General features: G+C 42.3%; 1 protein-coding gene across 2 annotated transcripts; it reads right to left on the bottom strand.

Moving 5' to 3' along the window:
* Positions 1-13,654: 13,654 nt before the first annotated feature.
* On the bottom strand, positions 13,655-65,775 carry LRRC8D (leucine rich repeat containing 8 VRAC subunit D). 2 transcript variants are annotated; one of them, XM_050306345.1, is made up of 4 exons: positions 65,625-65,747; positions 63,617-63,762; positions 54,199-54,338; positions 13,655-19,334 (listed from the first exon to the last, which is right to left on the bottom strand). In XM_050306345.1, the coding sequence occupies exon 4, from the start codon at positions 19,330-19,332 to the stop codon at positions 16,762-16,764; it is 2,571 nt and encodes an 856-aa protein (XP_050162302.1). In that variant the 5' UTR covers positions 19,333-19,334; positions 54,199-54,338; positions 63,617-63,762; positions 65,625-65,747; the 3' UTR covers positions 13,655-16,761. The 2 variants fall into 2 exon arrangements, with proteins under 2 accessions (XP_050162302.1, XP_050162303.1); XM_050306346.1 differs by lacking the exon at positions 63,617-63,762 and having other exon boundaries at positions 65,625-65,775.
* Positions 65,776-70,570: the final 4,795 nt, after the last annotated feature.

Raw genomic sequence — 70,570 nt, 5'->3', positions numbered from 1 at the left:
AGAGCGAGGATATCAACTTCATTATGACACAGCCCTAGAGGAGGAAGGATCTTTGCAGAGCAACTTTCTAGCAATTGTCAAATTATCAGTGAAGCACTTTACTTCTCTTGCATGCAAATACTTACAATTAATTATGCTTATTACTTTTTGTATTTACAACTTACTTCTACTTTACACTCCTCAGAGGCCAGCTGTAGTTATCTAATCTTGCAGAAATGTGCCGCAGGAGGCATGTGGGACTCTTGTTGGGCTGTTTGCCCTGTAGTCTCCACACTGGGCGAGTCAGAGCCGTGTAGGTGCCCTAAACAAAGACAGACCCAGAGTTGTCATTTCTCATTGCTCTTTCCCTTTAAAATAAAAGCCACCATTAACTAGGAAACTGTTACTCTGACTGAAGACAAGAAAGCCAAACGAGAGATGTGAAAAAGCATGTCACCTTCTAGGGAAAAAATAAATAACAGGGTGATTTTTTTTTTTCATACAGCTCAAGTGGCTGAAGACTTCACAGAAGTTCCACCTTAACATTAAGAAGAACTTCTTTATTTTGAGGGTGGCAGAGCCCTGGAACAGGCTGCCCAGGAAGGTCGTGGAGTCTTCCTCTCTGGAGACATTCTAAACCCACATGGACACATTCCTATGTAACCTGTTCTAGGCAGCCAGGGGGCTGGACTAGATGATCTCCAGAGGTCCCTTCCAACCCTAATGATTCTGTGATTCTGTGCTTCTAAGACCAAAGATCTTGGTCTCTAGTCCTCCTTGTGGCTATGGTTTGTAGAGACAAGTCCTTGGGTTGCTACAGAAAGAAAAAGAGAAGTCTGAAAAGGAGCACCCCAGATGGGAAGGGACCTACTCCAGGCCATACCCCATGAGGGGGCTTCTTCAGAAACAGAAAACTCATCCCTGCCACAGGAGCAGAAGAAAACATACAGTAGGCTGCTGCATACACTCTGACATCTGTCCTTCTCTCTCTGTACAGTCAGTGGGATACGGTAATGTATTTGTTACTGCTTTTGTAGGGAAATGGGTAGAAGAGGGCACACCTCCTTTTCTTTCATGCTGCAGTAAGCTTGGATATAGGTTTCCTATAGGAGCTGTCACAGAGGTATGATGCTGCCTATGCTCCTGTGCCTTCTTCCACAAAACTTCAGTGAAGTCACATGGAGTTTGAAAATAAGTTTAAAAAGAGAGTAGAAAAAAAAAAAGGTTGAGGGTATATATATTTGCACTTGCAGGCCACTTTCTGAGCCTTTGCTCTTGAGCTTTATTCTTTTCACTGTGACTGAGCAACATTTTTTCTCATTTTTAATTTATTGTTTTTATTGTTACTTATAGCTCAGGTTTCCGTGCTCTCTAGAATCAGACTGCAGAGGTGGACAGCAAACACTGTTACAAGACTTGTGACAGCATCACCACAATGTCAATGTATGATTTGACATAACATTTCACATATTTTTGTCTGTGTTTCCAAGTAGTTCATTCCAGGAAAAATTTCCATGTGGCCCAATATATCCTGCCATGAGAATGCTCAGCATTTCATTCCTTAAGGTGTTCTATGTTGGTTAGTATTCCTGAAGAAGATAGTCTGCAGAAGAAATTTTCCCAATGTGCAGGAAGGGAGAATTTCCATGTGTTTTTGCCGGGTTTATGATACAATGTGTACCTCATGGAACACAGTCAAACTTCCATGTAACAGTTTATTTCCAGGTTACTGACATTTTATAGGGGAATCATGGCACAGTCTTATGAAAACAAGGAACATATGCAAAACCCTTTAAAATGTGGAAGAGAAGATCGATACAGTTTCTTTCTCACACTGTATGCATGCTACTTCTCATGCACTTCAAGGATAATAGAAATTCCAGTAAACTCTTTACTGTTCAAGGCTCATAAAACCTACATATGCTGCACATCTTTCTGAATCAAGTTTTTGCATGCAGTGCAATCTGAAAATTTAATGCTGAAAATAGTTACTCTCTGTGCTTTCCAATTATTGAGTTTTGACTTAATCTGCAGTGAGAAGCCTCCAAACATTCTGGCTTCTGTGAAACGTCTGATGATTACACACTCCATTAACTCAATAATTGTGCTGGTAAACTCACTTTGGAGCCTTGGTCTGGAGACCACGTAGGCTTATTAACTGCAAAAGGTGGGTGCTGTGCCACCCCCCACACCCTCCCACATGTGTAAGCAATCAGAGCAGCAGCTCCAGGGTATCAGGGAGATGAGTGCCTTGACACTGATGCCCCCAGCTCTGCCCTGGGAAAGAAACTTCACTCTGTGGTCTGAAAAATGACTTGTGCCCTGGTAACTCTGCCTGCTCTGCTCCAGAGAGCAGCTCTGCCTGCCAGGAGACAGCTTCTTTCGCTGAGGCCAAAGCAGCTCATCCAGAAAATGAGAGAAAGCATCTGCTCACTATCAGCTTTACCTTCCTCCTCCTCTTGTATTGCACTTGTTGTGTTGGGTCTCAAATCCTGGCACAAATGTAGAGATGCTCAGTGCAGCCTGAGCATATTCATCAGTGTGAGTATTGCAGTATCTGTCAACATTTCCTCCACAATACCTGAGAGCACTTTGAAACCAGTGCTGGCTCCCTCTCAAAAATCCTAGTGAAACATGGATTTCACTCAGCTCTGTGCTCCAGGGTCACACACTTCTTGGGCATGTGGTTCCAGCAAGCCTCATCATCTGTGGTCCCAATCCAGAAGCACTTTATTGCAGATAACCTCATCTAAGCACAACTATAGCTCTTAATATATCCATGCACTAACATGGGTTTTCTGCACAGGTTCACAACCCTCCCTTTTTGAGGGCTTTTCAAAATCTCATTCTTTCATCCAGTTTATGTGCAGCCACACAAACAGCTGAATCAGCTTTCCTGAAGGGAACTTCTGAGAAAGGGCAGCAGTGAGTATTGTGGTGATGGGGAATTCAAAGGCAGGTTTTTTCACCTTTTCTCTGCTACCAAGGGACACGTAACCTCAACTTCCACAAGGTTATTAGATTCACCCCCTTCACCACTGAGATTCCTCTGCACAAATCCCAGAAGTATTTTGGGTAGCTCTGGGAGTGCATCATGAAGACTTGTATTTTAACCCTCTAAGTGGTGTATGTTATGCAATCTGGGACAGAAAGGTCAAATCACGATTCAAACAAAAATGAAATGCATACATTCCCCCCTCCTGTCAACAATTCCCACCCAGCCCAATCACCTCCAGCTATGGACACTGGTGAACTGAGTCTATTCTGGGCTCTCACACAGATCTGCCCTGTGGCTGAGATACACCTCTCTTCCTTTTTCCTTCTCCCCTCCCAGTGACTACAGCAACAATAGACAAACCAACAGAAAGCTTCAGCATGAGCAATACCTGCTTATGTATTTTTCTTGAGGCAGTAACAGATGCAAACATATACATCTAGAATAATGTTAGGCCCAGAGAACCAGGCCACCAGGACTAGCGTTCTGTGAAGCAATCGGCTTGCCTTGCCCCGTGCCACATTCCTGCATGCAAAATACCAGACTCTGGAAAGGGATATACTGGGGGCAAAGCCTCACCCTGGCACCAAGCGCTCTGGTTGCCCAGCTCACACACACATACAAAGGCCACTTCCAGCTTGGTGTGGGTCAGAGACCACGTGTAAGTTGGCTGCCCCAGGAACAGACATGGGCTAGACTGGCTCCGGCTTTAGCCTCGTATGATGTACAAGAAATTTTTCCTGCATTGCTCTTGTTCAGTGGAATTCGTGTGTGGAGCCAAAGATTGCTCCACAACCACCTCAGAAAACTGTGATTCATCAGATGGCATTTGAAAGGGGCCATCCCAGTGCCCATCCCCTAAAAAACCCCCAGCTATGCCAGCAAGTCTCCGGTGGCATTGTGTGTGCAGGTGGGATCCCATCCAGGTGGGTGTTCCTAGCAGACACTTGTACACTTACATTGTCTCTTCAGAGTATTACTACAAACACTTTTAATTTAGTCATCTAGAACAGGATTTCAGTACTACGGAAAAAAAATGGTTTCCATGTTATTTCTGGAAGCTTATATAATTTTTCCACTCTCTCCTTTCCTCTAGGCACCACCTCCTCTTTGCATAATTTCATTAAGATGTATAAACTCTCCAAGATATATATCAGGGGAAGGAGTGTAAAAGCAGCAGTCATAGAAAAAACACCGAAATACAACTTTCCATCCAAGTCACACAAAAAAAATTGCAAAATTCCTTGGCACCAGAAGCATAGGGAATCAGAGCCACCTACTAACAAGTGAAGGTGGGGTTCCTATGTGTGCAGTCAGGGCTGTGCCAGCAACATTAAGGAAGATATTTTTACAGATATTTGAAGTAGAGAGTCTTAAGATCTCTTGCTGACATTCATGACACTGCTGGTCAAACCAGCCAACTTAAAGGCAGCACTGCAACATAACCCTCTGCTGTGATCATATATGCTTAACTCAAGTGAAAAGGTCAGAGATCTCCATGTATTTTTTAAAAATACAGAAACCAAATTAACCTCCTATTAAATGTGGGACATGGTCACCTGCAGGATGCAGAGTTTTGAATCAAAAATCAAAAAATCATGTCTTCTTCACCTGAGGATCTGAGTGAGGATAGGGAAAAAGAAAATTAAAGTTGTTTATGAAGCCCTATCGCCCTTTAAGGCCCAATTCCTTCTGCAAATAAAGAAAGACCACAACAACCAAAGTAATGTCCCATCTGCCCAGGATCCATCCAGCCTCATGAAGGCTGTGCTAGAGCAACCATCTCTCCACAAACCTTCACTGGTTCCATCCTGAAAGAAGACACACAGGCTGTTCATTTAAAGCCACTTCCCAAATGCTCTAAGTCACAAGGAAAGCAAAGCTATATATCAGCAACCATGGATATGGCATTGTCAATTCTAACCCTTGGATTAACTCAATACTCTCACCTTTAATGGGAAATGAAAATGAATTGATGGTGTTGGATCTTCTCCCAGCAGGCTAGTGTCCTCTGCTCAGTGCCACTGGAACGAATATCACCTGTCTGGCTCTCCAAAACACATAGAGCAGATAAATGGAGTGACCTGCTTTCTCAGCCATATGCCTGCTCCCTGCCCAGTTCTGGATCCAGGCACCAGGGCAGGGCTGATCAGCCAGGCGCTCACTGCAATTTCCTTGGCTGAACCAGATCAGCAGATACAGGGACAACAATTAAGCTTGGAAATTTTTTTTCAGCCATGAGCATGTTTCTTTGTCTGTAACTCACGTCTTTGTATTCATTTATCCTCAAATGGTATCTGAAGATCCTCATTCTATACGGTGTATGTATTTTCTTTTGGCATGCCTGGGACAGTGAAAATCAATAAAGGCAGTTTCACTTGCAGGAGTTTGAAGCCATGGTGTTTGCCCAATAAACATCCCATACACACAGTCCTTCATTGCTAAAGAGAACTGCACTGAAGTAAAAAATATTGCAGGCACTTCTCCTGATCTTAGAGCTTGTAAAAGGATATTCTCACACAAGCTGAAGGACTGGATTGTGCAACTTTGGCAGCACTGAGCACTTACCTGAGTACAAACAGCCCATTGAAAAGGTCTAGCACAGAATCATTCCCCACAAGTCTGTGGTTTCAATAAAACAACAGATTAGTTAATGAAGGACAGCAGCATCTCCAAAATGGCCCTGAATTTTAGAGGGTGCGCTTTTTTCTGATGAAGTTAGCATAAATGTACAGTAAAATCTTTTCAGGAAGAAAATGGTCTTCACGTACTGATAGGGTGCTGCAGTAGAATCCTTCAGATGAATGGAGGTTTTGCAATAGATTTTATTAGGGAGGAAGGATTTACCCAGAATTTTTCCTGTTCCAAATTGGCAGCAAAAAAGAAGAGAGTGTTTACCTGAGTGACTAATTTCAGCAGCTCCAGGACAGTGTGAAGTTTCTTCTGAGGAAATAATTTGGATTCAGAAATATATAAAAGACCACTCCAAATGGAGCATGCAGTTTTCAAAAGAGGCATCTGGAAAAAAACAAGTTTCTAATCATTTTGGATGTGAAGCCAAAGGAATTCAGAACAAGCATTTTGGTAACAGAAAAACGTTCTTTAAGGAAGATTAGGGCAGGAGCAGTTCACCTCTACCCCGGCTAGTGATCAAGCTCTGAGCAGCAACCAGGTTTTTTAGGGTATTGTTTTACTGGAGCTCATTTATCCATATTTTTTTTAATGACAGAGCTTCAGGAGGTGAGCAGTGAAGAGGTAGAACAGCCCTGTGAAGAGTCAGCACATTGAACTGCAGGATTTCTTTGCTTTTTGTGATGCCTTAGGACCAGTTCCAAACTCCTCATAATCATCGCATTAATCTCCCAAGCTGTGCCTCACTTCAACTCTGCAATACTAGAAACAGGAAATTTCCACCACCTCTGCCTTTGACGGCCACTTAGCGACTGCTTTTGTGTGACAACTCATAGAAGGAAACAAACCTGCATTTCGAAATGCAGCGACTGCCCCAGGAGAAACGGGAGTCTTGCTCTATCTGCTCAGTCTGAAAAAAAGCTTTGCATTTGTAAGTCAGCTCCAAAGAGCTCCAAAACGCTTGGCTTGCCCTGTCCCAAATTCAGCACATCCCCCAGCAACTCTCAGCATGCAGGGGAAGTGCAGAAGCCCCATCTGGGTCCTCTTGTAGACAGTGCTTTGGAGAGACACAAATTCACCAAAAGCCAAACACCCACCATCCATCCATCCATCCCTTCCTCTCCTCCACGTGTCAGACCAGAGGCACATGCCTGTCTTTAGCACAAATCAGGTAGGATGGGGGTATCTGGCAGTCCCTCCTCCCCCTGTATGAGCAGGAGTGGGACTCAAGTATCCTCTGCCAGCAGTGCCTGAAGCCCCATCCTTGTCGTCTGCACAAGGGCTGTACAAGGAGCCACGAGGCTGTGCAAGCTCAGAGCACTCAGGAACTGGCAAACGACGGGGCATCCTGCACATGGCAGGAAGGAGAGGGGTCGCTGCCAGTGATAAGCCCCTGAAGAGGGCAAAGGAGAGCAGCTGGGGCACGTACCATGATTTGGGTCTGTTTGTGTGACAGAGTCAAAGAAGTATCTATCAAAGGCTGGAGCTTACACCAAGGAGTAATGCTGCTCCCCTTGGAGCAGATGGTGCCTCTGTACCCACACAACAATGCAGGTCTGTCTGGAAAAACAAAGTGGGTATGTGCTGTGAAGGATGGACAAAAACAAGGCAGAGAAGGACAGAGAATTTGGTTTTTGTCACAGAAAGTTATCCCAAGCAGCCTGTAATAAAGGTGCCATGATGGGGGACTGAAGCTGTGCCCAAGGGTAGCAGCCATGCTGGGTGCTCTGGGGCGTGAGCAGACGCTGTGGTTGTGGTGCCTCCTGAGGGGAAGAGGGAGCCTTGCACAGCACACAGCGGTCGTTTGCTCTCCACCGAGGCATTTTGTGGGAGAACCTTCCTTCCTGACAGCAGGCAAAGGAGGTGCTGCAGATCACAGGAAAATCAGGACAAAAGCCAGGGTCATACCACAGGAGAGGCAGTTTCCATGTATTTGCTAATCCTCTCTGGACTTCTCTCCCATGAACTTTCTTTGCATCCTCTTAAGACTCTGAAAACTCATAGCATCCCCAATATCCTGTAGCAAGGAGTTTCACAGCTGCATCCTTCCTAAACAGGACCACACCAAAGTACTTTTGCACTAAAATGAGTCTTTAGAATTTTCTTCTGCAAAATGTGTCATTCACAGCTACTGACAGGAACAGAGCCAGCCCTGCAGGCAGAGCCTTGTTTACCCCGAGTCCTTGTAAACCTGCCCACGCCACTGCACATCCCAGCATGGGGAAGCCCTCCTGGGCACCCAGCCTGCTCATACACTGAGGAGCAGCAGCTCACACAGAGGCCTGTTTGCTGTTAAGCACTGGAAATGTTGTGGCCAGCAGGATAACTAGTGGAGAACCAGCATCTACACACCTTTTTCCACATCACATAGAACTGGTACAGTTTTATAATGTCCAGTGCCTAGTCCAGTTTGCATCTGTCCATTCATCCTTTAAGCTTCTTTGAACTCAAGTCTTGCACGGAGCTAATCACCCCACCAACATTTTGCTAATAATAGCAGCAGCCCTTCAGTCTGTCAGGAGCACACATAAGAAAACCACAGTGATAGGACATCTCTCATGTCCCCTCCGTGTCAGCCCTTTCTCACTCTGGTGAGGAGAGAGCGGCAGAATGTAAAGCTAAAATGCTCATTTTCAGACGCTCTGTGTCCCACCCAGGCTGTTCACCAGTGTTTCACAACCCAAGCTGTCTGCTGCCAAGCTCCTCTGGGGGACTCAACAATTAGAAGCCCCATAAAGAATGTTAAAAGCATTTAATTAACCAAATATAATCAGAGTTAACATGTTGCTAAGGATGATCAGTGCAAGAACCAACATAAACAAAGCTCCAAAGGCACAAGAACCTTTACATAGGACAGTAACCCTGACTGCCTTCCTCCAAAGATACGCTTACCTTTCGCAGGGGGTGTAATTCTTCTGTGGGGCAACTCCTAGAGAGACACCCTGCCTAGGAGCAGAAATGCTGTGCTGGGATAGGGGTGGCCAAGATTCTCTTGATTTCCTGGTGGGGAGGAGAAAGTCAGGTTTCAAACCATGCTGCAGCACTGCTGTCTACATGATCATTTTACAGTCTTTTAATTACTTCAGAAAAATTATTTAATTAAGGCCTCTTCTGTAGAGTTCTAGTTCAAAACTGCAGCCTGTCAGCTTTACTGGTCCTAAACTGAAAGAAGTTCCCTGTGAGAGGACATGCTAAGGCTCCTTTGTGCAATGCTTGTGTGGACTCCTGGAGCTGACCTCTGTCTTGCAGAGATGGCACTGGATCACTGGGGTTTCAGACCACCAGCACCTGGGGTAAACACCCATGCTCTGGGTGAAGGCTGAAATTTGTGGTGAGAGGAACATAAATCCTCAGCCATAGCTCTGAAGGTCTGAAGAATACTCCCAAGTACTGTGTGAATTATTCAACCACACTAGTGCTGACTCGCAGGGACAGCGATTCCACACACAGTTTTAAAGCCAATTTACTTAACAAGATTTTAATACAAAGACAGCTAGAAACCTGTTTCATTCTCCTGGGTCAGATCATGCTGGAATTTTCTTAGGTCTCAAATACACAGACCAGTACTGACAGTGATCAATTTACAGTCCAGCTGGTCTTTGCCTTTTGTTAAGCACATATCACAGTTTCAACAGGTTAAAAGCCGAGGCACTGAAAGGCATTTGGTTTCCAGCTCTGTTGTGCATGACAGCACTTCTGACCTGGGTACATATTCAGAGTCTCCACTTGCCTGGCATTTTACATCCATAAGACATCCTTGCAGCTACACTACAGTGCAGGAAGAAGTCCAGAATAAAACTCTCAGGATAGCTAAGAGACTGGAGGGCTTGGAGACCAACCACCAAACTTGGAAAACTGAAAGGATTGAGGAGAGTAACAAGAGTCACAGGGATAACAAACACACCCAAACAACACATGGTGAAAGGCTGAAGGGGTTTAACCCAAGGCAGAGAAAAAAAATGAAAGGGGTGGAGAAGCAGCACTCACTCCAGAAGGTAGCTGTGACAATCATCCGGTGTTCTCTGCATCCTCTGTGAACAGGGTAAAAAACACAACCCAATTTCCAACAAAAATAGGGGAGGCTCTTAGGACACAGAACTGCAGAAGCCATGGGGATGCCTATGGATATTACAGCTTAAGGACATTATGGAAACCCCTTCCCTGGAGGGCAGCAGGAAAAATGTTTCCCCAGGATGTGTGAGAGCTGGAAGTGGACAGGACCCCACTAGCCCCAGCATTTTCAGGCAGCAGGGAGGGAGTCTCAAGCCTCCCTGTGCTGGCAGGGCTCTATCCCACTGCGGTATCACCCGCCAGCCAGAGGAGGGAGAATCCCTTCACAAGGGAAAGGTGCAGTTCCAAGATTAGACTCCAGCCCCCGATAGTGCCCAGGGTTTCCCTGCTGAGCACTGCTGGGCATGCAGCCAGAGCAGGGGTGCAGCTCCAGGGATGGCTGTGCTGGGATAAGTGCTAATAGTTCTGTGGGGATGAGCTTATCATGGATACTTGCACAGGAGAAAGAGGGGAAGGAGAGCATGCAAGCAGCAGCTGCACAGCCACCCTGAGGTCCTCTCTGAGAAGCAGAGGGAACAGAAGAGAGAAAAAAAAAAAAACAAACGACAAGGCCAAGAGTCAAACCTGAAGGTTTGAAATTGGCTCTAGCCAGCACATGTATCTTGCATTCCAGATTTTACACTATCTTCCTAAAACTTCTGAAATTTCTACCTCCTCTCAGGGCCACTTATTCCCTTTTTTTCCTCTTATTCTGCATTTCCTCCTATTATCATGATGCCCACCTTTCAGACACGTCATGTGGCAATAGGTTTCATTCAACAGTGTTACCTTTATTTTGTGGTCAAGGGCACACTCTTGTATGGCATCTCCCATAGACGATGCCTCAGGAGGAGCAAGATAATTCTGGCTTCCCCAGCAGAGGAGAGCCTCCGTGGGGTGCTGGCATAGCAGCCAGACCTTCTCCCACCCCAGCTGTGCCAGGACAGCTCTACCAACACCCTCTGGGTAAGCCAGCCTGCCGCAGGCCCACAACATTGGGTCCCAAGATGATGCAGGATAGTGTCAGGGAAAAGGGTCTTAACATCCATTTTTACAAACCATGTAAAGCAGCAAAACTACCCAGAACTGGTTAGCAGAACAGCAACACTTCATGCATTTATTACTAATGGTCTACACAACCCAGTCCCAACTTGAGATTTTATTGTTTATGGGCACAACATGTTCATTTTATGGAACAGACCTGCTCTGTGCTGGGAGACTTCCTGCAAGCAACTGTGGTGTTAATTTAGAAGATGGCATTCTTCCCAAAGTCATTATTAAACCAATAACCCTATGTTACCTCCAGCATCAAGGGGCAATGTGCTGTTGGAGGCAAGACAGAACAAAGGTCCTAGCGATAGTAATTGCAAAAGGGCTTAGGGGCTGTTCTCTTCAGGGAACAGAGGGAGATGCAGCCTGGCCCAGCTCCAGTGTGTGTGGTTTTAAAGATCCTCACTTAAGTCGTATGGCGTTAAAAGAGCTGCCACTTCTGCACCCATGCCTGGCTGAGTTACAGCAACTGCTTTCAGCATCTCTGCCAGAAACATCATCTCTCATGACTTTTATCGTGGAATGGGTGCGTGTTTGTAATCAGCTTGGAAAATCTGTTTCTGAGCTTAATTCTAAAGCGTTGTCTTTGCTACAGAAACAACTGTACTCTGTAACACAGCCTGCCTGCCCTTCAGCAGCATGGGGAATGATTTGCTGTCCTGGAAAATTGGTCACAGCATAAGCCCACAGGGTTGTGCAACCTCACTGTTTGATGCCTTTGGTTTAAGTGCTGAACACACTGTACAAGCACAAATAGGCAGCCTGATCTGGGAAGTCTTCTACAGTGCTAAAATGCCAACCATTTGGGTAACCCTCTAAGCTAATCAGTGGTTCATGCAGTAATTTTATCAATTCCCAGTGGGAGGCAAGAGGTTAATGCCAAGGTCAAAATCACTACAGAATTCATCTCAGTTTTTTCGGTTCTGGTAATCTTAAGGATCAACTTGCGTGTTCCTACAGCAAACTTGCTCAAGAAACATCTTATTTAAATGCCTTTGCAAAATGTCTTTCTGAACAAACCAACCACGTAGGCTTTGCAAGGGCAAGGATGTCAGCCACCAGCCTAAGATGAGGCAGAGCAGTCATAAATGCATTGCACAGTGGTTGCAGATAGCCTTGCCATCACTGGGGAATGCAACTGTTTACAGATACAGTGCAACCAAACTGATGCAAGCTGTTCCTCAGGGCTTTTTTCAAAGGAATCCCAAAATTTGGTCCTCCCAAGGTGCTTGGAATGCAACATATTCATATAGAAGTCTGTCTCAGACTGTACTTCTGCAAGCAAATAGGTTAATAAATTTCTAATCGTTTGGTTTGGCCTAAACAGAGTATCAGCAGTTTTTGTCTAGCTGTGTTTCTTCAACGGGGAGATCATTAAGTAAACAGTTTGCCTGGGGAGGCTGGAATTTCCATCACTGTCTAACCCACTCCTACATCTTGCCAAACATCTGGCAGGAATGAGTTAGGGAATCTTACTTTTGCATGAGGCAGGGTGGCAGGCTTAAACACATCTTGAGGTATCTTCTAGTCCTGCCTCTGGTAGTTTGCTGTCTAAATCAAATTGTTCTGGGATCACACATTAGAAACACATCGATAGGGCTCTGCCATGCAGCTAATGACAAGACTGCCTAGGCCTCTTGAGTCTTTCTACACGACAGAATTTCTGCATGATTTGTGTTTTTCACAATCATCAAGGCATTTTGCCTACAATAAAGAATCCACAGCTGATAGACAGAAAATTGATTTTTTTTTTTTAATATCCTTTACCTCAGGTGAGAAGGCTGTACCAAACCCAAAACCAGGTCCCACGTCACCAGGCTTAGCCTCTCTCCTTGCTTTGGACTGCAGAGCAGTGCCCTGCTCCATGATATCTTCAAGACCAGTTCAGGCAATGATCCCATCACACTGGGTGACAGCTGCCCAGATAAGCTGCCCTCAGCCCTTTGCCACTGTGCCCTTCAGCTCTGCCATCAATACTGGGATCCCTCAGCAAATTTGAGGTTTTTGTTCTCATCTTTAGCACCCTCATGGGGTCACAACGGCAAGACCCAACAGAAGCCTTGCTTTTCGTGTTCACAACAAACTGCAGAAGAATTACACTTGGGACTGTCAGGTTTCCTGCCCAACTCCCAGTCTTGAGAACCAAGAAGTCTGAAAGCCCAGACCTGTTTCTGCAAGAAATGAGAATGACAGTCAAGACCACAGCTGTAGGAGCACCTCATTTGTTTAACTTGACTTCAAGTAAAGGAATCACAGTCTAGCCCACTGCCTTCACATAACCATACACCACCAATTTCTGTGCACATCCATGGAAACACAATATACAGAACAGCTATTTCTGTAAGCTTTTTACTAAAAACACAGTTCACAAAGCAGATGCCCCATACTCAGACATGACTTGCAGTGTCTGGGCATCCTGCTTTGCTACCAGAGGGGGCAGCTCAGGCAAAGCCATTTGTTTAGCAGCAGAAAGCCTTTCACAAGTGTCAGCATCCTCCCTTACACCAAGAGGCTTGATTACCTGCTTAGGACAGCCATAGCTCTGTTGCATCACTGGAAGCACCTTCCAAAAGGTCAATTTATTGGAAAACTAAAGGATCTTCACAGAAATGAATTACAGTGGCAGGAGCAAACAGAATGGGCAATTTCTTACTACCTCTCATTTGAACAAACATGGAAGTTTTTCTTCCGGGGCCATGCCTACGTTCTGCAAAACTCCATTTGCCAAATTAAAACAGTGGTAGGTCATGTAGATTGTACATATGGAAAAAAAAGAGAAAAATTATGCTGAAGTACTGGATCCTAGTTAGAAACCACAGCTGCAGGACTTACTAGGAGCAGCAACTCATACCTCTTCCTTTTTAGATTACAGGCACCACAGAACAAGTTCAGCATAACTTGCAGAGCTTTTACTATGCAAGCACACTTTTCACCCATTAAAAAAATAGATTAGAGGAAGATATAAACATCTTATTTATTAAATCAAATAGAAATGCAAAATATATTTTACATGCCTTACATGGAAAAGAGATGAACTTCCAAGACTTTAAAGCAAGACTGTGTCAGTTGACACGCAGGAAATAGGAACATTATAAACAGTCACAGAGAGGAGGAAGGACTGGGGGGAGGTGACACAGGGATTATGGGCAGTTCCCCCCCACTCTGAGAAAGATTTCCTAAAAAACAATAATGGAGTTTATGCTGAGCAAGCATTAGAAGCCTGAAATTAACTTTAACATACACTTATTTTGGAGGAAGTTGTCTAAAGAAGCACAGTTGGCTAATAACTAGTCAAAACAACGGTCTAAATTATGTATAACATACTCATTAAGTGGACACAGGTTTATTTTTTGAACTCATATGAACTCATTTTTTATGAACTCATTTTTTCTATACTCATATGAAAGACATAGGTCTATTTTTTGAACATAGTAGGGTCAGTCAGAAACACCAAAAAAAGCTTTTAAAAGCTAGATCGATACACAGCCACATTCTGCGTGACTCTTCTACTTAAAAAAGAAAAAAAGGATGAAAAATAGAACTATTTTTCTAAATATTTGAATTATTTTGCCATCCTCCAACTCTTCCTCCCTCCTACACACAATTTCTTGGAAGCTGAAATGACACTCAAGAACAAATACAAAGCATACACCAATAGTATATTCCACAGTTTTTCTAAAGAGTCAATAGTCCAGCAATTTTAAAGTGATCTATGTGCAAAAAATAAACAAATTAAAGAGTTTCTTAAAAAAAAAAAAAAAAAGGAAAAAAATCCACTGCAGCCCTAATTTCTACTTTAAAAAAAAATAAAAATCTGAGGATTAGCACTAAGTTTCTCAGTGGAGGACAGATCAGTAACTGCAAGTATTCTGTCTAACCTGTGACTCGATGTTGTAAAACTGTCAACATCCCAAGTTTACTACCTGCTGGCAAGTGGAAAACAGACCATATCCCCATGAGAAGTAGGAAAACCACTATTCATAAACTCGTCTTCTGAGATACATAAACATACGGTGCAGGTATGTATTCAGAGACTGCTACCTACAGCTGAGAACAGTCCTCCCAGCATGACTAACAGTAAATTATTAACAATAAAATGTGCAAGACTCCTAAGAGCAGTATTTGAAATGTTCCTGCCTGCTCAATGCCTCTAGGCCTAAACTATCCCCTCGTTAACAGTGGTGTGAGTCAGGGCAGCTCTGGTGAAGTTACAGTAGAAATCACTGTGCATGAGGATTTCTGTGAGAAGAACAGTCCCTTAAACTACAGACTAGTTCAGTCCTGACCACACTACAATAGGGAATTGTGTTTAAACCATGAGTAATCATGCAATCATCTCCAGCATAGTACTTCTTTTCTGCACACATGGAATGTAAATGACCGAGATTTACAACTGATGATTTTGCAGATTTAATGGATTATATTTCTCTAATGGTTCTGGCAATGCAAACTCAAATTAAAAAAACAACACCAAAATCCCACACTCACTGCTGTTTTTCTCTTTTATTTGATGACTTATCTGGCACACAGTTAGGGTTTGTTAACAGTGTGTAAGTGTTCAAAGACATCAAATTACGTGGCCTGGGGTGGGGAGAAGGGTTGTCCTATGGTAAAGTCCAGGTGTGGAAGACACCACAACAGGTGTTTGAGTAATCAAAAATCTTATGTCTGTCATTAGTCCAGTAAATGAAACAGACACCCCAGGTCCTAATCAAGAACTGGGAAACAAAACAATCACCAACTCATAAAACACCTTGAGTTTTCCAGATGAAAACTCAGAAGAGCAAAATATGATCAGCAAAGTCACTTGGTGTTATGACTTTCCAAGTCACCTTGCAAAACAATTCAACCATCAAAACTATCCACAACTTGAATGCCAAGTGGCTGTATTCTCCCTTTCACCACCTACTGCTACATAGGACAGAGGAGCATTATGGAATCTGAGGGGTGGACCGGCTGCAGGAAGGTGACCACTCTTTGCTGGAGTAAAGGAGCAGCACACCAGACCACAGAAGGAATCTCACACAAGGAATCTTACCCAACAACATGAGGCCTTGAGGATGAAGAATGATACAAACCATTGAGGTACTGGAGAGTGTCCAGAAAAGGGCCACGGAGCTGGTGAAGGGTCTGGAGCACAGGTCTTATGAGGAGCAGCCGAGGGAGCTGTGGTATTTAGTCTGGAGAAAATGAGGCTTGGAAGGGACCTTATTGCTCCCTACAACTACCTGAAAAGAGGCTGGAGTGAGGTGAGGGTCAGTCTTTTTTGCCAGAAGCACAGGCTCAAGTTGTGCCAGGGAAGGTTTAGATCATTAGGAAAAATGTCTTCACTGAAAGGGTGGTCAAGCATTGTAACAGGCTGCCCAGAGAAGTGGTGGCATCACCATCCCCAGAAGTATTCAAAAAAAGCATAGATGTGGGGTTTAGGGACATGGTTTAGCGGTGGATCTGGCAGTGTTAGGTTAATGGTTGAACCTGATGAACTTAAAAGTCTTTGCCAACCTAAACAATTCTACGATTCTATGAAACCACATACCTTAATGAAGGGAAATGGTGGTTCTGGTGCAGCTCAAATCACAGCCAAACTGTTTTCATTTGCCAAGGATGGCTAAACACTAACAACACAATTCAACGTGTGCTTCAAGTGCTGTTAGACGCATACCACATACAACATTTAGCCTTGGTTTTCCTCCCCATAATGCACTAAAATAAAACCAGACCTTAAGGAATAACTTGCATAGTAAGAAAAGGTCATCAATTTAATCATTAACTTTAAGCAGGCAAGCAAATTTGTAAACATTCAAAAGCGGCAGCATCCAAGTTACAAACAATTTAAGGAAAAAAGAATTGAGATTATTAAGGTTCTTTATCCTCTCAAAAATTTTGGAAATGATCTCTTGAAACACTGCAAACATTGAACACTCAGTTACACCTCTTCTAAACCTGCTAGCAGCCCTGCCTTCCAACAAATTCTGCTTTCTAAAACACACGATCTCACAATTGCCGTACTTTTTAACGTCTGCCATTTGGAAGTCAGCTATCAGAGCATTTCACCTCTAAATCCCATTAGCAAAGGGAATGCTTGTGTCTTGATTCAACACCTCTTTAACTTCTGAGGGCAAAGCATCAAAGAGGTGATCTTCCACTACCAGCCCACTTTTCCTGAGAAGCTGACACTGCCCCAGCGTAACTGGCAGACGGTCCAAGCAGTTTCCCTTCAGTTCCAGGTAAGTCAGCTGCAACAGTTGACTTACTTTATCTGGGATTGAGGTAATACAGTTTTGTCCCAGACTCAAAGTCCTCAATTTAACACATTTAAACAACTGTTTTGGCAAAACGTCGACTTTGTTTCCTGTGATGTGAAAATGCTGAAGATTTTGAAGCAAACCTATTTCCACTGGAATCACCGCAATTGAGTTGAAGCTTACATCTAAACACCTAAGTTTCTGTAAACTGAACACTGCGGCAGGTAAGGTTTCGAGTTTGTTATTCGAGAGATAAAGAGACTCCAAATTCTTTATGTGGGTAATGGAGGAAGGAATGCTGACTATTTTATTGTGCCACAGCTTTAAACAAGTCAGTCTTTTTAAATGCTGGAAACTGATGATCTCTTCAATTGTGCGTATGCTATTTGACTTTAAATCCAGTTCCTGTAAGTTAGAAAGACTGAAGATGGCATGGGGAATTCTCTCCAGTTCACAGTTCTGCAGTTCCAGCTCCGCAACATTAGTCATTTTCTTAAGGCTATTGAGTACCACAAGCTTAGTGCCATCATTATGAATGACTAGTTTTGTCAGATGTGGTGCTACATCTGTGATATTGGGGGGAATTTTGGTCAAATTGCTCTTCACGTGGAGAATTTTAAGGTGTCTCAACTCTCTAAGAGATTCAAGCCCTATCATTTTATTGTTTTCAGAGTTCAAGTTGCCTATCAAGTACAATTCACGGAGGGTTTTGAGCAAATACACCCACGCAGGAATTTCTGCAACATCTGTGAATTTCACATGAAGGCATCTCAAGTGGTCCCGGAGGAAGCTGAAGGCCGTCTGCTCGACCTTCGCAGGGCAGTGGTACAGATGAAGCTCCTGAAGATTTGTCATCTGGGAAATTTTGGCGGTAATTTTTGCTTCGGGAATCAGCTCCAGTTTCAACACATCCAGATCCGTCAGATCAAACACTGCATCGGGGACCCCTGACAGCATGAAGAGGTGCAGCTCCTGCTTGTCCTGGGCGTTGCGGGAAACGTGTTGCCGAAGCTTTTCGTAAGTCCATTCGTGGTTTAAACTAATGCCGCGTAGTTTGTTCTCGCTCACCTCTGACAAAAAGACACCAAAGCGCTTAGAATACAGCTGGTCATACTGATCTACCATATGCAAGAGAAATGCAAAATCATTTTTGACATCAGGGATATCACTGAAGCTACTCTCTTCTCTGACCTTTTCAAAAGAATATTCTTTTAAAGGTATTCGGACCAGCCAGAAAAGCGTGTAGAGGCAGATAAAACCATACACACAAATGAGGGAAATATAGCTGATAAGCAGCTTCTTCAACATATAAGCCATATTGTGTGTACATTCAAACTGTGTGTAGCCAATCAGATGTTCCACTTTTGGGTTGCAAATGTGTTCAAAACTAATGGTGTTGACAAAGTTTGCCGTATAGCAGAGTATAAATATGAACTTGACAGTCTTGATGACAGTCTGGCCAACATAGAGCTTATAAATCAGATCACTGTCTTCCACGTGAGCCCGGAACTTACGGACTTTCTCAAACAGTGCTTTGGCTTGTTCTCCATCTTTCTTATCTAAAATCGTGACGCTGGGAATCTCAATCATCGGCTTGTCAGCTGAAAATTTGAAGCCAGATTTGGTTATCATGGGAGTGCTAGCACTTGGGCTTCCTTCATCACTGCTAGTGGAAACATACTTGGGCAGGGACTGGGCACCAGTTAACCTCTGTTTGTTCTCCTCGGAGTCCTCACACGCCGTTTCGGACAATGCTTTCGTAGTCCAAGGGGACTCAAAACACTTCCCCAGTATAGACACAAAATGCTCAATTTTTGAGCAAGTCTTGGGATACTTGAACCAAAAATTGCTACTGACTATTAAAATGATAGTATGGATGAGAACAAGATAGGGAAAATACTTTGAGTACCATGGAAGAGCCAAATGATAGCACATCTGGTTAATAAATACATACTGCTGAAAATCCAAATTTGTTTTACGGCCTGAAGAATCCTTCTGCTCCTTCTTCAGCTCCTGGCCTGATTCAGTGGATTGATACTGAGAAGAGGTAGCTCCGCTCAGAAAAATGTCAGGTGTTGCAGTAGTGGCACTTTCGAAGGAAACAGTTCTCATTGACACTTCTTCTCCTGGACCAGTGGTTGTTTCAACAGTGGTAAAGTCAGCCTTTCCTGATGTATCAGGCTGCACTTTTGAACTTACAGTAGACTGCAAAACTGGCAAGCAGACCACCTGGTCTTTTGTCAGCTGCATGGTTCCAGCAAAAATGGCAACCATTAACATAACAACAGCGAGATAATCCATAAATACATCCCACCATGGTTTCAAGATACGGTAAGTTGGCTGGATGTCACTGAGCGATGCAACTTCTGCAAGGGTAAACATTCCTACAAGAGAACAAAGACAAAATCAGTATTGTTGACTGGTGAAATTATAATATGTGAAAAGTAAAATGCCATAGCTGATATGCATTAATAACAAGAAAAGCAGCGTCGGACTATGCTGCACAATATTCAATTCTGTAAAAATGACTACTTGAGTCTGAGCATGTAAAATCCAGCACTGACATTATTTTGTAACACTTTGCATTTAAACAAAATAGCATTTCCTAAATGCTCTGCACTCTGTTCATGACTTGGACAGCACATTTTAGGTCTCTTGTTACATTGTCAGCAAGGTCCCTCATTTCTTTTCGTCTCCCACTCCTTGCTATTGAGCATCCACCTGTCTTACCAAATTGATTTGTCTCCTTTCCCTTATAGGTACCACTGCACAAGTGAAAGCCTTGCAGTTACTATGTGAATATTTGACACAATTTGTAATATGCTTGGATGCTTTAAAGTAAGAAACAGTTGGATGGGGTGCTGAGCAACCTGATCTAGTGACTGACATCCCTGCCCCTGGCTAGAGGGTTGGAACTAGATGATCTTAAGGTCCTGTCCAACCCAAACCCTTTTATGATTCTGTGACTGCATCAAATAGTACTGTATGCATTTTTCTTCCCCAGTTAAATTCAATCCAGCTAACCAAGAAAAAAAACCCCACAACTTTTTCTTAACATAATGGGGAAAACATTTTTTCAGATTATCATCACAGCTCAGTGATCGTAGGGAGCTGAGGGCAGGTAGCACAGGAGCAGACTGCAAGGCTTTCACCATATGCACCGTGAGACAAAGCAGCAAACTGATCATGTGAGAATCCAAACATCTTTGCAGCTTTAAATAGCTTGCTTCGCTTTTTGTTTTGACAAAATATAGAGGACTCAACTTATCAGCTTTTTAAAAAAATAAGCTTCCTGTGCAAGCAGGATGTGGTAAAATCATCATTTTAACTGCTGAACTTATGACCCAAATTTGTCACTTCTAAAGAAAAATATCTAGCTTGTGTACACACATGCAGTGGGGAAGAAGACAGGATGTACATTAACACACAGAGTCTGGCTCCCTTTGCTTGGGAGAAGAAGGGCTTAGCAGAGCACAAGGAGATCAAAGCAGGCAGTACTAAGATGCATTAGATTTATTATTTTTGACTTGTAGCATACCAGTTCATACAGACCTGCACCTTATACACCCTAAAAGACAGTGTCACAGGCAACGTGTATACAACATGGTAATTATTTCTGGAAACCAGACATTTCTATATGCAGAACCCAAACATCAGCCTCTGCCTATATGGTCGAAGGCATGCATAAGCAGCCCCCCCTTCCCACACCAGTGCAAGCAGCTCCCAGATCCTGGTCTGTGGGAAAGGCCAGCGGTCCTCTTTACTGGCATGGAGCTCGTGATGAAAGCATCTCCTCCAACACAGAGAGGGATCCAGCCCCCAGCCTCCCACACTCTCCTCCCAGAAGCTTTTACCAGTTTTGCATACCAAGCCTGGGATCTGGTGAAAGCAGCCAGATAGGAGAGGGCTTTATCTCACTGCTGCACTCATCTCCATTGGTGCTCTTGGTGCAGTTGCCGAAACTTAAAAGTCAGGGCTCAGTTTCTCAGGGAACCAGCAGAAGGAGCTTCCAGCTCTCACTTTATTTTCCAGTGAGCAAATGAATGTCAAACACTCCTCCCTCATCAGTAATACAAGCTGTCGAGGTCTTACAGTTCTCCCAGCTCCACCAGAGCCTCCTCCCAGCAGCACGGTTCCGGAGCCTTCCCCACACACCTCCCCAGGGCTGTAGTTGCTGTAGAAAGCGAGGAAGGACAGACCAGTAACACACCCTACAGCTATCAAAGCCTCCAGTGCCTAACTTGGGAGTTAGCAACAAACTCCCATCTCCTCTAATGCCTCCCAAGTGCTTACCTACACTGAGTCACAGCATGACTGCTTGCCCTAGAATTGCTACCTTCGACATTTAAATAACAACAGTGTGCAAATGAATAGCATTAGTCATTTGTGCTAGTGTGAACAGATAGATAGAAAGGATCCTCCGAGCTCCTAAGGCCCAGCTATCACCTGCCCAGGACAGGAGAACCACAAAAGAGCAGAAGAGGTGACTTTTTTTTCCTGCATGGAAGGCAAGCAGGATGGGGAGGAGGAATGAGATGTCTGCTCTAACAAACACTGGTAGCTGCTACTGCTTGTTCCTCTGGGGCTAGCCTTTCCCTCAACTTTGCACTACCTAATTACGTGGGAAGTTACTTCTTTGCGGTTTGGGGCACAGCCTGTAGAATTCCTTTCACAGAATAAAGGTGATTTTTTTTTTTGTTTCTGCCATGAGAACATATGGATAAAGCACTGAAATCCAAGCAATGTAGAGATAGCTGCTCTAAACAGTGAAATAATGGAAAGAAATGACAGAGCACAAAGTGTTCCAGCTAAAGACTTAGAAAGAGCAATAAAAAAAAATCTAAAGCTAAAGATCACCTCTACCAGACCTCTGTCTTGCACAAACAAAATGATTTCCAAAAAGGTTAGGAAACACAACAGAGCCTGTGTGATCCTCTTTGTAAGGCTGTAGGCAGCATGGTGTAACAGGAGCTTTACACCAAGAAGTACCACATTCAATGTTCTCAACATGTCTTTTCTTTCAAGTCACTGATACTCACAGAAGAGCTGCTGTTTTGGCAGAGATTAGCAGTTATAAAACACAAAAACCTCCTCTGTGGCATTACTAACACTGTGTCTCATAAAAGACAGACAGACCTTTTTCTAGCTAGCAAAAATCAATTCCAAGAGCTGAAAACAGGTTTCTGTCCTCACATGTCTAAAATGTTTAAATGCTCTGAGTCTTTAAAATCAAAATGAAAAACTAAAAACCTACACACAGTATACGACATATTCTGACAGGCTGCAAATAAATTTGATATCTTCTCTCTTAAATCCATCATTGCATGTAGTGGTGTTTGATGTTATTAAACTAATAACCATATAAGTTAACTTTTATTGTAATTCTGCACATGCTTAAAAATCAAACTATTAAGAGACACTCAGAACAACGGGTCTGTACTGTATCATAATGGATTTGGGTTTTCGTTATTCCACAGCTGAATTTAAACTCTTCAAAGCTTTTTAAACCTGCTTTTAAACTCTAATGTCCGGAATAGTCCTTGGAGTAGGTAAATAGTACTTTCATCACTGATTTTCAACTCTTATTTTAGGAGTGCCAGACTGGGGTTTGGGTTTCATTATAAGCTGCAGTGCTAACACAGAAGTAAGGAAAAAGGAAAGAAAATAAAGGATGCAAATGCCAATCTGTGCCTGGCAGGCAGAGCCTGCAACACCCTGCCACAGGTGTTGTCCCCCCCAGGACCAGTGCATGCTCTGCTCCCTACCCCGATGCAGAACTCTGTAAGCAGGCAGCTCAAAGTGAAGAACTAAGCGCTGTGCAGCTGAAATGTTAAAATTTCTGATGTCTCACGGTGAAAACAAGCATTTATTTCAGTCCTTTTCAGGGCTTGCAAGGCACCAAATGGACCTTGAGGCTCAGCAGAACACGGGGTTTTGACACACCAAGATCCCAAGAGACCCAAGCTAGAAAACTGTGGTTCTTGAAGAGAAATATTTTTTAATTCCCAACATAGAATTTAAGGACAGCCTCCTTTTTAAAATAGCATATTTTAGTTTAGTTTTAATAAGCACAGATTTTAATTCAAGCCTATTGCAGTATGATCCTTAGGGCTGCACAGCTACACAAGGACTTTTATTTTTAACAAATTATCTTTTTTCCTCCCAACGCCTTTGTCTCCAGTTCTGTAACTTGGATGATATTCTAGCATAACATTAACTTCTCCAAGCTCCACCCATTAACTTTCTATCTACTGGGTGTATTCTCTCTCCTGGAAAAAAGAAATGAAAAAAAAAAATCTCTAGCCTAAATAAATGCAACTGTTCTAAGCACAGCTGTTTCTTGCTACCTTCTAAGATTTTAGGTGGAAAAACTTGAAATTCTGAAGGCAGTGCTGTAGTTTGATCTGGAGCTCTAGAATTAAACCCACTTTGTTTATTTTGCAGTTATATAAGCTACAGTGGAAATGGAACATCAAGAGGAAAAAATTAGCAATGGCAATACAATTGTTAAATGCTCATGTTAAATCAGAAAGGTAGCAACTAATTTCATAAATCATTCTTAAAAATTATAATAATTTCATTAGTCTAAAGAAAAACTACAATAGAAAGAGCTCAGAATGTGATTAGCTCGGTGAATTTCTGACATATTTCAGACTATAAATGCTGAAATACAAAATGGACATATTGGGGATATTTCCTAAGAAACTGTTCTAGCTTAAATGCAGAAGTTAGCGGAAAAGGAAGCAGCAGACTGGTATGTCACTAATGTTTATTTACATCCTACTTCTTCCTGTACTTACAGATAAAAAACTGTCTGTCCTGTAAGTCACTGGCCCTCCTGTCTTAAAAGCATATTTAAAGCTAAAGCAAATTCAAAGTCAAAACAAACAAATAAAACAAGAATTGTAGCACATGATCCACTCAATTTACTCTCAGGTTCCCAAGACTCCAAACAAGTCCACTTTGTTTCAGGAAACAAAAAGATTCTTGAATTTGCCTTGTCACTGCAACTGGTAAAGAATTTCCTAAAAAAACTCAACATTTCTAGCTGAAAAGAAAAAAGTGCTACCACGAACAAAATTGTTTCCTCCCTTCCCACAGGAAATTAAGTTTTCCCATAACTAAAAGGCTGTGCTAGCTTGCTTTTGATCAAGTGACCATAGATTTAAATTTATTTCCGCTGAATATTTTGTTGTCTCTTTCCACCAACCATTTCTATTTCCCTTTTCTACTTCTTAAAGCAGACTATTAGACCTTAACTTGATAAGAATGGATTATGAGATTCCTGTTAGCCAGGACCCTGCAAATATCAGTTGTTCCACACACAATCTGCACAGGTCAAAATGATGGCATTCTCTTTTTTTTCTTTTCTTCTCCAAAAAATCGAGCGTAAGGAGCCCCAGAGCCCCTAAGAAATAATGCATAAAGACATACAGGAAAGCCTACAATGAATTTATGCATCCTGAGCATACAGACACATTCATTTTTATAGTGTTTCTCTACCTTATGAAGGGTTTTGCTACTTTTTCAGTTATAGAAGGTATTGCAGGACATTAACACCAGAAAGCAAGGCTGAGAGTGGCTTATGTTATCAGATACTTCCTGATTAGTGCTTTCATCTCTGGAAAATCAGAAATAGATTTAACACAAAAAGCTTCATATAAAAAGATTTTCATTTTATTTTTCCACCAAATTAGAATGACAAGAATTCCCTCTCACTGTTTCTTTAGTCCTAAACATCTGACAGCAACCAAATCTACTCATTTTAAAATCAATCTGAAAGACCGAGGCTGGTTTATTTTTCTTTGGCTATGCCATAATGGATAATAACTGAACAAGGAAAAAGCAACGAACACAAAGCTGAAAGGAGATTTCCTGAAGAAAAACATTTCAACTAAGTCCCTCAATAGTTTTTATTTATAATTAAATCTCATTAGATAAATATATATGGAAACATGTTATTTGATAACACAGTTAAATGATTAAGGAGGAATCATTAGCACTACTCATACACTCATCATTTGAGAAACAAAAACAATGTAACAACCCCCCCCCACATCATCCATATCCCCAGTTCCCCCCCCCGTCCCACTGCCCAAATCACACAGCTATGATTTTGGACTTTCCCTTAAAGGGAATATATAATCTCTGATATAGTTTGCAAATACATTCTACAACTAAACAATCAACACCTTTATGAACAACACAAACCTGACTGACAGTAACTCAACTAAATGAAAAATTATCAAAATCTAATTTCTCTCAGACTGCATACAGAAATATTAGGCTTCAGTAAGCTAGAGACAAAAATAAGATTCTTTACCTAATCAATGTCAAATTAGTACCACTTAAAGAAATGAAATCTACAAAAAAACTTTTTTCTTTTTTTTTTAAACCTTTAAAAATTCTGCCCTTCAAATTTGTGCTTTTTCAGGTTGTATAACACTCTAGCCTACTTTCGGATGCTGCTATTTAAGTGTTTACACTGAATCTTCCTTGTTTACCAGTTCTTTGAAGGTCTAGTGCTACACATCACTCCTACACAGATGGTTTTGTAATCAATGTGATATTTAGAAAGCAGTATTAGCAGCCATTATTTCCCTAACAATAAACTGTCAAATCTTACCTCATTCTTGCCTTGCTGTAAATGACCAGAGAGGTCTGTTTAAGGATCACTTCCCAAACAGGAGCTCAATGTTATATTTCTGAGCAGCTCCCCAAAATACCCAAGGATTATTAACACTATTAACATTGTTTTTGCCACATGCAAACTCTGTGTCTACAGAGAATAGAAAATTAGCAACTTTCCACTGTGCCTACTGCAGTACTCCTGAGCATGCTCTTGCAAGAGAGCTGCTTTGACCAAAAGTGCAAGTTTCAGTTTTTAATTGACATTTATTCCCAGGCTTCAGAGTGCAATGAAGGTACCCAGAATCTTTCAGAATACATCTTGTTGGGTTTTGACCTTGAAAACCTCAGAGGCCCTAAGCTGAACATTCAGCAACACTTCTCCATCTTCTCTTCTCACAGGTCAGCAGCAGAAACCAGAAAGAGCATGAGAGAAGAGATATGAGAAGGAAATAAGACTGGAGAGAGGTCCATGAGCATCCCTCTTCATGGGTCCCTATAGCTTGTAAAGAGCTTGGTATTCTATGTGTTACAGTCAAAGTCAGTTAACTGTGATTTATAGTTATTAACTGTGATTGACAGTTTAAAGTGATTTATAGTTATAAAACAAACCTCCTACCAGGGCAACATGCAAGAAACTAAAAGAGATGGTTAATGAGGCTAAACCCCAGCATGGTAGATACTGAACTTACTATATTTTTTCATACCTGTAAGTAATCATCCACGAACACCCAGGCATTTGAGGGGCACAACTGCCAGAACAGAAATCCTACAGCAGAGTAGCAAAGACCTTGCAGATGAAAGCAAAGAACACGCCTCAGTGCACCCCGGCACACGTGCTCCCAACCTTACACTGCTGTTACAACCACTGTTACTTATGCAATGCCAATTCATCCTTCTTTTATCTGAGGCAGCACATCCCCAGCGACCAAAGCCACACCGCCAAGGCTGAGTGATCAAATTTCCAACAGCACTTTCTGTTTTACCTAGAGCGAGAACACTGAGCGGACACTTTGTATCTCATTGAGCAGAATTCCCAAAACACCCAGACCAAGAATCTTGAGAAGATAGCCTAACTTGTGTAAGGCTCCCAGTTTAACACCAAGCATTTCTACTCAAGTGCAGACATACCTGAAAGCTACTTCAGGAGCTTTAACTTGTGTCGACATGGACGTACAATGCAATTAAAAGTTACACCGTACAGTTGCTTGCGCTCAAGTGTAAACATTTAATCTCTTTGCCATTTCTAAATCTGCTGTTCCCTTATCTTTTAGGCAGTGAGGTTTCTGCAGTGTTTTCATGACCACTATCAGCAGTACAGGGACACACAGTAAACATCTGGCACTTCTACTAACCAGAGCACTTTGGGAATTTATCTAAAGTTGCAAAAGCAAGCTGCACCAAAATAAAAGCACATCTGGTAACTCTCATCCCTAGAGACTGCTTTTTATCATTAAAACCCCCCAGCAATACAATTAAAAAATAAATTAAATGGATTGGAACAGAAAAAGGCAAAAAATATAACAAATATATTTCCTTTTTAGTTTAGAAATCTGAAAACCAGAACAGTTAAAAATTGTTTAGATCCTGATATTTATGTAAAAGCAAATTTAAATAATGAATCCACATGGCTACAAAGGCTTGTTACATGAAATTGCTTTATCTCAGACAGAGATGACACTCAGCGACTCACGCAAGTCCTCTGAAAAATTCTCCTTTCTGATCCACAGCCACACGCACTGCCAGTCTCTGTCTCATCTTGTTCTGGATTCACTTGGAACCACGGCAACTTCAAAGTGGTAAGAAATTGAACTTGGCATACACAGAGCTGAAAGTTTAGTGATTTTAAGCCATAGAATGTAAAGATACAAATCTTATTACAGGATGTATTAGTAGCTCTAACTACACACCCCAAACGTACCTAAGGAATAGGAAGGAGTGCCTGTCACAGAGAAAGAAATGTGTTGCTGAAGTCCACTTCGCTGTAGATTTTCATAGCCCTTCTTAAGGGCAAAACGACCTCTCCACCACAACTTAACGGTACTAAAGTCTAGGTTTAATTAATTTATAAACTACATTCCCATCCAAATGGAAGCAAGTAATTAAAGTAAATTATTTTCAATGAATACTTTCTCCTTTTTATTTTTAATGGACTTTGTCAGCAACCTTGCATTGGAACACTTACAGCATCCTCATGGAGATCTAGAGCCAAAAGTAGACAAAAAGTTCCTTTACCCTAAAGAAAAGGCTCTATTGTTCCCCATGTGAGCTGCTTCATCATCTCCAGCCAGCAAAGACAGTGACTCGCACTGAGTTACACACTAAACAGAAACTTCATACAAGATTTGCACACATACGAGCTACTGTTATTTTCCAGTATCTGCAGGGATGCTTTGATTACATCCACTAGTTAAAAGTACTCTAGGAAAGGTCACTCAAATTTAAAAATTAAAACAACAAAAGCAAATTAAACAAGCACATACACACAGAAAAAGCACCCAGTGACACACAACAAGCTACATGTAAACAGGAGCCTCCTACTCGCACATCACAGTTCCTCTGCTTCTACCAAGATCTTCTCTGTGGCAAGAGCAGTAGGAAGGTGCATCAAGTGCAGTTGAGAATCAGGGTAGGAAAAAATACGCTTTAATTCCACCTTTCCTTTTACCCACTATGTTGGCTTGATAAAAAAATAAAAAGGTTAGTTTACAGTTCAATAAATAGGCTGCACCCTCTGTTTTTCAAATACAGTCTCTCCGACTCCTTATGGAACAACAGTCAAACTGTGTTCTTACTTAAATGTCATGCAGCTTCTTTTCTCCCCAGAGAGAAGGGGATACTTCCTCACTCAAGCCAAGGGCTAGCTGTAAAGCCAGGTCACAGAAACCACTCGAGATAACAGCTAAGCAGCCTCTGACCCACCCCCCCCGCCCGTCCTGTCTCCCCTCACCCTGGGCAGACACTGCACAACTGCGAGCCTGCTCCCAACCCTACCTGCTCTTTATCAAGCAGAGATCTTCTATGCTTCCGACATCCTGCCAGATGGGTAACAATAATGACTTCTCATGTAAAACTCTGATCAGCAGATGAAGGATGACTTATTAATGTTAACGCATTCCTGCCAAGCTTTCAATAGCTGAATCTCCAGTGGTTTCAATGCCAGGAAAAATGCCTGCAGCTGAAGCATTTAACCTCAAAGGGATTTATTTAAGTTTACTATACTTCTTTTTCCTCTTCTAAACTTAAGCTGCTTTCTGTAAGAGGTAAGCTATTTGCTTAGTCCATCTAGTCCCATAATTGGTTCAGGGTGTGTACTTCAATTCAGTACTTAAGCATAAAAAGGAATTGCACTACAACACATATTTTGGAGGCTGTTGTTTTGAAATTTTGCTGATGAGTTCAGATCACCTCCATTTTTATGCTTTATTTTCTCAAAACCCCATTCAAAATGTTGCCTTAAGGACAGAAAGAATGTTCCAAAAGACTTGCTGTCCTCACTGAGATTGCAGCATTCCTGCTCTGACGAGCAAACTTTCAGCTCTGCAAAAAGGTTCAGTAAAGCTCCGCTGTGTTGCTTGCTGCCATTCACCAGCACTAGATCCATACAGCCTCTAATTTAAATATTTGCTATTACTAAATTTATGTTGCGATTTGACCCAAATGCTCCAGCTGCAATTTAACCTCTGCACTGAGGGCTTTCCAGCAGGGAGTGGGCAGACAACCCTTGCCCCTGAAGGCTCACAATCTAAAAGTGATTATTTGTTAGGCAATGATAAGCATGTTTGTGGCTGTAACATTCAAAGCAAGAAGCCAAAACCCCTCAGGCTTCCAGAAAAAGACAGAAAAAGGGGGATAACAGCATGCTTAAAGTATAATCAAATTTAACATTTTAATGCACTGCTATCTTTTAGAAGGCTTAACATTATGTCCAGATAAATCCCTTTACAGTTCCAGCGTTGTTATATACTTAGCCTTACTCCTTCCCACTGGATTGAGGATGATGCTATCTCAAAAATAAGGCATTGAAACAGAGCAGATCTTAAAACATACCTTTCCAATCAAACAGATAGTGAAGCTTTCCCTTCCAGTCAAATCTGTTTTAAAAAGATAATGAAGCTTTCGAGTATACACTTCAACTCAAACAAAATAAAACTACAGAAAAGGATACATTTCATTCAATCTCATCTACAGACGGATTCCACTCCTGCTTTCAGCACTTATGACCTTTCCATGATTGCTACAGCCTTCCCCATGCACCCACAACAAAGTTTTTGGCAGCCACCTTCACAGACATGCAGCCATGTACCATGTCACCGTCTGTCTGACTTTTACAGTCAATGTGCTATCTGCTTGAATGGCCAAATCAGGAAATCAGTGCAGAGGCAGCTTTTTTATTCTGCAGGCCACTTCCCCTTATCCCAGGTACTTGCCATTTGAACTCGTTTTAGCAAGCTTCACATCACTTAAGGGTAGCGCAATAGCAGCTCCCCAGCTGCTACAGAAATAAATGCAGAGTTGCCCTCTTAACTGGAAGAAAACAAAAGAGGTTTTGTTGTTGCCACTGTTTCAGTACACAGCCAAATCAGGTAATTTTCACATCCATCAGCAGGCCCCAGGCAGGTCCCTAAAAGATTGCGCAAGAGTGAGTAACCAGCAAGGCAAGTTCAGGACACAGCACTAACATCACAATGGCCTGGCAGAAGAAGGGTCCTTGCCCTCTTCTAAATCACCTCCTAGCCCTTCGACCAGCATGCCAAGATTTCAAAAAACAGGGGATATGGTAAGTCTGGGCTTGTGCAAGTACACCACCACTGATTTCAGCACCCTGGCTCTCATTGTGGCTTCCATCAAGCACAAGGCAAGGCCTTCAGAAAGAGGTGCAATCCAGCCCCCCTTGCTGCCCTGGTGTCCTGACTCAGGGACTTGTCCTAAGGCAAACTCCTCTTTAACATCACTTCCGGCAGTATTTCTATAAGTATGTGTGACGGACAGGGCATCACCTATTCAGATACACAAAGCAGGAACAATGGAGAAAATGTCGCTCTTATCTTGTAACACCAGAAAACACCAGTTCCAGTGCAGTGGCGGTGGTGTGAGACCTGACAACTACAGTGTTCCTCTCCACAAGCACGAACAGACCCCATGCACTCCCCGGTGATCAGGTGGGACAGCTCTACAGGCCTCAAACACCTTCTCTTAGAACAGGGTAGCCTGGAAGCATCCTGTAACTATCAGGGGACAGCAGCGTTTACTTGAGCTTTTGGTTTGCATTTCAAGTTGTTGACTCAACACAAAACAAAACACAAAACAGTCACAAATTTCCCACACAATGACCTGTATCGCGTCACAGCTGAATGCAAGTCATCAGTGATACAGCAGATCTATTCCTAAATTTGACTGGCATTATTTTAACAAGGATCTACTCAAGACTATTAGGACAACTAGCCAACCACTTTATTTATATGTTCCTGTTATCTCATCTGCACACTTGGATTACTGCCTGTGTGTGTGGGTGTACAGCAGTAATATACATATGACTACATGCCCATAAGCCATCAGTCGAGAGCTTAGGATTTGTCATGGCCAGACCAAAACATGAACAAAACCATCCACTTAATTTAAGATAAAGTTTTGTAACAGCCTGTCTTTGACTAATAATTTTGCCTGCCAAATTGTGGCCCCAAGTACATTTTTTCTAAGTAAGAAAAATTTTATCAAGGTCTAGAACTCTGTGATAGTTTTTGTTCCCTTTTAGACTAAACAGCAATTCTAATCTCTGTTTCAAGTTCCTCAAAGGCTAAAACAAAAACCCTTTCTCTTAGATATAAAACCACCAAGCGACTTCAGATTAACAGAGTTTAAGTAAATTATTGCTTTAAGCCTTCACGGGTTTCATTTTCCCAAGAACAGACTTGCTTTAGGAAGCCAAAGTGAAGGACTGTTCTGTATCCTCATCACAAAACTTGGGACATCCACACTCACCACTAACTGACTCAGCAGGAAAGACCCAAAATGGTGACCTTAAGAAGGCAGGTGATGTGCTACCGCTGTAAGCTCTCAATTCTTGCAAAAGGACATGGCCATCTCAGTGCTGACTGTGAAGAAGCCCCAGCTCAGAAGGCCTTTACAGAAAAACCAAAGTTGGATCCTTGCTCACCACACAAAAGCATGCACGAGATGGCTGTTATTTAGGATTTGAAGGCAAGAAAGAGAAGAGCCAATACAACAGCCAGCTGGCAGGCAGACACATAGCGTTCTTTAGGCTTGATGGAAAGTTGCAGCCTTCTCCCAAAACATGGGTAATGGCTTATTGTGCTGCTTGTTCTGTTACTAGTGGAAGAGCTACTGTTGGGTTAAAACATTCTGTACCTGACAGACCATTATGGCAATCCTGCTCCTGACTCAGTAGGGGCATCCTGCCTCTGTCTCATCATGCCATGCATCAGATGCTACTACCTTTCACAATACTTGAATTCTGTGCTCTATGCTCCTTTCAGCTCCAGCTCCTGGATCTTGGTCAGAGTTTCTTCATATTGAAACAAACAAAAAAGTTATTTTTGGACAAAGAGCTAGATTCTGCTAGCACTTGATACTTATATTGCATAAAAGGTTCAATTTCCTATTCTATATCAAAGCCTTACTTTGTGTACATTGTGTAATCCTGCCTCAAAAGAATTACGGTCCAAAAATTCAGTTGAATTGCATCAAATTTCATACTGTATAACACAGCAGTGTTTGAGGAAGGCAAAGTTTCAAGTTTGACCAGTTACAAAATGGAAGAACCTTTAAGTTTCTGCTGTGGGCTAGAAATCAGAATAAATGTTTTATCTTCTACATTAGCTATAATTTGACCACAGGAGAAATCACAGAGTAAAAAGAGTTTGCAAGTATTAACAGTGTATTGAAATTGTTCCTTAATATGTAACTCTATTATGAAAACTGATTTAGTAATTATATCTTTGAAGGATATAAGGTAGCAGGAAATTTTGGTATTTCCACGTGGGTGTACAATTCACAAATAAAACTTTCTGTCTCCCATTATTAAAACTCTTCCTCAGGGAGTGTAATTGAGTTTTCAACATACAGTTAATCTGGGTACAGCACTCCTTAGTGTTTTGCATAGACTTACTTGCTGAAATTGGCCATAGTCACTGAAACTTGCTTTGTCAAATTAAGAGAAGCAAGTTGTAATAAAGCTTTACTTCCACCCCTAAAGAAAGAAGAAACAACCAGCTGTATACGTACAGGAAACTAACAAAATGAGTAATCGTGAAGTGGCTTTAAAACAGAAACACAATCCCCACCAAAAGTTAAAACAGTCATGGAGGTAAAGGCCAACAGGATTAGACTACAAGATCTCAAGTTATATAAATAAGAGCAATAATACTATTGTGACTCATTTATTAGGGAATCTTTAGTGCTTCAGTTACCAAAAAAAAAATGTGATGAGGGCATGCTTGAAATTATCAAGTTACATAAAATGATTTCTTGCCTCTGAGCTGCTGTTTGTGAATAGTTGCAATTTGAACAGAAATACAAATAAAGATCCTTCCACTCATTCCCTCACTGTAACACAGACTCAAAACTTAAGTTTTTTAGCAATGAGCAAAAGTATAATCAGATTAACATAGAGTATTCAAACTTTCCCAGTGAGACTTGCACTTAAGCTTTTTATTTAGGAGGTCTACAACTCTATCATCCAAGGCAAGGGTCAGCAAGAAACTATCAACCAGGTAAGGTCACCACAGACAGCTACTATAGTCTTCTGCAGTCCTCCTCTGTGGCAATTGTCACTCTCAAAGCCACAACAGACTACAGGTCTGATCCTCCAACTCCTAGACAAGACCTCCCTGACAACTGTAACACCACCTCACCAACCACTGCATGACAAACTATTTCTTCTTAGTAATTTTAAGTCACTAAGAACCCACAGGACATAAAATTATAAGTTACCACAACCATGCCAAAACCCAGCATGGCCAAAACATAGCAGCAAAGTGCAGCTATTTCTCTAGAGATGAAAGCTAAGGGATTTCTAGTGTTTTGTTTCCTCTAATGCACAAAACCAAAATGCCAGCAGCATGCTCCTTGGTAGAAGCCCAAAGACCACTTAAAAGTCTCCATTTTCAAGATGTCTTAGACTACATAACTTATTTCATTACTTCCCCCCCCCTCAAACAGAGTACAAAAGCAGCTCAGTTTCCTCTATGATCCACTCTGACTCCTGGAACTCCTGTGGGCAGACAAGAACACCACGAGTTATGAATGCAGCTCGTATTTGGCCTTAACTGAACATCTTTAATTTATGATTTACAATTATATTACAAAATGCACATACACACAAATGTGTCTTACAGATCAAGCCATCTTTCCACAGTTAGCAAATGATGCAATTTATTCAGTCATCACAGTCCAGATCAGACCAGTGACACTGTAAGACATCACACAAGCAATACAATAGCATGTACTGAAGAACTACTGAAAACTCATTTAACAAATAAAACCCATCTCGTAAAAAAATCCCATGGGAGTCTTTTGTTGCAGTATATCATCTGTGTTTCAGACTCAACATTCCAAAATATTTAGCTTTTTCTACAACAAAGATTTTAACTTGTGTTGGAATGACTGCATGTAGGGAAAAATATGGCACTCACACAAAAGCCACAAAATATCACACTTTACTGTGTTTCTTGATGCAGCTCTTAAGAGCTAATTCATAGCATCTACAAACATCGTATTTTCCTCTGTTCAGAGTCCAGTATCCCTACTTGATGCTTTGCCAGATTAGTGTTATATTAAAATAGAAAGGCAGCCCAGGGAGGTAGGACCGATCTGTTCCTTTTAGCCTTGCACAGACCTTCAAAGAAAGTCCTCATCTTTGGACCACAAACGGCATAACAACAAAATAACCATTCCCACCTACAAGGGCAGAGATGCTAAAATGCTTCATTTTTCTTGCACCTGCTCTAGTTTTAAAACTTCTATATTGCCATTTTTCTGATGTTCTTGTTCTAAGACTTCCCTCTCCCTGCAATTCTGCAGATTCCTTTGCATCAACACTTGGGCAGTGCACAGATGTGGGTCACAAGACACATCCAGGAGATGACTGGTTCAATCACGTACATGTGTTTCAGTGTGGACACAGTAACACGCACAGAAGAGCTCTCTGCTCTTCACCTGACATCTCAGGAGCATCCTGAGATAGACATACTGAGGAGACCAAGAAAGGGAAGCAGCAGTGAAACAATCCTCTCAGCCATTATGCCTGTACCTACACTTCTCCATCAATACTTTCTGTCCACTTGTATCTACCAGATGCAATTGTCATACACAAATACAGTTGTGGGTGTGCCTGCTGGGCTTACATGTAACCTTGGGAGAGGAAAAAAGGGAAAAGGAAAAAATAATGAAAATTGCAACATTTGTAACTCTCAATTTAAGAACAGCTAACAGCTTTATCCAAAACAAGCGTCAAGAGGTAGCCGTAAATGAAATTCAAGACCTTCGCTTGACAAAAAAACCCCACAGTTAAGCAGGCTTCTTTCCGCAGCTTAAATCTCCTTGCTCTGTTCTCTTTCTCTCTCCTCTTCCGATGGCATCTTCCGATGCATTTTCCCTGCAGATCAATTACTTTAAATACAACAGAGGAATACTGTGCAATTATCATCACTGAAAAGCTGAATGCTCAAAACCAGTTTGTTACTCTGATCCCTGTATATCCTGTTTGTAGATCAGCGGGTATACCCTGCAATCAGAGGCACAATGACACATTTTAGCATGCAGGGTGCGTCCTCCCTTTATCACCATCTCCCCTTCATACACACACCCTCAGTGTTCCTTCAGCCCGAACTACGCTCCTTCTCATATTAAATTTAGAAACAGAACTCTGAATCACCAGTTCCTGTTGTTGCAAGTAGCTAGAAAGAGATGAAGCAAAAGAAGTTTCCTAGTAAACAGTTATAGAATAACCTGCCCACCACATTAGACCTCATTGTTACACAGTGTTTTATAAGCCTAGAACAAGAGATTGTATAGATTTATATGAAACTAAATAATTTTATTTACTGGGTGTCTAATCCTTCCTAGAATCCTATCAATTCTTACCCATAATGGTACTATGCAGCAGCAAGAGATTAACTGTCCACCACTAAAACACAGAAAAAAAACCCACTTAAAAAAACCACTCAAAAATATTGCTTATAAACTCATAGACTGTGAGCCTCCTGCTGCACTTGCTCCATTCCATTCCTACTTTTCATTGACACTTCTTTAGATGCACCTACAAGAAGAACAGAAAGATCTGAGCTGCTACTTTCAAGAGAAGAGCAGCACAAGGATTCCAAAACTGGTTATATGCAAGAAAGATCAGTTCCAAAAAAGGGAGAGCAGAGTTCAGACAGCATTACACACAAGCTAATCTGCACTGCAAGAGGAATTGCTTCCTAGTACAAGTAGAGTGGAAATGCACTCATGCTTCCCAGTTTGAGTCCATGAGGAACTGTATGTATGGTTAGGAAACTCTTGACCACCACCTGTGAACTCATTTCTTCCCTTGCTTTTGAAATGGAATTTCATTACAAATGCATGTCTTATTTCCAACTGCCTGACTGCAACTCACAGCCATCGCTTCTGTGTCATTCCTGCTTCTGTGCGTGTTTTAGCCTTCAGCATGCTCTCCCTCAGAAGGTGCTCTCCACTAACTCACTCCATTTTTATCTATCAAGAAACAAGAGATCCACCACCAGAAGGAGCTTTTCAAGTTCTCCTTGTGGTACCAGAACATCAATCAGCTTTCAAGTATCTCCTCTGACTCTTATCTGAACTCACTCCCGTTTTCAATAGGCTGCCTATGACCCCACAATCACACGATTCACCTTCGTTTGCCCACCCAAAGTCATACCCCTCTGCTGCCCTGCAAGAGGGCAGTGACATCCACTTGTTTACTCACTGTACCCCCGAGGAGTCTTCTCCTCAAACTCCTAGTTTATCTATATATTGAAGTAAAACACCTGCAGGCCCTATGATATTGCAGGTTATATTAAAATGCATTTTGATTGATAACAGTTTACGAGGCTGCCCAAATCACTCCGTGCAAGCTGCCTTGTCCTCATTTACCACGCTGCCTAGCATGATATGGCCTGCCAATTGTATCAGTACAGATCCTGACCTGGTCTCCAGGTACCAGATGAAAAGGTTCAATGGAATCTGGCCTCACCTCGATCCTTAAAACAAGATTTCCAGAAGCATTCCCATTTGATAATGATTCACCACAAATGACTAACTTTTAAACATCAGTTAGTCAGTTCTTAATTCACTTACTTTTGCAATATCACATAGCAGTAACATGTCAGGACAGGAGTTCCAAAGGGGCATGGCAGTCCTAACTGACTGCCTCTGCTGTTGCTGAGAAAGTGAACTACAGACAGGACTGGGGAGGAGCTGGGGAGTAGCAGAGGACTGCAGGGGTTGGACTGTCTCCCTGCCCTTGCATCCAATGACTTTTGAAGACACAGCTTTACTATCTCTCCTGCTGTCCTGGTTGCTTTAACTTTTCCAATATTTTGATGATTATTAGACTCAAGCTAGCTGGAATATGATTAAGTCAAACATCCATCCTTCCCTTGTTTACTCTGACACAGTTAATTTCAAGAACATCAATAGCAAGTTATTAGAAATTGTTTGCAGGCCTACAGAGTTTTCAGCAAGGTCTTTCAAACAATCAAGCCACAGCACTGCTGGATTTACAAATGTGCATCACTAGAAGGAATTTTTAGTCATTAAGACAGATTTAATTCTCTGCTGGAATGGCATTGATGGCATCACATTCTACACCTTCCCAAATACAGAACAATATTAACAAATATTTCTACTTTTCTTGAACAAGCTACATTTATTATTTCTGTCTAGTAATTGGAACTATTTCTAACATACTTCAGCTCTATAAAACATGCAGTTAATTCTCTAACTTACTTCCTAACTTCTAACTTGCATTAATTCTCATGTATCCACTGTCCCCTTAATTACTGTTTTTACTCTGAAATTTCTAGACGTGTCCTGAAGCCAGAGGGCTGTTAGTGTAGATGTATTTTTTCTTTAAACCAGAATTTCATCTTTTGGAATATTTACTATCTTCTTACAGAGATCTCTCTTGTCCATTCACATTTTTTTCCCTACAATTAACATCGAGTTCTCTGTGATGACAAAGATGCTCTTTTGAAGCATTAAGTATAATTTCTTTGGGGTTGTTCTCTGTTTGCCTATCCTTTACATAACTGGGTCACACTCGATGGTCCCATGGCAACCACCAACTTACAGCTGTGTGATACCAAAGTCCACAGTAGCTTTCTCAGCTGAAGAGTTGAAACAAGAACTGACCTGCAATGGGCTGAACTTCCAAGGCAATGAACACCCTCCTATGATGCCAACAGGATGTTCAGCACTTTGGAATCAATAAAACTAAACAGAGTGCATAGAGGGAAACAAACCTGTAGGTTTGCTGATCAGCCATTTCAGTCATTTTAAAGAAAGTATTTAAAAAAAAATCTATATTAATTTCTCCTATTCCTTTGACTGTAAAGGTAAGGTATGTACCAAGTAATCAACTTGGTAAGTCAACCAGACTGGACAACATACACATTCAGGCTCCTCCTCATCAGCCTGACCCTCACTCATGTTAACTGCTTCTGCATACTTCAGCCATCTGCTGTTTGTTTGAGGAACAAGGTAAAATGAACCGACCTCAGTCTGATCCCAGTGGGACACTGCCACAGAAACTGCACTGTTCCTTAGCAAAGAAAGGCAGTGCAAAGCACATGCACTCGGAGTGTAGATAAAACACCCCTTATCTGCCCAAGATGAAAGCATCTATGCTCTACCTGTATTTGCATATGCAGCCAATTAAACTTTAGTATTGAATCAGTCCTTCGCCTCTAGGACCAAGTCTTTCACAGGGCAGTAAATCAAAGTATGCAGCAAGAAGACCACAGCATTTTGCCTGAACAGTAAGAAAAATACTAGGAACCTTCCATTTTCACAACTTCATTTACATAATATGCTAACTTCACACACAGCGATCTGTTACCTGTTCTAGAAGCACACCAGCAGCAGAGTCTGCAGATGGAATTTGCAGCTCAACACACATGATGGACTTTTCCACATAATCCCACATGGCTGCTGAAGCACATACTTGCATGCATTTAGTTAAAGTAGAAATTCCTTATGATGTTTCATAAGTCTAAATTCAGTAGCTGAAAAGGAAACAACCTGGGTTCTGGCTGTACATCAGCCACTGTAACTTATTTTGCACGACTGAAAATTACTAAGGAAAAACACCTACAGTGGTTCAGTCACCAAAACAGTGTAACAGTCCTTTAAAAAGCAAAATGGAGAGCTCTGCCCATACTTTCTTCAACAAATTCCCCCTAAATTATGTAGCAAATATTCAAAACGAACAGTCTGCACAGACAGTTCAGCCTGAAGTGCACACTCCAGGCGCTGGATTCCTCTGTCCCCTCCTCTCAAGCTTAAGGTAAACGTAACTATGCAGGTTGCCAAAAGCATCAGATAACAAAACATTCAGCCTTTTTCTACTACCCAGATTTCACTAAAATTCCCTGCTACATACACGTACCTAAAAAAAATTTTGTATGGGGTGGGAAGAATTTCAGTTTGGGGTGGAAGTCCACAATTTGCTGGGAGGGTTTGTATTCCTCTAACTTCCTTTATCCTCCTCCCATGAGCTTAGAAAATCTCAGAATCAATCAGCAGCTTTACCCACTTAAGAAGTACATTCCACTCACTATAAAAGATTAAATATGTGAACCAGAAGTTTCTACTGAAACTTTCAGTCATCACACAGTTAATGACAGCTTTAAGATGCCATTAGCAGCATTTCAAAGGTCTACTGCAGAGACTGAAGTCAGTTCACATCCTCTCATAATGTCTGCTTAAGGTTAGCAGAATCTGAAGGAGTTACCTGAATTTTAATTCAGATGAAAGAACAGAGTGACTTTAAAATACAAGTGCTATTCCTGACTAGTAATACATCTGCATCCACATAAACCCTTGCAAATCCTTAAGAAGAGCCTTCCCATATAACATAATCCACTTTGAGGCTTTGTCTGCATAAGGCACGTCGGATTACTTAAGACAAAAACCATGCAAATTAAAAAACTGATTGATCAAACTGCTTGAGAACCTCTTCAAATGCTCCTTTCCAGAATCAGAGTGATTCTCAATTATTCTGCTTCAAAGATGTAGGGCAGTTGAAGCTATTCACTTCAAATTCACACCTTCAGCTGATTTAAATAATTTCTTAATGGCATGTGAAGACAAGCCCTTAACTCCAGAACCACACACAGAATTTACTTGGGAGTAATTGTCCAAAATATCTCCCCTGGGAGACAGGCCCAGACAACACAACACATCAGGATGCTGGTTCAACACCAAACCACTCTAAGAAGAATGCAAGAAGCCACACAATCAGAAGAGCTTGAATTCTGGTAAAGGAATTTCTGACTCTCTATTTGCCAGGTTTGTTTTAGAGAAGCACTTCTAGCAGGCACCTAGCCTTAGTTTGAAAAGCCTCTTATTCTGACACAATTATCCATGACTCCTCTCCATTCATTCCCACCCCTTTCTCCACATCTGCAGCCCCCCCCAGCCACTCTTTCCCAAACTTCAGCTTGTTGCCCTGACAGCTGACACAGGGGGCACGATCTAACACAAAACAGCCCCTTGTTGAAAGATTTCAAGCATCACCTGAATACAATGCAAAGCAGCTTGGAACACAAAATTGCAGGTTCAAATCCAGCAGAGAAGTGCCTTGATTTCAGAGGCTCCCTCCCCCACAGCTAGGCTCTCATTGTTTTTTCCTGGGGATACATTTTCAGATCAGCACCACAGCCTGCTGCAGATATAGATCAGCTTTGCTCATCCCACCATTCTCAGTCACTGACAAAAAATAGCTCTGGAGGGAGGAGGAAGAGGTTTTCAGCTGTTTTCTTCTCCAGTCCTCTCTACCCTCCCTTGCAATGAGGGAGAAGCCATTTTCTTATGCTCATGGCTTGATGTCAGAGTAACTGTTTTCTTACTCTACAGAGCCTATAAATCTCCAGATGTGCTGTAAAAAAAATTTAATAGTAGCCACAATGTTCCGGCAGCACCCTCAGCAACACAATCACCAGGCTTTTCATGGAAGAGCTGAAAGAAGCTGGCTGGCATATTACTTGTTTCCTTACCAAAGGCAGGGCAGAGAAGTGGCTTGAGAGGTCCAGATTGATGCTTCTCCTAGGCACCACTGATACTCTACAGGGTTCAAAAGAACCACAGGAGAGGGACATTTTCCTAGACAGGATCAAAAATAGATGGCTGGAAAATATGTAATATACTATTCTTCGATTTTCTCATAAACAGTAACTTTATTCTTCTTGAAACATTGATTGACATTTGATCCTGTTATGAACAATTCTAAGGCCTCCCCCACAGAGCATCTAAGCTGCATCACATTAAAGCTGTTCCTTTCTCCTTGCCTCCAGCATATTCCTAACATGTAAACAACTCTGCTGTGCACACAAGCAAAGGCACAGCTAGTTAGTGAAAGCTGCAGCACTAAGGGCACCATAGGAACACATCCAATCCTAATAACCCATTAATTTCACAGGGCACTGTATTTATTAACTAGAAGCCAACTGCTATTAATGCAAATGTACATGTGAAAAATTGTCCCATTAGAAAAGCTGAAAGAATTATTACAGACTTATTTTTCAAGGATAGTCATGTTTCACAGGCTTTGTTACCCCCATAATCCAAACACACATGAAAAGTCAGCCTGAATGATGGAAGAATTGTGACAGACTAGGAGAAAGGCAAGTGTCAGGAAATCCAGCAGGCTTACTGTCTAAGCATTTCAGTTGATGTGACACCACATGATAAGTAATGTTCTTGTGGCCAAGCCTCAAAGCCCATTGGGACTATTTCCATTTCAGCTTAAGAAGAAAACTCCAAACAAGCTCACTTCTCACCTATTCAACAGTGATGTACTTAGCAGGAGATACACTATTACAAAAGTTGCCAAAGTTAAATGCAAAAGGCTTTCTCAAATACATACTTTGTGTATGTTAACTCTAGCTTTACAGGCTCTGGACCAAGAGACTCAGGCGAGCTGCCCTGGGGCAAGTTTCAACAGCCAGATTCATTCGCTCTGCCTCTTACAGCACCATTGCTCAATGGCAAATCTCTCTCCTCAGGCAAGTCTGCTGTGGTCTGACGGAAACACAGGCCATCTCTGGAGCCTATCTCATCTTTCCAGGGGTTCTGCAGTGATCCCACAGGAAAAGCAAATGGTAACTGCAACTACTTCTCTTTAGGGACTTATCTGCATTAGAAGGTTTCCAATGGCAGGAATCCAGAGCAAAGCAGCTCTGGAGTTGTGAACTGAAGACAGCTGCATTTCCAGGCTCCAAGATCAGGATCCAGAGCAGGCCATGGTGCGTTGGGTGACCATTGCATTTGCACGGCTTTTTGCCTCTTCGGCTGAAACAAAACCTGGTGACTTCTTGCTGTCCTTCTGTCCACACCTACTCTGCAAACTGGCGCAAATCAGTCATGTCCCAACACCCACTAGCTTCCTTTGGCTTATTTCACGCATTCAAAACTGTTTAACTACGAATTCCAGACCTTGCTCCTTCCTTCCACGACACAAAGTATCACCCTAGTCACACATATTCTTCTCCTCTCCCACTTCTTGTCAAATTTCACTGCCCATACTGACACCAGAGCAAGTTTATCTACTTCAAGCTGTGAAATCATCCACTTCTTCCTAGCACCCTTCAAGAGCAAACTGCTTTCCTATCCTCCTCTCTCTGCAACCCAACAGGTGAACACCCACTCACTCCTGCACATGACGTTTACCAAAGGAGGTTTTACTGGAGTAAAACATGCACTCAAGGAGGTCTAGTTTTATAAATAAAATTGCATATCCTTCCCTCCAGCCAAAATCTCATCATCCCCATATCTTCCATTTGCAGTCCTTTTAACACAAATCAAATTTAAAAAAGGCCTTCTCCTTCCATATTTTGGGCCCAGGCAAATGGTGGGTTTATTAAAAAGGTCAAACAATCTCTTTACAAAACTAACTGGAGTGTAACTCCAATGCTACTCTTGTAAAGCCTAAAAACCCTATACATAGCAACTCTTGCGCCACACAATAAATTCATAATGCAGTGCAACTAAATCTTCTGACTACAGTAAAGTTCACAGTTAAAGGAGATCAAAGTGTATCACCATCCGCAAGGTGGAAAATTTAGACAAATCTTCACAGACTCAATCAAGCCTTGAAGAGTGCAAGGCTCAGCAGCTGCAGCACCCTACATATCTTACAAAATGCAATGTCAAACACCAACACCAGAAGGTTGTAGCTACATCTCAGTGCCAAATATCTGGCAGCCTTCTCCATTCTACAGAAGCCTGATCAGAAGCTATAGCCGAGCCATAGTTCAGGATTTAATGATTAAGGAGGGCATGACCACTGCATTGAAAATGTGAAGTGTTTTAGGTTTAAATTATGAATGATAGTGACAGCTCAAGTTAAAATTATTACACATTTTTATTCACCTTTCAGGCTTATAAATAAATAAAAAAGAAAGTAAAGTTGGAGAGTGGCTTTTTGTACACTGTCAGCAAACAAATGCCTTGAAGCATGTTCACCATACACTAAACATTTGAGATTCAGTACCAAAAATGCCCAGGACTGCACATAGCTGCTTTTAATTAACAAAAAAGACAAACCCACTTTATTATCTCTTCTAGGATCAGAATGGCAAGATCTACCTCATCTCAAAGATCTGCCCTGGTCAGGAGCACTCAGCCTGTATCAATTTACATCCTAAAGGATTTTAAAAGGTTGCTGCATCTTCTGTGCCTTTCCTGAATTGGTTTTGATTGACCCTGCATCTCTGACCTACTGCAGTTGAAACACCCCTCAAATAGAGAACATCTAAGCTAATTTAACTGGATTCAAGGGGCCCAGTTGCAGTCATCCCTTCAGGGTCACACTGCAGTCTGCAGCATTCTTCACTTTTACCACTGTCCCAGCATAAAGGCAGAAAAGCACCCCAGACCTAGGGCTTCCTGATGGACACCCAGCTCAAATGCAAACATGTAGAAATACAAGTCCTTGACTGGCAAACGCCTATTGAAGAAAAGTAAACAAACCTTTATGCAAGAGCACAGGAACACTGAAAATCAGGAATACCATTATCCACAAAGCACCTAGTACACCAGTGCACCTCAAAAAGGTTATGAAGCAAGTATAACCCTAAGACATCAAAATAATGGGAACATTTGGCTTCTTCAAAGTGCTGTAACCTCACCAAAACACTCGAACCTAATTTGACATTTATATCTCTATAAACAATCTGTAAGAGAAAGCAAAGAAAAAACAACATTTGCAGTTCAGGGAAAGACATCAAAACAAACATGTCCATAGTACTCAAATGTTAAACTACATGTGGGAATCTGATGATCTTTTGAATGGCTGAAAGCTAGGACAGAGAGGAAAGGGCATCTTGTTTTTAAATTAATTATTAATCAATCTTTTCAGCCATCAAATCCCTGCAATGACTCATCCACTTGCTTTACCAAAGTCTAAATTGTTATGGGAAGACTGAAATTCCACTGGAACATTACCCTCCTGAGTGCAATACTTAACCCTGCATATGAGAAAGGATTTTTGTAGATTCATTGCTCTCTCCCACAAAAAGATCAAGTTTTCATTAAACCTGGAAAGAAAAATCACATACATAAAAAAAAAAAAAAAAAAAGGAAAAAAGGAGAGAAAAGGCAAAATAATATGCAGAATTTTACATAGAGAGGAACATGAGAAGTTAAAGCCCCTCTCAGTTATTCATTACAAAGTCAGCATTCTCCCAGTGACAGTATATGCTGTAAGCAATAAGAGAATTCACATCATCAGAAATGCTCAATAATCATGCCATTAACAACACAATTCTTTTACGCTCATTCAGACAGTTCCTACTGTCTGCAAAGGAATTTAGGTTTACAGAATCATGGCTTGATAGGAGTTTCTTTTAAGCTTACAAAATTATGAACTTGCTTCTACACCCCACATCCACCTCTTTTCAAAGTTTAAAAGCTCTACTAAATAAACTGAGCTGCAAGACTGAGCTCAGTTGGTGATACCTATGTACAGAGCTTGCTCTTTTCCTGTGCTAAAATTATATCAGAACATTGCAACACATTTGCATATCTCCCACACACGTAGCTTTTTGCCAGCAGTAACAAGACGACATCAAGGCTTAGAAAACGTACCAGACAGAGATAGAAGGAGAGGGTGGAGTTTCCTGCAGGAACACCCAGGCTGAAGTCCAGCAGCTCACAGGGAAGGTGCTGCCTTCCTATCAGGCTCCCACTTACCAATGTCAAATGTGAAACTCCACCCAGGAAACTGAAAAGCTTCCTACTGTTTCTCTCCTCTACACAGCCTCCTGGCTACTATCAGAAAAACTGGTATCACTCCACCCTTTCTCCATAAGAATGGTTCACATCTTTCCCCTTCACATGTTCAGCCTTCGAGCTACCACGGAACAGGAGGAGGAGGAAAAGAAGGCTCTGCTGGGTCATCTCCCCTAGTCTCCCTTGTGTGGTTTGTCTGGAAATATTTCTAGTGGCAGTCCACAGTGCTGCTGTTGATCTTAATCATGCAGAAGTAACGTGAAATTCACATGACTACTGTCAGTTTTCCAGCCACACAAGTTTTGCAAAAACATCAATTAAAACAATCTGATCTTTCAGCTTTTACCTAGCAAAGCTATTAAAAAAAAAATAAAAATCACAGAGGTAAGCTGACCTTTTGGAAACACTGGTGCACTGTTACTTTCAGAAAAACTTTTCACTAAAAAATAAAAATGCTGACAGCCTTGAAGATTTCTGGCACCTTACTTCCTCATAAGATACCAGTATTTAAAAAAAAAAAAAAATAAAAATTTCATTGAGCCAAGTTAAAGGAAGTAATAGAAAGTTACTATCGATCACAGGAATATAACTGACCTGCCATGAATAAACTGTTACTAAGGTGGGAGAAATAATTTTAGAGGTTTTAGAAGTCAATAATGGACTCCAGTGCTATTCTTAAGGTGTGCTCCATGTTAAAAATTGTAACTTGAATGCTCAAATTGGAAGACCAGAGACATGGTCTTCCCTTTGATTCTTTCCAGTGGCCCATTTTTACCAGTCCCACCCTGCCATGACACCCTAATAGCAAAGCTCAATTAAAATACAAATAGAACAAGACAATCTGAAATACAGGAAAGTCTTAAATATTGTGGAGGAAAATTTGAAAATGAGCCCATACAAGTGAGACAGTGTAACAATAACTAACAGAGTAAATACAATACCCCCAAAATCATTAATACATGTTCATTAACGAACATGTTGGCTGCAGGGAAAGTGCCTTTGTAACATAATTTGATGAAGACCCACCTGGAAATAAATCAAACAACTAAAAATTATTTTTGTTAGTATCAAATTAGGCCTAGTATATCCAACATATGGGGATAAGGTACTACTCTAAGAAGCAGGCTTTTAGACACCAGCATTCTTAAGATCTAAATTACCACAGACTATGGAATGGAAAAATGCAGAACCACATGAAAGGAAGGCAAACCCTGCTTACAAAACAGCAGTGAGTCAGCTCCTGAGGACTGGCCTATGACTGCTTTGAAAACAAGACGCACACTCCTTATGTGCCCTCTGGTTGTATAGAATGAAAACGAGCCCTTCCCCTAAATATGCTGTTAATATGGTGGATGACATTGCAGAAAAGGTGTCGAGAAACATCAGTAACACCATTTAACCCACTCCAACTTCAGAAAACTTTTTCAACCAGTGCTGATCCACACAGTCTTTTAACCCTACAAACACCTATTCATGTTTGGTGCATTTAATAAGCAAGAAACTCTCATATCCCTGGCCTCAGATCAATCAGCAACAGTTTATCTTGGGGACACCTTCAATTCTATAAAATCCTTGAGATATTTTCTTAGAGAAACCTTTTCTAAAATGCCATGACCCTTTAGCCTGTCTAGTTCCATCATCTGTAATCAGATTATCTAGAAAGCCGAGAATAAAATTCAAGGCTTTGTGACGAGCTGTGAAACTATTAATATTAATAAGCCATTTATAATCACATGGAACAATAAGGACCATGACTACTCCAAGCATTTATTTGGAGAACACAACTATATTTGCTTTCACTCAAAAATCAAAGATAAATTGTGGGCTTTCACAACCCGTTTCTCTCTTAGCAAGTGTCCTTGGCTACAAGCGGCTCTCTCCTTGACCACATTATAGCTCACTTTGTTGTTATTGTTTAGGGACTATCTGGGGGCTTTCTGGTTGTCTGCCCTTTTTTGCTGTTTACAGATGTTATTGGTGACTGGGGTTTCATGGTATATTGATTATTTCCGAGGGAAAAAAAATATATACACTCAACGAATTAATGCAGCACACGTGCACAGCAAAAAAGAAAGCCCAGTAACTCGGCTCTGTCAACATTACTTTGTTGTCAAGTATTAAGGTGCTGACCACTGAATATCCTACCAGCATATTCTGAATGGAAGCACCCTGTCCAACCCCTCTGAAAGAACAGAAACCTTGAAACCAGCTCATTTCAGGGAAAGGATTAAAGGTTGTTTTTTCAGGTGTCCTTCTTGCACACTGAATCCCTCTGCCAGACACTGCAGTTTATCACTGCTAAACACTTACACTGCAGAAGTACCTAGAGGCCTCAAGTAGGTCAGGGCCTCAGCATGCAAAGTACAGAACTGATGCATAATACTTGACAGCCCTTGCCTCATCATATTTTTCTATTTCAAGCGTTTATCTTCCCACAGCTATTTGAACAGCCCACAGAAGCAAAAGAAACTCAATGATGCTGCAAAAAAAAAACCAAAAAATCCCACACCCAAGTTCCACCACCAATGTATGTAAGTGCTATCCAACAGAAAGTGAAAATAGAAGTAGCTCTGCCCCTCATTAGAGTACTACATGTAAGGATCCAGCTAAATGTCAAAACAAAGCAGGTCTGGGGCTTTTTAGGTTGGCATAGCTCCAACTGTTCTAACAAAGAAGGGAATATTGAAATAAAATTTGGTAAATATTTATGGATGAGAGCTCCAATTCTCCTTTTCCTATCCCCTACACCCTAGACATACCTTTTTCGTGGAAAAAAGAATTTTCCAGTTGTTGCCTTCAGATTGAACCCTGAGTGAGACAGAATAGGGGTGCAAAACCAAATGCAAAGAAAATTTACATAAGCTGCAGGGAGTGGAACTACAGCAGGGTTTGCATACCTTGAATTAGCTCTATTAAAGACGAAAAAATATGCAATAAATGTGAAATAAAGCTTAACAAGATAATGGAGTTCTTGGCAACCTGATTATTTTAACAAGTTAACAGCCAGTTATCACAGATTGTTTCAGTCTAAACACACATACCAAGACAGCACAATCCAGAGAAGTAGGCCAATATACTCCTGTAAGATTAGTTGTGCTTTATGCTCCATGTTCTCCCTTCTCATACCTCCCTGCTTCATCACCACCCACCTCTGTCTTCCCAAATATTCAGCCAGATCCTGCAGAGCTTACCTGCAGCTTCCCATCCCATTCCCTCAGCTGAAAAGGAAAAACTGGCATTGCTGTGGACTCGACTGCAAGTCACCACCAATCAGCTGCTGCCCAGGGACTAGGGAGCACAGACACTTGGCAAAAAGCAGCCATTACTCATCAACCAAAAGGTGGTGTCTTGACAGGGGATTGCCTAGTTCTATCACAGCCCACTATCTTGCATCTAAAGAAAACCCCATTTAACACGCTTATTTCCACAGCCCTCCCCATCTCATCCACGCCACAGGAATGCCTGCTGCTCCCAACCTTCGGCAGCACTACTGGCATCCCAGCCCAGCATCACGGGAGGCAGCAAGTCACCACAACAACCAACCTGCCAAAAAGGCAAAGCATGTGGGGCTGCCACATCTGCTTGCAAACTGGACAGCTGGACCCCAGAGTGCAGCTCTGGTGCCAACAGCAATCTGGTGGGGGGTCTCTGGGGGGGAATGGTGGGGTGGAAGTTGAGCTATGCCTCTAAAGCCCCAAATCATGATGCTTCCTCCATAGGAAAGAGTGAAATAAAAAAAACCCAAACCTGGGCAGTGCTCTCCTTAACTACCACAGAACTTCAAAACAGCACATGGTGGGGTAGGAGAGAAGGGGCTGCAAGGGGGTTTTCCTTTTTTACAAAATTTCTTCTTAGGGAATTTTATTAACCCCCCACCCGGTGTTTCAAACATCAGTAACATTAACAATCACTAAAGTCCTTACATAATTACTTGAACTGCACATAAAAATTGTTTTGCAGTCTGCCTGAAAAAACGTTTTACTTCAAAAGGTAGCAGAATCGGTTTATAAGCAGAAAAAAAAAATCACTTTTTTTTCCCCCAGCTCCTGCAGAACATAAGAGTTAATGGAATGGGAAAGAGACTTATGCCTTATTGATTAAAACAATTCTAATTATGCACAGAAGACCTTCCCATGTTTCCAACAATACACTGACCAAAAGCTACGTCATGAAATATAAAGTCAGATAAGCAAAGAGTTTGGAGTTCATTGCTCAGCAACAAATGCCAGAATTTTATATATCCAATCACTGGAGGCAGTGGAATGTTATAACTGCAAGCATATTCTAGGACTTGAAATAATAAATAAAACTAGATAAATGTATTATTTATTTAAATTTAATTTTTTTCTAAAAGAGGCCCATAAAAAGCTGTGGACAGAGTAACACAATATTACAGCTAAACCACAGCAGCTCTAAAATAACTGAGCAACAAAGAACTGTTTGTTCATTTTTCTTCCCTTGCAAATCTCTCTCCCCCCATCGCTACTGTCTGAGGTGCCAGGCAATAATGTCACCAGTATCTTACAGTGGGTCCTTTTTACCACCAAGTGCAAATACAGCATTACTAGGCAACTTGTTAGGTGTTGGAAAGGCCAACTTTTCCACAGCCCAACCTTTTCTGTGGTTTCTCAGTTGTTGGAAGTGTTTCATCTCTCTCTGAAAACAAATCAGGTACAGACAAGGACAGACAGACCTTACTCTTTGATGCTGAACCTCACTATGCTGATTTAGGGCTCCAGTGTTCCTAGTCAGCCTCCATGAGAGAACTCTGTGATGGTGCTCCCTTATCCAAGAGAACATCACCTACTGAAGGCAATGGATGAAGTCTGAGGGAGCAACGTGTTGAGAATCTCTTCCCATCTATCCAAAAGACACCTCCTGAGATTCCAGTCAATAACGGAGAGCAGGCAGATATTTCAAAACAACATCATATTGTGTCAAAACGTATGGCTAAGATTACTGCAGCCTACTGAACTTGATACACATCCAGCAGGAAACAGGTCTATAGACAGGCACTACTCCAAAGAAGGTTTAAAGAGAGCACTGCTGCATTTTGACCCTGCTCAGATTTTTCTCTGCCATAGCAAGTTCGCCGACAAACCCCCGTGAGCGCCGTCGCCTCCTTCCTGCCCCGTGCTGGTGTCACCGCCCGCGGCCAGGCGGGGTTCGGGCTCGCAGAAGGACAGGCTGGCTGGAAGCAGCTCAGCTCACTGACACGTGGCTGCGGGGGCTGTCTTTTGCTATCAGTAATAGACAACTCTCCTGTCTAGGCAAAGAAATATGAGAGCAAAAACAGTGAAAAGGACATCAAAGTAGGGCTATTTTCCAGTTTCTGTAACTATGGATAACATTGAAAATTCTGCTGGGAGGACAGGAAGAAAGAAAAGATAACCTGACATGAAAATTGTAACACTGGCGTGAGAGACACAAAAGTTCTTTTCATTGCAAAGAAGCAGTCAAAATGACATCTAAATCTACACCTAAGGAAAACATTCCTTATGCCTTGAGGTGGCCTTGGCAATACACTGTTGTAAGCAAAAAGCAGTTTACATTTTGGAGGAAATTCAAATCAATTTAATTTATTTGCCACCTTTTAAACTTCTAGTTACTGCTTGTAGTTTTGAAGACGCACACAAGGGAAAGAGCCCTTGCCCTCCAATTCCCTCACCATACCTGCTCCTGGAAGTGGGGCAACAGGGACAGCACTCGGTGCTTCCTCTGCTGGTCACAGTCCCTGCAGATTCTTCTGGCTCCCTTGTGGCACACAGCAGGCATTGTATTGGTTGGGGAGCTGGATGGAGCCCGGGAGGGGCAGCCCTGCCCTCCCCCCCTCAGCCCCTGTGAGCGCTGTGCCAACCACAGCTGACAGCAGCATCAGAACAATCAATACATGAGCAGGCAGAGCTGCAGGGAGCCCCTAAACGTGGCAGGAGCATGCCTCACTATTGGGTTAGAAGTTATCTCTGGGTAAACACCCAGGAAAGTCTACCATTTGAACACATGTGGAACCTTCACACCCCAGCCCAGGAGCTGGGGGACACTGTGACACACACAGCCCTTCAGGATATCCACCTTTTGTCTGCCCTCTGGTAGCCGTTGTCAAAAGTTGATTTTCATAAGCAAGCTACACCAGGTCTCACCCTGTGCCACAAGCTCACACAGCTTAAACACACAAAAAACAAAGGCCCATCAGCACAAGCTATACCTGGCACTCACTCCATGAACAGATCAGAGCAAGCTGACAGGTGACCTCCTAATATCGAGTTTGGTAACAATATAGTTTTGTAATTAACTCATGGAGAGCTGATGCATAGCAATTAAATCCATCAGATTTGCCTACCTCTTACACTGTACAGAGGAATTACATGCCAGAATGCCATTAAGGCAGGACATAAGAAATGAAAGAAAGTAACTAAGCAAATCCACCCTTCCTTGGGTCCCTTCATTCCTGTTTCCAGAAGAAGGGTTGGCACTGCTGCTTACTGTGTGCATATAGTTAACAAATAGCTTATACAGACAAGTTGTTCTTAAAACAAATCAAAAGCACATCAAGTGAAATGTGATCTAAAATAAGCCAGCAATGTTTTAGGATATCACTATTTCCCCTGGCACTTCAGGATGCTGCAGCTGCAGAAATTCCTCTAAAAAAATTCAAAAGAGCTTAAAGCTTATGCTCCCACAAAAAGAGGTTTCCAGACACAAATATACACACACATTCCATCACAGTAACCAGACCAGAACACTAGCACAGGAAAGCCCCCAGCCACACTTCAACATTTTGCTCATTTAACTGTATCAGCGAATATTTTTTTTTTGCTTCTCAACTATGCCAGCAAAAGCTTACTGCAGAAGCCCTTCTTGTGGCTGCAAAATTTTTCTGCCTGCACAAGGTTCTTTCACAGGAACTGGTCTAAGCAGCACCAGCAAAAAAATTCCTCTTGTACCCATAGAGGCACCTCTAGAGGAAGTGGTGAGACCAGGTAACAAAAGTATGCAGGTGGGAAGTGTGAAAGCAAAGGAGAGCATTGCATCAGTCGAGCTTACATCTACAGAAGGAGGGAGGAAGCAGTAACTGCCATCATACCACATTAGCGCCAGCAGAAACTAAACTGCAAAGTCACAACACTTCTACAAGAAGTAACGGCAAGAAAACATTGCAGGTCAGACTGACCAACTTTACTTTGATAGAGGTGACATTTTCTTTTCTATTTGGATTTTTGTCTCATGTTTTGTGTAATGTTTAATCTTGAGAAACAAACATTGCCTGAAAACGTAAGTGTAAGCCATTCCATTTGTCAAGTAGATACTAATCCTATTCCCCTCAAGAGATAAAGTGTCAGTTGTGTTAACTGTTTCACTACTGATAAGATACTTAGCACCATTTCTTTGCTAAAACCTACCTCAATTCCAAACCATCTGTAAAAGCCCCTTATAAGCAAAACCAGCCATGTATTCTCCATCCAGTAAACAACTTTTCCACTCCTCCTAATGAGCACCCTTATAACACAGACTCATCCTGACTACATGAAAAGTACTCAAGACTAAGAATAGAGAAGTGGGGGTTAGAAAACAACAACAAAATTTAAGACAGATTCAGTACACTTCTAAAGATTTGCTTGTCTGTGTTTCCACTCAAATATAAATCTTTTCTGTGCTCCCTCCCTTTGTTTTTTTAAACCCCAGATCTGCTGCAGGTTATCCAGCCTGCCACATCACATCAACACAGAAACCAGTAAGGCCTGGCTGCAGAATTTAGGTCAGCTTGTCTGTGGAGTACATAAGGTCTTGCACACAGCCATGAATTTCCTAGTAATGCTTCAATAATCCCTCTTCATCCTGCTATGCAACTATTTCACTAGTAGCTGCTAGCCTTCCTCTAACTCCCCAACAAAGACTCTCCACAGGAGGGATGTTTGCAGGCAAATGAGCCACTATCTCTTCCTTGGGAAGCAGGAAGTTGGTTGTTGAATCAAATAAATGTTGGTTCTTATTTCCCAAGACAAAAAAAAAAAAAAAAAAGTGAAGTATTCCCAATGCCTGCTAGAAAGAGACTCCCTTTTCTTAACCACACAAAGAAAGATATAGCCAGACAGAGACAGAAATTACCTCTAGAACATTAGGAATCATTTTCTTAACAGTTTATTTAAACAAATCCTCACTGCTTCCACTTGGGTGAATAAATTATAAAAATAACAAAAACGTGACTAATAAATTCAGACAGTCTAAGCAACTGATGCTGGTATTTCTAGAGAGAAAGCAACACTTGAGGTAAAAAAACACTGCCTCTTCAAAGAATTCTTCCCTCTAAAAGTGAACTTCCTGTCACTGCCAACCCAAGCCCACATAAGCAGTAGCCTGGTTCTTAAGGGATCTCTAAGGGTACATAAAAATACGCAAAATATCTTCAGAACATGGTCCTCAGAGCAGAAGTTCCACATAAACTGGAAGATAAAGTTACGTAAGAAAAAAACCCAAAACCAAATCAAATACAATAAATCAAAACCTTTAACTTCTCTGTCTTCGTACAAGATGAGCCCAACTAAATCTTCTTAAGTATGACAATCTGAAAGACGGGAAGGCAAGAATAAATTTTCCAGGGACCAGTTTCCAGGGACAGTTATGGAAATCTCAACAAATGTTAGCAAGCTGACAGTCAGTTTTGCCTTAAAACCCATCAGCCAATACCTCTCTGTGCTCCATGGTATCCACATAACACTGTGCTCCTCAAAAGCTGGCACTTAAGTCTCCCTACTAGAAGAAAAAATAAAGCTGAGGAAAAAAACTCTTCCCCTTCAATTGCTCCTCAACATTCAAACATTTTTTAAGAGCATTCCTAGTCCATGCTTTCCAACTCACGTGAAGACTGAAAACAGGTAGTTGCAAATACATACTGAGCTGTACTGGACATTAGATGTGTAAATCAAATATCCCAGAAAAGATCTGTTTATGTTTATCTCAGATCTGTTACAGAACTCAGACATATAATATGCACCCATGCTAGGCCCACAGATGATGTGGCTGCCCTTACTGGGCCACTATTGCATCACACATGTTAGCAAGACCTTTTAAGGAACTATTTTTATAACTAATGATCATCCATAACTTCAACTTGGCATCAGACCACTTTTCCCATTACTGGCTCAGTACCTGATCAGGCTGTGCTTCTCCACCTTCCTCCTCTGGCTTCAGCTGGGCTGAGTGCTGGCTCCTGAAGGCTCCAGTGACAGGAATACCAAGCCAGGCTCTGATGGTCACTTTCTCATTTTGACAAGCACCACAGACTCTTCCTGTATGAAAACAAACTGCTGTGAGTAAAACTGGCCAAATAAAGTGTTCATGGTAGCAGGGTGTCAAAGGAATGCCACTCTGCAACATAGAAACAGAATGTTAGTCATCCTTTTGCTGACAGCACTTCATCTCTGGGGAAGACTTAACACATCCCTACTTTAATAATTTCAGAACTGCTCTAAATGAGTTGTCCTGTTCTTGAAGAGCGTAGATCCCAACCCAGCAATTTGTCATTTCCCACATATTTTCTTAAACATATTGCCTTCTCCTAACTTAACCAAGAACACTGCTATTTCTGCTTCATCACTTCCCTACACCACCACAAAAGCCAGACCCACACTCAACGATGTGGTAGCTGCACCCTGTGTGTGCTACACACAACCACTCTGATCACACCTGAACTGCTGCACTACAGCAGCACACCAGCCAAGCAGACCATCTTGAGTCAATGGAAAAACCTCAGGAAAACACCTCTATCCTCAGGATGAACAAAAGAGAAAAGGAATGGAATTCTGCCCCTCCCTCTTCAGCCCAAAATTTCCACCAGCCAAGATCCAGCATGGTTGCCTCCACCTCCAGACACCCAGAGGCTCCAGAGCTCTGCAGAGCCCACAGATGGAAAGCAACAACTCAGCAAAATGAACAGCCAGACTCCAGCAGGTAATTCATGAATATTTATTTTAGTTTGTCGCTTATTAAGTATGCCTTGTTATAAATCAAGTATTTTACAGTAATTGCCTCCAATCAACAAACACAGGGAAAGCTGCTACATAAACCGAATCTGCTCCATATCCAAAATGAGTCCCCTAGCCACAGGCAGGATGTACATGACTCTTGGTGCACAGCTGGCCGCCTTGCTGCCCTTCACGTGTCTCTCCTGCCCTGGCTGCACCCCAAGGCCTTCCCAGCACCACCGATCACAGCATGCTGTGCCAAGGTGCAAACACTAGCACAGCAGGTGCTCACTGCAAGGACAGCAAGCCCAGGCACACAGTACAGGTACAGGGGCAGCTCCCAGTGTGGAGGATGCTCCACAGCCAAGGCTCAAAGGCAGGCACAACCAGCTGCATCCCCTGCTTCAGCCACCAGCCCCCAGCCCAGCAGCGGCTGCAGCAGAGCGTGGGTCTGTGCCCAGCACCAAGTGCAGTGCACTCACCCACCTGAGCTGCTCCCCAACCACCGCAGCAAATAATGAAAACCAACTCCCTCCACACACATCTCCCTCTTCAATTTTTTCTGAAGCTTTTTCAGGGCTGGTACCCACTGGCACTCAGAAGCGCACAGGAATAAACCCCGTGTCAGGCTTTCCATTGAGAGCATTTTAAAGGTCAGCAGGAACCTGCTGTTCCAGGTTTCTTCTTAGCAGTGGAGACCCAGGATGGGGAAGACATTGTCAAATCCTCAAAATATGTCTCTTATAGAATTTTCTTCTTCAAAGGGGTCAGGGTAGTCAAATGGTCTCAGGAGAAGTAAATCCCTTTATGCAGCATTCATCACCAGAACTGGAGGTTTTTTTAAATACTTGGAGGAAAAAAGCTGTGACTAGATAATTTCCAGTCTATTGCAAGTCAGCTTCAGAACAGACCTCTGGATGGTACGTGAGGTCTAACAGAAAATGCTCTTATAGCCACGGGGCCAAACAAAAAAGTTTCTGTAACTTTTTTTTTCACAAGGTCAGAGATCTACCTAGCAAAGGCCTAAACAAAGCTCACCACACCTGCCCGTTCCTCCTCAGCAGCCACCCCAAAGGCAACAAACAATTTCTGAAAAGAAGTCAAAGGCATTCCCACTTCCAAAGTAGAAGGGCAATGTTTTTTCACAATGTACCAGCATTAAGGAAAGATGTCAGGAGAGGCTAAACAGCACAACACGAACTGTTTCACTTATTTAATTAGCTGAGGTGGTATGGACACTTGCTAAGGCATGGACAAACAGGAGAGTTTGTCTTCAAGAGGAGCCACAATCTGAAAGACTGCTGAGGTCCATCACCACCACCCTCCCCTTCCCAGAATAGGCTGAGCACATGGGTTGGATCACACCTGGTGGAGATGAAGGGAAAGAAATGACAAAACATTTATAAAATTTTGGTCTAAAACAAACAAAAGAAAACACAAACCAAACAAAAAAACAGCCTGAAGCAGAAATTCTTACATAAATCATGGCCAAGACCAGTGAGGGAGTCTTCCCCGCAGTTCTTGCCATGAAAATTCTCATGGATTTTGTTCTCAATCCCATTTGACATATTCTCTCAATGCTACTTCTTTCACCTCCCTCTCCCATTTTTGAAGTGACAACCTCAATTTATTAAAACAAAGCAAAATCTTTCTTACAGGAACATCTGCTCTGATACAAGAACACACACACAGTGATCTAGTCAATATGTGGAAGAGTGGGTATGAAGGAGATAAAAGAGAAGTGATACATGTGCTCCTTATTGAAACCTAGTCCCCTCTGGCTCTCATTCCCTTCAATACTTTCTTTCAGGGTCCTACAGCATAGGAAAGACTCACACCCCATTTACACTGGGGTGTTGGCATCAACCAGTGCCAATTTTATCTGAATCACAGCCAGGCACTTGGCACTTCAGGCATAACACGTGCAACCTCCAAATGCCACGTCCTATATACTGTAGCCTACATGTAGCTGCCTTCATTTGCACAGTCACTTGATCAAACATCTTTTCCACTAAGGAAAACAATACTTCTGATGCATTGAACAGGGATTGCATTTAACAGAGAAACAATCATTGCTAACAGAATGGAAAAAACAGACCACGCACTTAGAGCAAATTATTATGAATTCTGTAAAGAAAGGAGAAGGGAAATCACAGTATTTTGGAGAAGTAGAGATTTGAAGGAATAAAAAAAAAACCACCTCAGCTAATTAAATAAGTGAAGTAGTTCCAGTCATTAGAGGTTTAATTTCAGCACACCTGAGTAATTATCAATTCTACAGGTTTCTCCAAATACCTAGACAACAGCAGTCATTTGACAATCACTTCAGTTAAAATACCATCTTCCTCCCTTGCTGCTGCATAAGAAAAACAACAAACCACCATACAGGAAAAGTGTCATGCCATTAACAGAGAAGAAAAACCCCATCACAGAAAACTACTGTAGAAGTATTGTCAAAAGCAGCATGTAAACTTACCAGATAAACATCAAATTTTGTTGCCATCTCTGAGTGAAGTTTTGCAATCAGCTGAAGCCAATCTGTGGCCACCCTGCTACTTAACATTCCCACTCTCTCCCCTGGTGTGTGCCTGAGAGAGGCATCTTGCCCAAAGCTGAACTTCCCCTTTCAACAGTACTGCAAGCTCAATTTTGCTCCAGCTGGTCTTGAAACCACAGTCCCTCTGGAAGGCACCTTAGGCATTGCTCCTACTCCACGGGAGGGTACAGGATCTGCCGAGTTCATTGCCCGCTCCAGGGCCTCACTGCAGCTTTCACATGACACCCAACACCCCCTTTATTTCAGGAGCTCCCTGTAATTCTTTCCTTCTCTTTGCAGCCATCTCCTCTTCCCCTCTCCATGAGTCAGGTTGTGTGTAAACTTCTCCCTGCTTCCTCTTTTCTGCTGCAGAAGGCAGGAAAATAACCAAGACATCAACAAATCAAACCTTGCTGGTCAAGGAAGCAGAACTTCTACAGGTACCTTGGTGTTTGACCCAAAGGCAAAAAGAGAGGGAAATGCTGCTGGTAGCTCTGGTATTACGTTCTTTAGCAGATAGCAAACCAGGTCTAAGATCTTACAAGTTCAGGCAGCAGGCAGGTAAATAATCAGACAGTGAAGAGCTCTTAACATGGATGAGGTGACAGAAATCAGCAGCTATCAGAGTGTGGAAGGCCGTCATCTTCTCTTCATTCACGAAAGAGCAAAGAAGGAGCACTCTGCTCCTTGCACTGACCAGCTGCACACGGCTGTGCCCAGGCTGCTCTGGGCCACTGTGCACATGGACAGACCACAATTTTACAATACAAATCAGGCACCTGCAAAACCATAAGTCAAAACCAGGCTGGTACTAATTCAACCTGTAAGCTTTAGGTACCCATCACATTTGCTGTAATGATCACAGGGGTCTGCATTATTTTGCAACAGGCTTTCAAGCTGAGTGCAAACTGGGAGAACTTGGCCGTTCCACTGCGAGCAGGAAAGCGCCATTTCTAGGATGAGATGCCTCAGTCAAACAAACAGAGTTCATACCATTTCCACGTGCATGACAGTGTATAGATCCTCATGCTTTATGATTTTTATATTTACTCATACTTAACAATTTTATTATCTCCTTCTCTTTGCTACATTGTTATTTTCTTTTGTATTTTTACATGCCTCTTATGTTTTTATTTTCAGTCTTTACTATCTTTGTTCTCCTGTAACTCTGGCCCCAGTGGTTTCTTTCTTTAAAAATCTGTTTGGGTTAAACTGACTAATGCCAATAAAGACACTCTTAAATTCATCTTTAAATGTAGGTACATCCTAAATCAACTTACATGAAAAATAAACATAGTGTAAACACAAATTTTATACACTGGAAATATAATCTTGTCCAAACCAGCACATTTTTCATTCTCCTGATTTATTATTTATACAGTTTTGTCTCTCTCTCAGTCCACTCCTTTTTCCAAGAGCCACTTTTCCTCTATTATTCTTCTGTTAGACACTTTCCTACCTACTTTCCACTGGGACACCAGCAGTGATTAAACTCACATTTTCTGCAGCACCAACAAGCATTAATGTATCTGCATTCCTCTACCTCCTTGTTTGCAGAGCCTACAGATTTGTTGTCAGAAGGATAGGAAAGGAGACAAGCAGAACTATCAAGCCTGTCTTCCCTTGCCAACGAGGTAAAACTGTGAAGAAATTTAGTATGGGTTATAAAATAACAAACATTACTTTAAAAACTTTGCACTTTACTCAAGTGCAAAGTTTCATTTCCCTTTTGTTAGTTTCTCTTCCAACCTAGGTACGTTAGGTTTTATTTCTTAATTTAATTAGTCAGAAAGCATGTACATAAAAGTTTCTGCATGGCAGCCACTGAGAGGAACCCTGTAAGTAAACTTCCCAGTTTGTATTTTTAACCACCAGTCAGATTAACCGTGAAGTCTGGTTCCTCCGAGCATCTTTGATGAAGGCAATTGCTAATGCATGTGGAAAGTGTGTAACCATAGTGGTGCTTGGAAACAAAGCAAGAAAGTGCACTACCTCTAACACTTCTCACACAAATTTCAATGCAAAGACTGTCAGACCAAAGTAATTCCTACCCTGCCTTTCCATAATCTGTACACAAACTACCATTTACAAATATTCAATGGACTTCTTTTTAATTATTCACTGACATTTGCATTGGTTTAGTGGACAAATTTACACTGAACAATCCAAATGACATCAGCTTAACAATGTGTTCCTCTGTGCAGGACTGCAAAGGCAACAAAATGTCTATTACATAACACTTCTGTATAAAATATTAATATTAGCAGAGGAAGCTTTTGAACTGAAAGGTTATTTTAAATGATTAACAAATCACTGATGTATAAGCTTGATTATTGAATTAGTGTATTTGAGACAGACAACAAACCATATATTTTATTGACAAAATATGACAAAAATCAACTTTTTACATGCACACATGAAAATATATCCATCCCTAGCACACACAGCTTCAGCAAGCCTGCACTAGGGTAATTGCAGGCATCAGTGTTTTTATAAAACTTGTCACACCAGCTGAAAGGGTATAAGTTTTCTTTCCTTCTTATCCTGCAACAGTTGAAAAAGAGACAGATATTCAGACTCATTCATATACACATACGCACTTGTCTTCTTCCAGCTATAATCCCAGGCTGGAAAAATCACAACAGCAAGAGTAACGTGCTTCAAACAAAGTCCACACAAAAAACCCCATTGTTTTTAGCAATCGTGTTGGTATCTGCAGTATTGGCCAGACCTGAATCAGGAATATCTTTTATAGAGAAACATATCTCAGTGCTGACTTGTAAAGAATGAAGTTCAAGGGAAGAAAAAGAGACAGCTCTACATCTTGGCTGAGACTTTGTAGCCATCAGGTTACATGGGCACAGGTAGGAGCCTGTCTTGCTGCTTTATCACAAGGGCTATAAAGAGCCTTCGTGTTTGGCTCTTTCCCTTCTCTGTGTATCTTTGCATAATGAATCCAGGGATGGAGTTCATCTAGAGTATCACTGGTCTCCAGTAGATGGTCTCACTGTATTTATAAGTTCCATGTGAGTGTCACAGGTAAGATATCTAATACAGCAACAGACATCTGTATTTAGTCAGCCTCATCCATGGTCTAACCATACCGGGGAAATCATCAGGAGATGTGACTTAGAAAAATCCTGAGCAAGCGATGGAGAGATTCCCAAACTCCAGTTTGGGAATTGTGCAATTTTTATTTTTTTTTTTTTTTTCAAATTTATATGCACAGCTAAGAGTTTGAGAAGATATTTGACTGGAAAAGGCAACGACAGCATTTCATGATCTGTTATGCCCACCCCTTGGGTCTGAGAAATCTTCTATTGCAACTTCCTGGTCTTCAAAGGAGACCTTCATAAGACAGAACACCTGAGATGACTAACTTTTGACAAAAAGACTATATACAGAGAGGGTGCTTTTTTTTTGAACACTAACAAGGAGCAAGGCAGATCACAAGAACCAGATCATTTCTTCTTCTATTGATCACTCAATACAAAATGGAAGACCATGATGAATAAAGGCAAATACTATCCTCACCCACTACTGACAGTCACATGCTTTCAGACAGGTTATTATTTTTCCTGCTTCTTAATTAGTTACCTTCAACTAAAAAAGGTTCTCTGAAAAGAAAAAATCTGAGCAACAACTATCTTTCCTCTGCCTCTAAGAGTGGCTGTATTTTACACCATGATTGTTTCTCGAGTCTTGAATATCACAATCTCAGAACAAATCCCTTCTGGGGAAAGAGCTAAAGGGGAAAAAAGGAAAATTAGTTTTGAGGCTACACAAACAATGTGGTTTTGAAGGTGTTTCTTTTAAAATAGTTCCAACAAATGAGTCCTTGGACAGCCATACTCTCTTCCCATGCTTACTGCTTTCTTCCAAGTGTTGGGCAAAAGTGGCATTTTGCTGGCTTAATTCCAAGAAAACAAGCTTTCTCCTTCCAAAGATATCTCCCTGAACACTACGGCAGCTACTACATGAATGTCTTTTAGCTTCTCTTCTATCCATTTCCTGAAGGGGGACAGGAACCTGATCTTGCAAGACTGGAAGAATACAACTGAAAGGAACACAGAAATAAGTGAAAAGAGTTTCATTTCTTTTAATTAAATAAATTTGTGGTGAGAGAAAGATTGAAGCAGTGTCAGTTCCAATTAACGATGTGGAAGTTAGTACTAGTGGTGGTAACAGTAAGTGCCAACTTGACTTGTGACGCACTTTTCTTTTTAACATGCCAAACCCAAGATGATTCTCAAGAAGTTAAACACTAGAAATACTGGCTTTGTTATGTCCTAAATTTGTTTGGAATCTCTGAGGGAAAAAATTGTTTGGCAAGCAATCATTAGTACCTATTCTTTATTATACAGTTAAAAGAAAATTGCATTCAATTCGCCCAGACCAAAAGATCTTGAGCCAAACCCATCCCCAATGCAAGCAAGTCAAACTTTCAAAAGTATAGCTCAAAGGATGTTCTCAAGGTGAGAGGTACAGAATAGCTTTGAAACACTAACTACAATCTCTTTTACAAAATAAAATGCTAGTAGCTGCTAGAAAACTGTATTTCACAAACAACCTTCATATCTCAGCCCTGCGTAGGCCCACAGCACCTCAGTATCATAGCCAAGAATGAACACCTTCGAGATCAACCCCTGTATTGTGACCCTAGAGAGCCTTATGCATCTGTGTGTACCCATGAAACTGTACATATGTGGAAAATGATTAATGCACTTAAGTCTTTGCATGGTGAAGTCCACAGACTTTTCACTGCTTGTTATATAAAAAAAAAAGTTTAAAATGTCAGTTATGCAAAAGCACAGACAAGTCTTTATCTAAATGTAAAGTTTCTGCGGAAAAATATTTCCATGTTTCTTAAATCATCAGTAGTTTTTTATTTTTATGTTGGCTAGGATATAATCTTCCCACCACCAAGAGACATAAATTAATAAATAAAACAGAAATGAAAAAAAAAGAAAACAAAAGGAGAACTGTGCAGCCTCATTTCAATGCTACCAAGAAATGGAGAAATTTAAACAGCAGAAACTGAAATGTTTTGTTCTTTCCACCTAACGTTACTGTGTTATTATATGTAACATTTGAGTAAAACATAAATACTGCTAATTGTGTTTTATGAATATTTAGGGATCTATAGCAATTTTTATGAATTAACTGAAAGATAAAAACTGGTTTTTTCAAAGGAAATGAAAAACCTTCAGAGTTTGTTATATTGTAAAATACTAACTCTGGAACTCCTTTTTTTTTTGCACTCAGTTGAGAAACTTGTTTACTGAGTTCTATCATGTTCCTCCATTTGTGACTCAAGCTATTTCTCAGCAAAACAGCCGTCAACAGCTACACACTGATAAAGTGCTTTAAGCCTCAGAACACTAATTCATCCTCGGTAATCACAGTATCCATGTACCTGCACCAAAACCCTTCTCCAGCTCTTAGAGGTGCAAAGGGAGACCCTGAGTTGATGTGTTGAGTCAGCACTCTGCCCATAAGGCATCCCAAGCCAACTTACAAGTACACCACAAAAGCAGGACCTGACACAGCAGCTGGTGCCGAAAGAGAACACATCAGGGGAAAGAAACTCAGCCAGTGGTACAGGGCTTGATTCAAAAGCCACTTACTCCCACTGGCTTTAGAAGACTTTGAATGGGACCTCAATGCACAGAAGGAATGGAAAGACCTAGAGAATTTAAAAGAACCAACTTCAGTGTAGGAAATTTCAATAGAGTCACTTTTGATAAAACTGCACCAAGCCACAACATGCACAGTTGCAAGTGCTTCCTCCCTATCCAAGCATGCAGCCAAGAAAGCTGTCCACACACAGGAGGCACGGTTGTCATACCACCACAGCACCACTTATGTATTGCTACACAAGAGAAGGAGCCTTGTCTGAGGCAACAGGCACAGAGCTACGAAGAAACTGGATCACAAGAACGATATTTCATGTGTACAGCTATGCGTCAGGGCAATGTACACTAGTTAATCTTTCCACGGCAAGCACCCAAGTGCTTTCGCTCTCTTTGCATTGTTATTATACAGGTTGGGTCCTATTAATAATTACTTTCTTGTGACGGCAGCATGCAGACTCTCTCCACTGCTGTTACTGTTGATTTAGAATTCCTTCTCCAGGTCTGAACACACTGGACAGATTACTGTCCCCTCAAGGATGTCAGGACTGGTACAGGTATCTATTGTGCATACCTGGATCTTACAAAATAAATGACAGCTTAATGCTGCTCCCCTCCTCACGTTGTCTCATGTAGTCGTTGTAAACTTTGAATCTTTGTATCAAAGTTATCACAACTGCAAATAACAGCATCTATTTATTATTCCCTGATATTATGTGCAAGACACAGCAAACATAACAGACAAGTGTTTTTCACACTAAGCAAGATACAGGTTTACTACAGTAAGTACAAATATACTAAAAATGCAATGCTTGCCTAGAGACACAGGAGAAAACTGTGTAAAGAAAATATAGCCATGGTAGCATATTCCTGCATCAGGACCTCATAAATCAGTTTCAACTAACAATAAAAGGCTTATAGGGCATTTGTAAGGCACAAAGAATGAATAGGATCCTGGCCTCTGAGTACGACTTGGTGAATTAAGATGACAATCAAGAGACAATAACACAACACTAACCTTCTATAATACCAATATTTACCCTAAGTTTGAAGAAAGGGGGTTTCCTTTGCCTGTAGGAAGAGGAAGGGGAACCCCCCCCCATAAAAACAACAAACAAAACAAAAAAAAGAAATAAAAAAAGGAAGAAAATAAACCATCTGGGATGAGAGTGCTTTTTTGATAGCTCAGAGCTGCGGGTTTAAAATCTCAGCATTGTTTCTGCGAATTTCTCACATCCTAAAGCCCTCTCTCATGAACAAGGGGGCACAGCCATTCCCCACCTTCAGTTTTAGAGGCAGAAAAGATGATCCCTTCCTATCATGGCTGACAGACATAATGCTGAAAAAACCCAACACGCTTCTCTAGTTTTTGAGCTTTTGTAAAGCTGTAACTGACTCACGAGTAGCAGGTACCCCGAAGTGCTCTCTACACCAGTAGATAAGTCAAGTAAACATCACTTTCAGCACCACCATTACAGGAAGTACTGCTAAGACTTATTCCACCAAACAACAGGCTGGTTACCACTACCGTCCTCCATTTTCAAGTCTGAGTAACCTACCTCATGGCTCTTACACACTGGGAGGGTCCAGAGGAGAAACTGCCACGGGCTGCTGGTGTACAGTACACGTAGAGCTTGCATCCCCCCCCGTGACCGCAGACCAGCTTCCCTAAAGGATGCTGGGCAAGTCACAAGCCTTCTGCGCCTGAATTCGTATTTGTTTAAGAGCAGTGGCAGCACTTGTAACGGGGACGGGGGAGAAATGGAGGCTGCAAGACAGGAGCTGCTGTACCAGGCTCAGGGATCCTAAAGGAGCAGGAGACGGTATTGCCACGTATTGGGGAGCAGAGGAAAGGGAGGAGACGCCCCTCGAAGAAACAGAGATGGCTATCTGATAAGGGCTGGTTTTGTCCTGAAGATGTGCTTTATTGACTGGCTTGGGCCGTTTAATCTGCGTGTGCTGCAACACCAAGCACAGCTGACCCCACACAAAAGCCGCACAGCTGGCGGCCCCCACCCGGGCCAGATCCCACCCCAGTGGCCTCGAAAGGGGCTCGCTGTTCCAGCCGCATTCCCCAGCAGCACGCTGTACTCCCAGACCCGCAGCCGGGCCGGCCCCGCTGTCGCCACTCGCCCCCCGCACACGCGGCACGTCCTGCGTGGATGCGCATCCCGCGGGAAGCGCCGCGACGAGCCGCAGCCGCCCCTCGGCGTCCCACCGGCAGCTGCGCCCCTGAGCCACACCGGCGCTGGCAGCAGCACCAGCGAACCAGCCCAGGCCGGTCTGCACGCAGAAAAGAAAAAAAAAAAAAAGAGAGGAAAAAAGGAGAAGAGAAGCGCGACGGAAAGCGGGGGGAGCGAGCGGTGCGGGTACCGATGCCGCCCCCTCCCCGCGGCCCCTCCGCCGCCTGCCCGCCTGCCCCCCGCGCCCGCCTCGCCTCACCTCAGGGACGGCTCCGCGGGCTGCGGACCCCGAGAGCGCCCGGCCGAGCCGAGCCGAGCCGTGAGCGCGGCGGGCGCGCAGACCTTCTCCGCGCGGTCACTGCCGCGGCGCTGCCATGCGGGCGGGCAGAGCAGGGGGCGGCGGGCAGGCTGGGCTCCGAGCGGCTCCGAGCGGCTCCTAGCAGCGCCCTGCAACGCGCACCCGCATGGCTCGGCGAGCGGACAGCACCGGCTGCCGGCGGCGGCGGGGCCGGCCGGGCGAGCGAGCGGCGGCCAATGGCTCCCGCGGCGCCGCGCATGTGAGGGGAGGGGAGGGCCGGGCTGGGCCGGCCCCGCCCGCCCCGCGCCCCCCGCGCAGCCGCCGCGCTCAGGTGGCCCGCGGGCCCGCAGGGACGGGCGGGGGTCGGGCCGGTCCCCGCGCGGGGACGCCGGGAGGTGTCCGCGGGGCGCAACGGGAGCGAAAACGCCCGGTGGCAAAGCCACGGGGTTGTTCTCGTTGTGCAGGTAAATGAAACCTAGTGCGTGAGGTAAATAAAACAGCGACAAGTTCAAATTGCGTGGTTTAATTACTAAAATGTTACCGCGGGGGAGAAAAGATTGCAGGGACGGATCCCTCCAAGGCGGCCCCAGAGGCTGAACACAGCGGGCTGAGGAAGAAGCCGAACTGACCCTGATCCCCACCAGGAAATCCATTAGAAACTTTTTCCCTCCTTTAACTGAAAAAACACCGATATCCTGAAGTACTTGTGAAACGCTGACCCGACAACTGACCAGACCTGCGTGTCTTTTTAACTAAAACTGGATGTAACCTATTATGTTCGAAACTACATTGTTTTTGATTAAGAATGGAATTAAAAAACAAACAAACAAACAAACACGAGCTCATCTTTTCCAAATTATATTTCCTCACCATGATTTCTAGGAACTGGAGGAGATGGGAACTGATCTTTTAGTGCTTATTCCAAATAGCTTTATGGCCCTTTAAAGATTGAGAATCTCCCCTTTATATTTTTAGATGCATTTTTAATCAGACCTTCTGGTCTAAATGACATTAAGATGTATCTAAGGCTACAAATAAAAGCACTTCTTAGCAGCAATTCACTTCTGAGACCAAAGAAAATCAGGCCAGCTTGTCCTGCTCTCAGCTGTTCAGCACTATTTTCATACCAGAGTTTTCATCTGGTGGAGAATTTTAGCAGAGCTCAAATTTAGTCTAATGAGCTGTCAATTATTTTAAGCTTTGATTTTTAATATCTTCATTTGGCCTTTTAGTTATTTTCTTCCCTGAGATTATCATCACTTATGTTATTTTTGGTCAGCATTTTAGACCTTACTGTTTCTTCAATAAGGTGAATTTATTATCTATTTATTTACTTCTGCTCTGACCCAGTGGCCAAGCCACATAGGGTATGTAATACTGGGGCTCCACAGCGAGGGAGGGTTTATAGAGATAAAAGCAGTCCAATCTGGTAAACATCAAGGCAAGTGAAAACAGATAATAACAAGAGCTGCTGGCTGGGAAATCCTGACTCAAAGGCAGCTGGCAGAGAAATTCAAGCGGAAGAAAAAGGATTTTTTCAGATGCCAGAGCTGGTCAGAGCTGGCTGAATCTACATTCACTCAGCAATCAAGACACACTGCCAAGCTGAGGCACACCAGCAAAACAAACAAATAGCTCTGGGGACTTGAGAGAGAAGACACCTGGAACTGGGCAGATCCAGATCCAATTAAGATTCCCTTTCTGACAGGACAAACACAAGGGTGAAGAACTTACCTCCTACAGAACATATGCTGGGTTACTTGTTTGTTTTGATTTCTTTTTTACTTGTTTTGATATGTATTTAAAGGTAACGCAAAGGAGTTTTAATTTAAAACTCTCTACATTCCTTCCTTTCAAACTTCTCGAGCAGAGACCTCTCCCACTGTGTCAGGTTTGGTCTTCCCTGGGCTCAAGCCTGAGTGGTTTTGGGCAGCTCTTTCTAGATTGCTGTTTCTGGCTCTGATTACCTCAGACATGCTGAGGTGGGACAGAAGAGAGAGGAGGGGAGTTAAAAACCTGAAAGAGCTCTGTTTGTGGCAAATATACATCCCAGCTGTTCTGTTATCCTGCTGTAGTCTATAGGGTTGTTTCAGCAGACGTACAAATCAGCCAACTCCAAGTTACTTCATGTGATAAAAGAGATGCCAGAAAAACAGAGGCAGTGTGGGGGGGAAACGGCTTCTTTCTGCTTGCACAGTTTTGATGCTGGCCCTTTACAATTAAAATAAACTAATATTGTTATTTTGATCTATAGCTCAGAGGACTGAATTAGTGATTACATTAACAAGCAATAGCAATGCAGTCATATGCCTCACAGGATAAATTAATCCCGTTTGTTTTTACAACTGCATTTTAGTTTCAATTTTTCAAATTCCATAACCTTGACTAGCCAAATATGTCATATTTTTCAACCTTATTGTTATTCCCATTCTCACATAATTAAAAAATTTTAGAAAAATCAGCCCCCTAACGGAGTTACAACTTTGGCCAGGCTGAAAGCTGACAATTTATTCTAACATGATTTCTAGTTCTTTCCTTCTTTCACTCAAACAGCTGTCCTGTGCCTCTCAGTATGCCTGCTTGATGTTGTCTAGTGGGTGTCCAAGTTCATTCCAAGGGAGCCAGGTGCAAAAGGGACACCATCAGAAGGTGAACGTAAGGAAGAGCCGGTGCCAAAAATAGAGAGTGCCAGCGGTTTCTTGGAAAACAGTGCGGAAATTCCATACCAGGAAATATTTCAGTCCTGGCTTCGAGTGGGCTGACAAATTTTTCTCCCAAGCAAATTTAAGATGAAGGGGAATCTTAATATTGTAGATTGGACAAGATGACCTTTTAAAAGTCCCTTCCAACCCAAACTATTCTATGATTAAGAAGTAAAAGAGGTAGTTACTTGGGAAGAAGTGTGGATCACTACACAGAAGAGAGAGATAGTCAGGGAACTGACTTTCCCCTCTCCAGAAACAGGGCAATTTGGCTTCATGGAATGGGCAAAGCTTGAAGGGGAAGACTCTGGTTTAAATGAGGAGGAGGATGCATGAGTCATTTCACTTGGCTACTGGCCACCTGTTCTCAAGAAAAGGGTTTCTAAGTGCTGAACAGTTCGGCCTGTGGTGTTCATCCAGGACATGGGCAGGGAGATGGGGTTGGGGATGCAGTCAGACTTGTCAGCCCCCATCTGCCACTTCCCATCCACTCATCCTCTCATGCGCTGGTGCCCCCGCTGTGCCACGCACCCTGCCACAGCAGCACTGAGGCTGACTTTCCAGGCAAAATTAGGCAATGTGTTGGCAGCTGTTTCATTGCCCTGCAGTCAGATGATGTTGGCAAGGGCCTGCTTTGTGTTTGCCCACAGCTGGCTGAGCCTCTTGCATGGAGAGTCAATCATGGGGTGAGGGGTTCAGGGACTCTGCTCTTCCAGAGAGGAGAGGAAAGCCTGTCACCCAAGGGCTGTGATGCTGCACTGCAGCACTGCTCAGTCCGCCCCATCACAAGGACACAAAGTCAAAGCTTTCAAAAGTCCAACTAAGTTATGTCAGTCAATCCTCCTTTAACTACCATTTTACTAACAATCCCAAAGATACTGAAGAAAAGCAAAAAAGTATGTTTTTCCACTATAAAAAGCATTGCAAAACTTTGTCCCTATCATGTTGTGTTACCACTTTTTCTGAAGACACTTCACTGTTATGCTTATTTTCAGACACCTGGCACAGCAGCTTCTGTGCTACGAGCACAGTGACCTTTGGAGGCCTTGCAAGCCAGCCTGCTCTGCTCCAGAGCTGGGACTCTCTCAGCTTCTGAACTTCCTGGCTGGAAAAACATCACTTCTTACCTTGTCTTTGTGCTGAAAAGGGGCCTCTATATCTTAATCATCACGAGAATAACTGTATTATATAAACAGCAGTTTCTTCCCCCTTCTAATTATGTCCAGAACTCCACAATGTGCTCATGAGTTCTATTTAATCTGTGATAATACAAATGCAGTCACCAATGTGCAATGTGGCTGTCTAAACATGGAACAGAGATTTGGGGGATGAGGCCTTATTCTTAGCAAGTACCTTTGTATTTTGAAACAAGAGCAGCAGCTGTGATGGTGTTCATTGTAAGCAGTGTGTGTCATCACACTGCAGCTCAGCAAAGTTTTTCAAGTGATGGCAGGAACAACACATGCTGGCTGCTTCTGATTACACAGAAGACCTAGTTTTCACGAGGTCTCACATTTCATCCAGTGGATATATCAACAGATGGCAAATCTGTTTCATTCTGTACTTATCAGTGAAGGACTATAAATTCACAAAACACACAGCATCATATGAGGTGGAAGGGAGGCATGGCAGGAAGGCAGGAAACTGTGCTGCAGGCAAACCTGCCCTTCAGCCCTGCAGCTTGCCTGAGCAGGACTTGAATTTGGCAGAAGCAGGAATAAGACTGTGCATTGCTTGATCAATCCAAATAGAGCCTGTGTCAGTCAGATGTAGTGCCTGCTAACACAGCATCTTCATACTCAGATTCCAGCTCAGCAGTGCACCAGGTAAGAACCACCACTGAGGTGTTGAGTACCTTCAGATCTTTAGAGCCAGTGGGCTGGGAGGGGGGAGTTAGCTTGTGTTAGTCCACTTTATCTCCTTAGCTCTTCCTATTTTCCTAATTTTACACCTTACTACTTCTATGATCTTTACCTCTTCTGCTCATCATGGTTTCCACAAACATTAAATGCTAATAAGCATGAAGACTGAATAGGAAATAAAAATTAAAAACCTGTCATAGTCAGAATTAGCAGGGTAAGACCAAAAGAAGCTTTCAGCTGTCACAGTTTGTCCAGCCTTGCTCACCAGAACAATTTCCCTGCCTCCCCCCTGGGACATATCAGTCTGTTATTTCTTTCTTCGAATCATGCCTGAAAGCAATTT

The sequence above is a fragment of the Myiozetetes cayanensis genome, unplaced genomic scaffold (genome assembly GCF_022539395.1).
Source record: "Myiozetetes cayanensis isolate MyiCay16 unplaced genomic scaffold, myiCay2020 scf12, whole genome shotgun sequence".
Lineage (NCBI taxonomy): Eukaryota > Metazoa > Chordata > Aves > Passeriformes > Tyrannidae > Myiozetetes > Myiozetetes cayanensis.
The sequence above is the reverse complement of the archived record's forward strand: the minus strand, read 5'-3'. Positions and strand labels throughout refer to the sequence as shown.

Excerpts from the sequence above, each read along its gene's own strand:
- LRRC8D (XM_050306346.1), bottom strand. The coding sequence starts at position 19,332 with ATGTTTACCCTTGCAGAAGTTGCATCGCTCAGTGACATCCAGCCAACT.